This window comes from Malus domestica, chromosome 14 (assembly GCF_042453785.1).
Source record: "Malus domestica chromosome 14, GDT2T_hap1".
NCBI lineage: Eukaryota > Viridiplantae > Streptophyta > Magnoliopsida > Rosales > Rosaceae > Malus > Malus domestica.
The window spans coordinates 17,151,149-17,223,237 of record NC_091674.1 but is presented as its reverse complement, the minus strand read 5'-3'; the positions used below and the strand labels follow the sequence as shown (position 1 = coordinate 17,223,237).

Sequence of the window (72,089 nt, the reverse complement as noted above, 5' to 3'; positions counted from 1 at the left end):
TTAGTACTTCCAATTCTATTAGGACTCGATCAAATTGTTCATTCCTGGACTGAAAAAACCACATGGCCTAAAGACCCACCATTGGGCCGACAAAGCCACATGGCCAAACAATAGATTAACAATTTTTTTTATATTTTGATATTGTTTAGTTTCAATTATGGCTATTTACTCTGGTGAAAAAGAAAGATCATAGCTGCTAGTGTAGTAAGAGAAGGTAGACGAAGTGCCTTTACTTCCTCCCCTTCTCTCTTATTTTTATGTTTTCTTTTTAGTTGAGTGTCTTTGTTTGAGGTGAATAATATTCTCTTGTTTTGACAAAAAAAGAAAAGAAAAAGAATAATATTCTTTTGTGGTGATTTGATCATGCATGCTCATAATTGAGTTTTTGAATACGATTAGTTACTTCTTTTCATGTCAATTCCACTCCTAATCTTTGGTCCAAGATTTCATATTTTCTATAAACTTCAATAAAACACTGATTTGAAGGATTCTATTGCATTATGCTTATTAACACTCAAAACTTGCAGGCTAACAAATTAAAACAATTAACCTTTGGTGGACTTGGAATTGAAACTATAATGAAATGGACTCAGAATTTAAGTGGTTCACCCTCAGGAATTACTCAAAAATTCTTTTGTTTGATCATTTTTCGCCTAAAGTAGATTCTTATGTCGATAGAGTGTTTTGGACGGGGGAATATGAGTTCACTCTCAATGAACGCACCAATTGCTGGAACCAAATTTGTGCACATCCGCGAATAGAGGTGAGATTCAGGCGGACTAGCCTATGATCCCAATAAGCGAAGAATGAGGTTGATTATGGGGTGTGGTTGAATTTGAATATGATTGCCTACATATCTACTTGAAGGATAATCAAATCACAGGTGTAGTTTTAAAGAAAAATTGAGTAAACTATTATTGATTAATAGCCTATGGCAGGGCATTAAGAGATGAGTTCTCCATGGATATGTCTATGCGTAGACGTCGGCGTAAGGGTCTCTAGAAGGCATTGAGAGAATATGTGTGTGGTAGAGTATATTAGATTTAGAGAGAAGTAGATCTCCCCTGGTAAATACCCTGGCTAGAGTATTTATAGGGATCTTAAGTAAGGAAAGTAATCTTCATCAAATCGAAAGACTGTCTAGGAGGAAATCTAGGATAAGATATTCAATCCTTCTAGAATGATGATTACCTTAAGATATCTAGACTACGCTCCATGGGCCTTGAGCATTTCGATGCTTCTCGCCACATGTCACAGGTCCAGAAAATCATAGTCCCACAAGAATCTTGGAAAATTAAAATATATCTTGGGATTATAAGTTGCCTGACAAGCCAAGGGCATTACAATCTCACAACAGAAATATGCCCTAGAAATTTTGGAGGATACATGCTTTCTTGGTGTAAAGCCTATGAAATTACCCATGGAACCAAATCTCACACTCATAAAAATTGATGGTGCACTACTGAATGATATGCCTCTGTGTATATAAGACTTGTTGGAAAATTAATATACTTGACCATTACAAGACATGACTTGGTGTATGCAGTACATGTTCTTAGCCAATTCATGGACAACCTCGTATACCACACCTTGCTACTACACACAAAGTTTTGTGGTACATCAAACAAACAATAGAACAAGGCTATTTCTTTTGAACCTCTAGTTCACTTTATTTGAGAGCCTTATGTGGTGCTGACTGGGCACGCTGTAATGACATCAGGAGATCATTCATTGGATATTGCATCTTGCTTGGTCATTCACCAATGTCTTGGAAGACCAAGAAACAAACTACAGTTTCTCGTTGAATGACGGAATGTAAGTATCGGTCCATAGCATCCACTTGTTGTGAGATCTTCTGGTTGAGACATATACTTGCTTATTTGAATGTCAAACACTTGTAGCATGTTACACTACATTATTATGACAATCAGGCGGCCTTCCACGTAGCAGCAAATCCAATCTTCCACGAATGCACGAAGCACATTGAAATCGATTGTCACTTGGTTTGTGAAATGCTCCAAGATGAAATGTTCAAGACTACTCATGTTCGAATGCATCATCAACTAGCAGACTTGTTTACCAAGGCGATAGGTTCCCCACAGTTTATGGTACTACTTAGCAAGGTAAGAGTGATTAATATACACTCTAACTTGATGCATAGTGTTATAAAAGGAAATGGTCAGTGTGATTCAAGTAACAAATCAATCCTGCATATATCAAGTTAATTGTAATATATTTTTCCCATTATATTATATGCTAGCTTCACTGCATGAGTTAGTTTAGCATCCATTACGTTATAGCTATTGTATGTAACCTTGTATATTGTGTTGAATAACTCACAAGAGTAACAATTTACTCAAACAAGATTTCTTTGAAATTCGATTCATTGGAGGAAGTCATTGTTTAGAGTTATAAGTTAATTTAGGATTTGGGTTACTTTGAGTTATGCTTACATTTGGTAATGTGAGTCCATATTTATTATTACCATTGCTGTCTATTTTGTTTATTCGATTTGTTTCAAGTTAGTTTTTCAGCATCCATTCTAGGATTATTAGTTTAATTGTTAGTTTCTTCTTTGATGTTTTGTAGACTTCTTTGACATATTGTTTAACTGTATCTAATGAATATCGTTTCTTATTAAAAAAAAAATTGTATCTATTTACTATAAAAATAAAAGTTAATGCAAAGGAATTTGTTCTCATGTAGTTTGTTTAGACCATATTTAGGGCCTCCGTATTTAGATCTCGTACAAATACTCAGGGGACTTAAATGTAATTATGTAATAAAGGAAGGGCAAATATGTAATAAGTGAGAAGCCCTTATTCTATAAAAGGACTCTTCACCCTCACAATTAGAAGAGGCCATTTCTTAGGCCATGGGAAGAGTTCTCTCACCCTCAGAAGGTCTCTCCCTCACTCCCCTCACTTCTCAGAGAAATACAATATCAGTGTGGACGTAACCTAAACATTGGGGTGAACCACGATACATCTTGTGTTATTTAATTTCTTGCAGATTCACGGTCGGATTTACGTTGTTCCAAGACCCCTCCGGTTTTGTGCATCAACATTTGGCACCGTCTGTGGGAATCGACACAAAAAACTATGTCGGTACTCTTTCATTTTTTTTCATCAAACCTCACCACTGTGAATCTGCAGAAACCCAAGAACCCAAAAACCTTACTCTTTGGGCTTCTCGAGAAAACTTTCACAGACCTCCAACCACATTTTTCTCCTTTCTCGGTCAGTCAACACGAAAACCAAATTGCTTTCAGCTACTCTTCTGTTATCTCTTCCAAATCCTCCATCGACTAAACAAACTCTCTTTCATTTCGTCGTCCATTGGTCTCTGCTCCGCCTTCCACCATGACGGATAAGGCTGAATCTTCAGACTCTAAGGGAACGAAGAGGGACTTCAGTATTGCGACACTCGAGCGCAAGAAGGCTGCGAATTGGCTCGTTATCGATGATGCTATCAATGACGACAACTCCGTCGTCGCGCTCCACCTCGATACAGTGGAGAAGCTCCAGCTCTTTCGTGGCGACAGAGACTTCGGGGGAATAAAGTCGTTCCCGCCGTTGGCTTTCATCCGGTCGACCAACACCGACGATATGGTGAGGGTGGTGAAGGCGGCGACGAGGTCCTCAAATCTGACGGTGGCGGCGTGGGGGAATGGTCACTCGATCAACGGCAAGGCGATGGCGGATGGATGCCTCATCCTGGACATGTGTTCGTTGGGGGAGCATCTCCGGGTTGTGAGGGCCAGCGACGGTTCCATCTACGCTGATTTGTCGGAAGAGGCATTATGGGAAGACATGCTGAAACAGTGCGTTTTCGATCACAGGATGTCTTGGTCTGCCAATGGCTTTTATCATAACAATGTTGTCTTAGGGTGTAATTGAGTACAGCAAACAAATAAAGGATGATGGAGAGTACAATCATGCCTTAGAAGCTATCAGATGCGAAACTGCTGCCACGTGTTCCACACCGAGTGCATTGCCAGGATTCCATTGCTGATGTCATCGCAGATGCAGAGCTTGAGCTGGGATCACAATAGAAATGGAGTTTGAGTCAAGATATCTTGATGTTTGGTCAAGTTTTGGCAAGTAGTTTTTTATCTTTATGATGCTTTCCTACTGTGGGAGTTTGAGTCAGATATTTTGCTATCTGGTCAAGTTTTGAATGAGCAGGGTAACACCACTGACAACGAAAATGGTGACAACGTGCTCGAGTCGGAGGACCCCATACTCAAGAAATCAGAGAGGCAGTGGAAACATAATAGAAAAAGAAAAAGATGATGTTACTAAAGAATATTTCAGAAAAAGAGAAAAAGAACAGAGCAAAGCAAAAGTGAAAAGAAAAAAGGAAAAGAAAAAATAAGAAAAGCAAAAGATTTTTCTATTATTATGATTCCTTCTGTATGCCAGGTGAAGAAACAGAGAGAGTGCATCAGAAAAACACAAGCAAAAGCAAGGAATAAACACCCCACCAGAATGATGTGGTTTACTTTCCTTATTTTTGAATGATGTAATTTATTTTTCGTATCTTTCGGAGATATCTGTATAAATCCCATCAGAGGGTAATAAAAAAAATAAAAAATAAAATAAAAAGGCAAAACCCAAAATAAATGGGCTGGAATGTTGTGTGGAGGGCAAAGGCCCATAAGCCCAAAATAGCACCAACCAGGTGATCAAAAGTACGTCCAGTACTACAAAAAATTATTCAGCACCCTGCCGCTATTATCACCAACCAGGTGACCAAAAGTACGCCCAGTACTACAAAAAATTATTCGGCACCTCACCGCTATTACCACCAATTAGGTGATCAAAAGTACGTCTAGTATTTCAAATTATACATGAGCATTACTCATGTTAATCATACATAAACATTCATGAGTATCACTCATTCAATCATACATAAACTTTCATGAGCATCACTCATGTCAACATTCTTGAGCATCACTCATGTCAACATCCATGAGCATCACTCATGTCAATCAACATAAACATTCATGAGCATCACTCATGTCAATCAGCTTCAAAAGCTTCATTTACAAAAGCTTTAGCTTCAAAAAGCTTCATTTACAAAAGCTCTAGTTTCAAAAGCATCATTTACAGAGCTCCAACTTCAAAAGCTTCATTTACAAAAGCTCTAGCTTCAAAAGCTTCATTTACAGAGCTCCAGCTTCAAAGCTTCACTTGCAAAGCTTCACCTACAAAACTTCAGTGTAGGGTATACAAATACCGTCTCCGAACAACCGCCACTTCGGCCTATACATGGATTCAATTTGAAGCCTCCAACCAACAGACTCTATTGACTGAAGACTTGGGGTATTACATTATGTACCATATATTGGGCCTCAACTAGGCCTCATAAAAAATACAAAATACTTGGGGACTTAGCCCATCACTTATGTATTGAGGAGCAAGCCCTTATTTTATAAAAGGGACTCCCTCACTTTCATTAAAGAGCACTCATGAAAAATACTTGGGGGACTCTAGCCCATCACTTATGTATTGAGGAGCGAGCCCTTATTCTATAAAAGGGACTCCTTCACCATCATTAGAGAGCATCAACTCTAGCTCATCATTCATGTATTGAGGAGCGAGCCCTTATTCTATAAAAGGGACTCCCTCACTTTGTCAAAGATCTTTGGCAAAGTTATCTGTGGTACCCGAGGAGCTGATGTTGCATGTGGAAAGTGGTGCCTCTTCGGAATCCGGAGAGTGATGCCTCTTCGATTTTTGAACCAACGACCTTGTTGCCCTTTCTTTTATAAGGGCACCAATTGTGTGCAAGAAGTAAATTCAGAGAGTTATTGCTTGTAGGAATTTTCCCCTTACTTAAGAGATTTATTGCACCTCATTTCTCCTTCATCATTTCTAAGAATGTCTGGCCCATCCGACTGTCGTTTTGACTTAAACTTAGTGAAAAGGCAGCCATGCCTTCTCAAGACAACATATGGCGCCCATCCTTCTTATCCCCTATTGGTCCTCTTACCGTTGGGGACTCTGTGATGAAGAATGATATGACCGCTGTGGTAGTGGCGAGGAACCTTCTCACTCCCAAAGATAACAGACTACTTTCCAAACGGTCTAATGAGTTAGCTGTTAAGGATTCTCTGGCTTTCAATGTTCAGTGTGTAGGTTCTGTGTCTAATATGGCCCAACACCTATTTGCTCGAACCCGCCAAGTTGAATCATTGGCAGCTGAAGTGATAAGTTTCAAATAGGATATCAGAGGGCTCAAGCATGAGCACATGACTATGCTACAAACATGAAGAGGAAGCTCGACCAGCTGCAGGAATCTGATGGTCAGATTTTACTTGATCATCAGAGGTTTGTGGGTTTATTCCAAAAGCATTTATTGCCTTCGTCTTCTGGGGCTGTACCGCGTAATGAAGCTCCAAATGATCAACCTTCGGTGCCTCCTCCTTCTGGGTTCTGCCTAGTACTAAGGCTTCGAATAATCACCCTCTGGTGCCTCCTCTTTCTGGGGCTCTACCGACCGCTGAGACTTCTTCTGAGCAACCTTTGTGAAGGCTCCCTCTTGTTTGTTTATTTTGATTCATGTATATGTACATATTTGTATAACTTATCGGAGATATCAATAAACAAGCCTTGCTTCATTTCAACGTATTGTGTTAAATACACCAAGGCCTTCTTCACTAAGTTCTTTGAATTTTTCCTTTTGTTGAAGCTTGTATGTTGAAGCTTTGTGAGTGAAGCATGTAGGTTGAGGTAGTGCTCCCTTAATTTCCCGAGTGACGAAAACTTCTCGTTTTGAGACTTGAAAAATCCAAGTCACTAAGTGGCCGTGAGACTTCCGAGTATCAAGGTGCAGTAGCATAGGTAGGAGTCCCCCAAGTCTCCGGTCGAGGGAGTTGACGAATAAGGCACTTCCTTTCTAAGTGATAGCCCAAAACTCCTTCTTTATATATATTTGTTATGAAATTTGTTAGGCCCAAAGAAGAGGAGGCCTAGGGAATTTTTTTGTTTTTTCGAATTTTCGAATTTTTGAATTTCAGAATTTTTGAATTTTTGAATTTCAGAAAAAAAAAAAAAAATATATATATATATATATATATATATATATATATATATATATTAAAGCTTTGTAGGTGAAGCTTTGGTGTTAAAGCTTTGTAGGTGAAGCTTTTGAGGTTAAAGCTTTGTTGGGCACCATGAATTGATTTTGCTTCACACTATCTTGATCAAGATAGTGTGAAGCTTTTGTAGGTGAAGCTTTTGTGTTGAAGCTTTGTAGGTGAAGTTTTTGTGGGTGAAGCTTTTATGGGTGAAGTTTTTGTGGGTGAAGCTTTTATGGGTCAAGCTTTTGTAGGTGAAGCTTTTGTGGGTCAAGCTTTTATGGGTCAAGCTTTTATGGGTCAAGCTTTTGTGGGTCAAGCTTTTATGGGTCAAGCTTTTGTGGGTCAAGCTTTTGTAGGTGAAGCTTTTGTGGGTGAAGCTTTTGTATTGAAGCTTTTGTGGGTTAAGCTTTTGTGTTGAAGCTTTTGTCGGTGAAGCTTTGGAGTTGACACTTTGTAGGTGAAGCTTTGGAGTTGAAGCTTTGTAAGTGAAGCTTTTGTGAGTGAAGCTTTTGTAGGTCAAGCTTTTGTGGGTCAAGCTTTTGTAGGTGAAGCTTTTGTGGGTCAAGCTTTTATGTTGAAGCTTTTGTTGGGTACAATGAATTGATTTTGCTTCACACTATCTTGATCAAGATAGTGTGAAGCTTTTGAGAATTTGTAGTTGTCCTCCATTGATGAAGCTTTTGTTGGTGAAGCTTTGGAGTTGAAGCTTTTGTTGGTGAAACTTTTATGGGTGAAGCTTTTGTTGGGTACCATGAATTGATTTTGCTTCACACTATCTTGATCAAGATAGTGTGAAGCTTTTGAGAATTTGTAGTTGTCCTCCATTGATGAAGCTTTTGTTGGTGAAGCTTTAGAGTTAAAGCTTTTGTTGAATTTCCTTTCTTTTTTTTTTCTTTTTTCTTTTGGGAAAATAGAAATTTGAAAATGTGGGAGAAACAACATATACAAATTTTGCTTCCACACTGTTGAGCAAGAGATTGTGATGCAAGCCACACCTTGTAGTAGTCAAAGGTTTGGATGAACCATATAAATTGAATTTGCTTCAAACAGTCTTGAATTTGCTTCGAAGGTTTGAGAATTGTAGTTGCCCTCCATTGATGAAGCTTTTGTTGGCACCATAAATTGGTTTTGCTTCACACTGTCTTGATCAAGAGTGTGTGAAGCTTTTGAGAATTGTGGTTGAACTCTTTTGATGAAGCTTTTGTTGGTACCATAAATTGGTTTTGCTTCACACTGTCTTGATCAAGAGTGTGTGAAGCTTTTGAGAATTGTGGTTACCCTCCATTGATGAAGCTCTTGTTAGCACCATAAATTGGTTTTGCTTCACACTGTCTTGATCAAGAGCGTGTGAAGCTTTTGAGAATTGTGGTTGCCTTCCATTGATGAAGCTCTTGTTGGCACCATAAATTGGTTTTGCTTCACACTATCTTGATTAAGAGTGTGTGAAGCTTTTGAGAATTGTGGTTGCCCTCCTTTGATGAAGCTCTTATTGGCACCATAAATTGGTTTTGCTTCAGACTGTCTTGATCAAGAGTGTGTGAAGCTTTTAAGAATTGGGGTTGCCCTCCATTGATGAAGCTCTTGTTGGCACCATAAATTGATTTTGCTTCACACTGTCTTGATCAAGAGTGTGTGAAGCTTTCTACGAGTTGTAGTGTTTGCATTGTTACAGTGGGGAAATGTTTGAAGCAGATGCAAAAGGGCTGAATAGCTTGATCTTCGTATGCCATGCACTGAAGTTGTTGTTGGCTTACAATAAGGCTTTGTTGGTGACTATAACTCTTGTTGGGCATAAGTGCTCCCCTAATTGAGTTGTCAAGCTTGAGGGTTTTTGATTATTTGTGAATGCTAGGAGTTCACATGTACAAGTTGTACCACTCGTCTTCTGGTAGGTGGAATGAATAGTGAGTTTCTTGCATCACTTGGTTGGTGGTATAAATGTGAGTTCCTTCATCACCTTTCATCACATTTCATCACCTAGTTGGTGGCACGAAAATGAGTTCCTTCTTCACCTGGTTGGTGGCATGAATGGCAAGTTGCCAAATGATATTAGAGCATAGGTTGTACATTTCATCACCTAGTTGGTGGCATGAAGGAGAGTACGGGTTGTACATTTCATCACCTGGTTGGTGGCATGAAGATGAGTTTCTTCTTCACCTGGTTGGTGGCATGAGTGGCAAGTTGCCAAATGATATTAGAGTACGGGTTGTACATTTCATCACCTGGTTGGTGGCATGAAGATGAGTTCTTTCTTTACATTTCATCACCTGGTTGGTGAGAATAAGGGCAAGGTGTCTAGGCACATTGTAGCAAGTGTCGAATGACACAAAGTATGTTAAACCCTTTCAAAGCACAGTTGGCTTATGTATGAATGTGTTGGAATGTATTATTGAACGAATATACTGTGAAGCTGTTCGTTTTTTTGTATAGTCTTGTTGACATATACTTAGACTTTGTTTCATGTTGGAAGCATTCATGTTAAAGCTTTGAACCTGAGTGTTTCATTGCTAGGAATGTAAGAGGATTAGGACTGAGTTGTCTAAAACACTTCTTTATTGAATTCATGTCAAATAGTCTTCGTTGCATAGGATGCCGAACGACTGAAGCTTAACAATTGTACAAAGTGAGTTTACTTGTAATAGTACTTCAAGTGATCAGCGTTACATAGATGGCCAATGGTTTTTCCATCGGAGCTTTTAAGCTTGTAGGACCCAAGGAGACTAATGCCAACAACTTCAAACTGTCCATCCCAGTTTGGACTAAGTGTTCCTTCACTCGGGACTTTGTCACAGAGTAATCTTTTCTTCAATACCGAGTCCTTCACTTTGAAAGAACGAGGTTTGACCCTTGAGTCATAGTAGTTGGAGATGCGCTGCTTGTAGGCGACATTCCTCAAATGAGCCTGGTTTCTATGTTCCTCGACTAGATCTAAGTTGAGGGTAAGTTGTTTGTCATTTTCGCTTTGCACGTAGTTCTGGACTCGAAACGTTGCTTGCTCAAACTCAACTAGGACAACTGCCTCTGTACCAAAAGCAAGTGAGAATGGGGTTTCTCCTGTTGATGTCCGATACGAAGTGCGGTATGACCAAATAACTTGGGGTACAAATTTTAGCCAACAACCTTTAGCCTTGTCCAAGCTGGTGTTCAAAGTTCGCTTGATTATTTTGTTGATAGCTTCAACTTGTCCATTAGACTGGGGATGAGCTGGGAAGGCAAAACATAAGTTGATGTTGAACTTAAAGCAGAACATCCTGAACTTATTGTTGTCGAACTATCGCCCGTTGTCAGCGACTATCGCATTGGGAATGCAGAATCTGCAAAGGATGTTCTTCCATACAAAGTCTTCTATTTTTGCCTCAGTAATGGTTGCCAAGGGTTCTACTTCGGCCTACTTTATGAAGTAGTCAACTGCAACGATTGCATAGCGAACATTGCCCTTCCCTGCAGGCATTGGGTTGATCAAATCAAGTCCCCATGGGGTGAAGGGCCAAGGGCTGATCATAGGAGTGAACAGCTCAAGTGGGGAGTGAGGAATAGTTACGTAGCGTTGACACTTATCACATGAGCGGGATCTTTTGATGGCATCTTGGTGGAGTGTTGGCCAGTAATATCCTTGGCAAAAAGCCTTATGTGCTAGGGTTTGAGATCCATCAAGATCTTCGTAGACTCCTTCATGTATTTCCCGAATGATAGTTTCCGCCTCTGCGGACGTAATGCATCTTAGGTATGGTAAGTTAAAACCCCGCATGTAGAGTTGGTCATTAATGATCAAGTAATGGGTAGCCTTGTATCGAATCTGCTTAGCTTGGACTTTGTCATTTGGAAGGGTGCCATGAGCAAAGAATCAATAAATCGGGGTAATCCAACTATCCCCCTATTGTAAGTTGCACACTTCCGCAGCCATAGTGTTTGGTGCTGCCAACAATTCGACCTGAATTTTTCTCCCAATCTTGTCTTCCACCGTTAAGGCAAGGCAAGGCAAAGCATCTGCATGACTGTTTGCCGCTCGAGGAATTTGGGTGATCTGGTAGTGAAAATGCTTGAGCAACAATTGTGTTTGTGCCAGATATGCTGCCATGGAGCTATCCTTAGCGTCAAAGTTGTTGGTGACCTGGTTAACCACCAATTAGGAGTCACTGAAGATATCAATTCGTTTAACCCCAAGGTGTTTGGCCAAACGTAAGCCTGCTAGGAGGGCTTCATATTCGACCTCATTATTCTACGCCTTGAATTTGAAATGAAGAGTATACTCCATCGCCACTTTGTTAGGGGTCGTAAGAACTAGTCCTGCTTCACAACCTTGTTGGTTGGACGAGCCATCAACATATAGACTCCATGTTGGGGCTATTGGTTCTATTTTCTGAGCTTTCGAGGGTAATGAAACCACTTTTTTAGGCATAGAAACAATGTCAACAGGATATGTGAAGTCGGCGATGAAGTCTGCCACTGCTTAACCCTTCTCAGCTGGCTTTGGTTGGTAGGAGATGTCAAACTCACCCAATGCTATCACCCATTTGATCATTCGTCTAGAAGTGTTAGGACTTTGAAGTATCTATCGAAGATGATGATTGGTCAGCACGATGATGGAGTGTGCTTGGAAGTAAGGATGAAGTTTTCGAGCAGACATGACCAATGCTAGAGCCAATTTCTCAATGTTGGAGTATCGTGTCTCCGCATCTTGTAAGGCCTTGCTAGCGTAGTAGACATGCCGTTCGACATTACCATCATTTCGAATGAGAACGGAACTTACTGCTGAAGCCGATACCGACAAATAGATAATGAGAGTGTCACCAACCTCAGGTTTTGAGAGCAGAGAGGCTTTACTCATATAGTCTTTGAGGTTCTTGAATGCCTCAGCACATTCATCAGTCCATGTAATGTACTTCTTACTTCCTTTAAGTGCTTTAAAGAAATGAGCACATCTGTCTGTGGCCTTAGAAATGAACCTAGTTAAGGCTGTCACATTGCCAGTAAGACTCTGGATGTCTTTTAAAGTTACCGGTTCCTTCATGTCGAGAATTGCTTTGATCTTCTCGGGCTTAGCCTCAATGCCTCGTTGGCTTATCATGAATCCTAAGAATTTGCCAGAGCCTACGCCGAAGGCACATTTGTTGGGGTTCAACCTCATTCGATACCTCTTCAGAATGGTGAAAGTTTCAGATAGGTTGGTGATGTGTTGGTCAACATGTTTGCTCTTGACTAGCATATCATCAACGTAAACTTCCATGCTCTTCCCAATCTGTTCAGCGAACATTGAATTGACTAGTCTCTGATAAGTCGCTCCTGTATTCTTTAGGCCGAAGGGCATGACTTTATAGCAATATAGTCCCTTGTTAGTAGTGAAGGTTGTGTGTTCTTGGTCCAGAGGGTTCATGAGGATTTGGCTGTATCCTAAGTAAGCATCCATGAAGCTCAGAAGGTCACACCCTGCCGTAGAGTCTATAAGTCTGTCTATGAGAGGAAGAGGAAAGCTATCCTTCGAGCATCCTTTATTTAGGTGATGCGAATTATATAAGCACACAAATTAAACCCTATTTTTATCAATTGTAGTAAAGAATGTAAGTAGGGATCGTTATAGGCCGACGATTAGGAGAGATTGCTAAATCACTTGAAAACTAACTCAAAAACGTAAAAACGAAGTTTGAAACACTAAACTAGACTCAAAGAATGCAAAACTAAACTCAAAAACACTAAAACAAACCAAAAAACTCAAAACAGCACATAAACACTCAAAACTGCCTTAAAAACACAATCTGGGCAGTTTTGAACACCAAACACAAATTTGGACGAAAATAGGTTATAACTTGACTCAAGAAACTTAAAAACACAAACTAAATTGATTTCTAACTAATCTAACACTTCAAAATAAAGGGGGAATTGGTTTTGACGAAATTGAAAACAAAACAAAAACTTTGTAAACTAAAACAGATTTTAAAACGAATTTGATTAAAGTGAATGGATGGAAAGCTAGCTAAGGGGTTCTTTTCCACACATGTCACACTTGCATACAAAACGATTTCCAATTGCTTTTCAATAAACTATGAATCCTCAATGCCCTAGATTAACCATGAGTTGCACTAATTAACCCTCAGATTTTCCTAAAGTTATTGAATTGGATGATTCCATACAACAACCCAAAGCATTCCCCACAAGTTCCCTACATGAATTGCATAATAGAGATACAAGCAAAGATCATTAAGTTCTATGAAAATCATAAGCATTGACAAGACACTTGTTACTATGAATTGCATGAAACTTATGCCAATAATTTATTTAACACGATTGTGATCAACAACCTTTACTACTTGCGAATATAAGTTCATAACGATTAGGTGAAACTCCCTTATATCCTAGCATTAGATTTATGCATGAACATTAAGTGTGCACTCTCAACCAACACACACAAATCAGTTTTAATTCATATAGATAAGCAAATTGAATTCACAACTTATGAAACGCAATTGAAAATAATCAGATTATATAGCAAGCATAAACATGGTTTCGAATCCCCCCTAGCCAAGGGGGGTTTAGTTCCTCATACGCACAAAGCAAAGATAAATAAATTTAGACATTGAAATCAGAAGAAAGAAAGCACCTAAACACTCCAACTTGGACAGCAGGTGCATCCACGAACTTCTCCTTCCTCCTTGTTGCGACACAAAGCTTGGGGACAGGTTTTGGGGTTATGAATGGTGTAGAATGGATGGGGGATAGTATGGTGGTGTTTAGGATGGATGGGTGGTGCGGCAAGGGTGATTTTGGTTCAGGAATTATGGACGAATGGTGATGGAAGCTGCGGCAGAGAATGGGGAGATGTTTCTGGCGTGAATGATGAATTATGAGGGGTGGGTAGGGTGCGGCAAAGGCTGAAAATACATATTTATAGGCACCTAAACCCTAGGGAAATCAGATTAGGGCTTCTAGAACCCAAATCCACCAGGAAAAAGGCTTAGAAATCAGAATTAAAAGGGGAAAAGGCCTACAAGGTGCGGCTGGATGATAAGGCTTCTAGAAAGCCTTGCAAGGCAAGGAAAAAGGGTTTCTAAAATGCCTTAGGTGCGGCAGGTATAGAGAATTGTTCTAAAACCTCATTTGTGTCCCAAAAATGCTTAGGAAACCTTCAATGTTATTGAAACTTAAGGCCATTTAGGTTTAGGAAAGATCAACCCAAAATAGGAAACTTTAGGCTTAACTTTCCTACTTCAAGTAGGAAACCTTATTTGAGTAGGAATCCTTATTCTTCTAGGAATCCATCTTTGACTAGAACTCCTCCGTTGATTAGGAATCCTTCTTCAATTAGGACTCCTTCGTTGATTAGGAATCCTTCTTCAATTAGGACTCCTTCAATCTCGTCCATTCCTTTCATTCCAAGGATGTGATATCCATTCCAAGCTCAATTTTGCTCCAAAAGGCTCCAAAATGCACTACTTTGCATACTTTGCCCTTAAAACCTGAAAACACATAAAAATATCTTAAAAGACTACTTTAACTAAGAAAACACAACGTAAATGCACAAGAATAAACTCACTAAGTCACATAAATATGCTCCTATCAAATTCCCCCACACTTAGCTTTTGCTAGTCCTCGAGCAAAACAAAGAAACAAAAGAAAACAAAACGAAACAAAACAAGCAACAAAACCTAAACCTTCCAACGTTTGCCTCAGGGATTTCCAATGCACATGACATGTTAAAAATCATCATTCCCACAGATTTTAGTCATTTAAAAATCATCATTCCCACAGATTTTAGTCATTCTTACATTTGAGCACATACTTAATCATAGTCACTACTTACTAGCTCACAATTAACCAATTAAAACGATGTTTTAAATGTAGTAACATGCCTTAGAGGATTTTCTCAATTCCTTACAAGATATGCACTCAATTTTCACTCAGATTTTTTAACTACACACCCTATACTAGTTATATATGAGAAGATTGATGTAGACATGAAAACGAACGCTCACATATATGTATAACAAAGAAAGCAATTTTTGGAGTTAATAAGCATTTAGATATGATCTCATGAATGGAATGCTACTACTTAAATGCGAGAACCAGTGACACCATATGCTCATACCAACTTCAAACTCCACAAATTGAAACACATAACACTCAAGATAGAAGTCAAGGGTTGTAACAAGGCTAAGGGTAATGGCTAACAAAGAAATGATAGGGATAACAAACGTTCTTAAAGCAATAGCAAGCAAAGTAATGAAATTGAAACTTAAAATTCACTTTAGAATGCAGAAATCAACTTTTAAACACAAAGGGAAGATTCATGCAACACTTAGGGCCGAATTGAATGTTTTGGACCCTGTCTTCAACAATCACACTTCAGAGCTTGTTTTCACATCTTTTTCACTCTTTTCCATACTTTTCACAACTTTTCTTTTCTTCTTTCTATTTTTCATGAATTTTTTTTTCTTTTTTTTTCTTTCTACCCGTGCCACCTGAAAGTCTTTGGCACACACACACATCCCTTCCCCCACACTTGTTTTCTGCAATACATTGATCAAAACAAATTTATCTTAAGTCGTGCTTTACTATGCTTCAAGAACAAGGGTATGGATGGTCCTAATCTAGGCTAGGTGAGGATAGTGTGGGTTAACAAAGAATATAGGCTACACAAGGCTCAACGGGGTTAAACTTAAACATATAATGAATTAGGGCACACGGCACTTTGGCTTTGGTGGTGGTCACTACACAACTTCATCTTGAATATGTGTTATGCAAATCAATAGCATGCTTTGAATGAATTGGGCATGAGTTCTAGCATTTGGAACTAAATGTTGTTGCTTGACCTAAGTGTTGTAACATGATCGTGCATTAAGTCGATCTCCTCTGATGTAACCATTGCCATAGAGGGTTGGAAATTTCATCAACAACATATGTATGGATACCATGGCCTTGAGATCATTGATGCCTGTGCGTCCGAAGATGACATTGTATGCCGTTGGGCAATCAGCCACCAGGAAGTTAGTGGTAATGGTAGTTGTGTAAAGGCCTGTACCAATGGTTAAAGGTAAGTGTATGCTCCCCAAAGGTTGCACGATATCACCAGAGAAGCTTATCAGAGGGGAAATCGAGAGATCGAGCAAGTGTTCAGCTACATTAAGTGCCCTAAAAGCTTCAGCAAACATGATATTGATCGAAGCCCTCGTGTCTACCAGGATTCGTCGTACTTCAAAGTTGGCTATGTGAGCTTCCACGATTAGTGAGTCGTTGTGAGGGTAGATGATACCTCTTTCTTCCTCAGGGTAGAAACATATTGGATCCCAGTTAAGCTTTTGATACTTACCTCTCCTGATGTCTTCCACGTGAAACACTTGGTGGCCAGACCTTAGAGCTCGTTCACTATTTTTCATGGCCCTGTTGGAAGATTTAGATATGGGTGTGCCACCACTTATGGAATATATCACATTCACCTGGCGTTGGTTACGGTTACCCCTTGAAGGGTGAAGGAGGAATTGATCCATTTTTCCTTCACGTGCCAAAGCTTCAATATGATCACGAATGGTGATACACTTCTCACCGTTATGGCCGTTATGCTCGTGGTAGCAGCAAAACATGCCCGTGTTCTTTGTGGGCTTGTAATCCAGATGCCTCGATTTTGGCTTCGGTATCAAGTGTGCTATGATAGGGTAAATGGCCACGCATGTGGCGTTCAAAGATGTGTATACCTCATACCTCGGGGTATGGGCTGTCCTGACATGTGCTTGACCCACTGTGTTGACTACCTGGGGTCAGGGATTATCATGGCAATACCCTTGGTTATCGCGGTAGTGCCTTTTACTCCTTTTACTAAAATGAGACTGGTGAAGATGGAAATCTTTCCTTTTGCCTTGAGATTGATATGTCTGTTGACTTGGCAAAGTATTAAGTAAGGCAGGGGGAGGCACCACTACCGTTTGGAAGGTCGAGGTCTTCTCATTTGGTTGGATCTAGCTTCCACTCCCTACTTGCTGATAAGGGATAGCTGTGAGGGGTTTCCCTTGATATGTCCTTACCTCGGCGGAGGCATGGTTGTAAGCCTGTACCATCACCTCAAAGTAAGTCTTCCAAGTGTTGGCATTGATCATGTACTTGAAAAAACAGTCACGTAGGCCTGCCGTGAAGGCTTTGAGGGAAGTCTTGTTGTCTGCCTCGGCACAACAGGAATACTCATGGCTGAAGCGGCCAGTATACATATGTAATGACTCATCTGGCTTCTGGTGAATAGTGTACAAGTCATCCGTAGAGTGTAAGCGATCGGTCTGGAAAATGTGTTGAGAAACAAACAGTTTCCTCAATTCCTCAAATGAGTCTATCGTCTCAGGTGGAAGATGGCAATACCAGTTTAGAGCTCCATCAGAGAGGGTAGAGGGGCAAAGAAGACATTGCTCTTCGTCGGTGTGCATCTGGTATGCCATAGTGAACTAAAAAAGGTTAAGGTGTTCAATCGGGTCCTCTTTTCCAGTATAGAGTTACAAGCCAATCTTCTGCTTTATCTTTGCTTGGAGGGGGTGTCGAGGATACTCCTTGTAAGAGGACCAGGCCTAGGTTGGTTCCAATCAGGTATCTCAGCTTGTCGTTCGGCCTTCAACTTGTTTACTTCCTTAAGAAGTTGTAGGACAAAAGGGTCCTGAGTGGAGTCATGTACCACTGGAGCTTTCTTTCGTAAATCTCCATCTCCTTTTAGAAGTATAAAGGTTTGATAAAAAACATGTGATTTTTCCCTAAACTCACTGTACTGACTTTTAAGGTATGTCTGTCCGAACATCTCTGAGTCCCCTATACCTTCGTGTTTCTCTAGAACTTGTTGCCCCTTCCCCAAATTGGTAGCCGGCCTGGGACATGGAAGGGGACCGAGTCTTTTAGAGACCCTTGGGTCATTGATCTTCGAGCTTACATGGATGAGATTGTCTCGACGTTGCTTTAGGAAATCTCGACAGTCGCGAAATACGGCTTTCGATCATTCCACTCCTTCTGTAAGGAGGTGTCTTCCTCCACTTCTCCTACTTCGGGTCGAAGCAGCTGGGGTGAGAGAAGTCTCATGTTGATTAATGTTTTGATGATTAGCTCACTCCTCATCAGGGATACCCATGTCGAAAGAAGGTGACATTCCGTGTTGGGGGGCACCCAGATGATGATTGATATCAACAGGGGTAACGAGCTCGCGTGTTTGGGTACGCCTAGTTTCGTGGTGCGTCTCAAAGAGCTTCTCATATTGCTCATGGAGGACCTCATTCTTAATTGCTATCTTGTTGTTCTAAGCTGTCACATCCCGGCCAGGGGCGGATCACTTCCCGGGCCCCCTCCACCACCGTAGCACGATATTGTCTGCTTTGAGCCCAGACTATTCCCTTACGGTTTTGTTTCTGAGAACTCACGAGTAACTTCCCAGTGGGTCACCCATCATGGAAGTGCTCTGGCCACCTTCTCGTTTAACTTCAGAGTTCTTTCAGAACCCGAAACCAGTGAGCTCCCGAAAGGCATCGTGCTAGGTAGGAATGAGAATATACATAAAAGGCTTATAGGATCCACTCCCCTAGGCAATGTGGGATGTTACAATCCACCCCCCTTAAGGGCTTGACGTCCTCGTCGGCAAACTTCCGGCCAGGGATTGGCTCTAATACCAATTGTCATATCTCGGCCCGGGGCAGATCACTTCCCAGGCCCGCTCCACCACCGTAGCACGATATTGTCCGCTTTGGGCGCCGACCACTCCCTCACGGAGTTATTTCTGGGAACTCACGAGCAACTTTCCAGTGGGTCACCCATCATAAGAGTGTTCTGGCCACCTTCTCGCTTAACTTCGGAGTTCCTACGGAACCCGAAGCCTGTGAGCTCCCAAAATGCCTCGTGCTAAGTAGGAATGAGAATATACATATAAGGCTTATAGGATCCACTCCCCTAGGCAATGTAGGATGTTACATGAGCTTCTAGCTCATCGACTTTAGCTTGAAGAGCAACCCTTTTTCCTTCCTTCTTTCTTTGCCTCGCACCAAGTGCAAGAGGGGTGTCATTCTGCGTGCTGTGGCTTCCTTCGCTCCCTATGTTAGAGAGGGATGCCTGGTCAAAAGAAAGTGTACGAATGGTGGAAACCAGCTAAACAAAGCTGAAGAGTGTGGGAATAACTGTCGTTCCCATAGACAGCGCCAAATGTTGATGCACAAAATCAGTGAGGACTTTGGTACAATAGAAAGTGTTAAGTTTGTGACCTTCGCTAGATTGCTCCGGTCACTAATATGGATAAGTATGTAAATTGATAGAGATAAGAAAGCAAACACAAGATGTACGTGCTTCACCCAAATTGGCTACGTCCACGGAGTAGAGGATTTCTCATTAATTGTGAAGGGTTTACACAAGTACATAGGTTCAAGCTCTCTTTTAGTGAGTACTAGTGAATGATTTAGTACAAATGACATTAGGAAATATTGTGAGAGAATGATCTCTATTTATAGAAGAGAGTTTCTAGTTTCATTCTGACATTAACACGTGTTGTGTTGTGATTGGCTTCTGATGTTGACACGTGTCGTGCTATGATTGGCTTCTGATGTCGACACATGTCGCGCTGTGATTGGCATCCTGGTTGGAGGGAAACTCTTCTGGGTCCTTGACGGTATAACGTTAATCGGTGCTCAATAGTTTCGGGATTGGTCAAGTATGATACAAACAAGTGTGAACGTAGCCCAAACATTGGGGTGAACCACGATACATCTTGTGTTATTTAATTTCTTGCAGATTCACGGTCGGATTTACGTTGTTCCAAGACCCCTCCAGTTTTGTGCATCAACATAGTTAAAAGTATTCACTCATACATCTGTTTTATTTTGCTTGGATTCACCTCTTTTGATGTTGTTGATAAGACTACTTTAGATAATTCAACAAACTCTAAACATCAGTCCACGTCAGCACCAATTCAAATTGAATATTCCTGCTGCAACCTGCAACATAAGAGTTTGATTTCATCTCAAACATTTTTTGTGAAATCGTAATAGCACAGTCCATCATATACATAACTCTCCTATCTGATCACATCAATACTTTCAAATACTTATGTATACATTTCAAGTGTTTGTATTTAGCTTTCAAGTGTAATGACCTAATCAATTGTAACTCTACATAAATGAATGAATGGACACTCACTCATTATCGAGTTTAGCTTACATAATTCGACTTACCATAATTCAGTTTCAAATCTCCTTTATGGTATCTCAGAGCTGAAAGTCTAACGACCGAAAGCTTTAATTTTTTTTTTCAAATGGCGTCAAGTTCCAATCCCTTCAACCCTATTGATGAGAAGAGAATGAGTCCCACATTGATGGGAGGAGAATGAGTCCCACATTGATGGGAAGAGGGACCTTGCATGGGCTTATAAGAGGTTTGACTACTCTCCATTTTGCCAATTGGTTTGTGGTGGAACCTTAACTTTCTTCATGGTATCAGAGCATGTTGTCCCACGTGTCAACCCAAATGGCCACATGTGTTCCACATCACCCAGTTGTGTTGTCCATGTGTTAGGCTCGAAAATTTGTCACACGTGAGGGGGCGTGTTGAGAATGAGTACCACATTGATGGGATGATGGACCTTCCATGAGCTTATAAATGGTTGGGCTACTCCCCATATTATCAATTAGTTTTATGGTCGAATCTCAACTTTTTTCAGTCACTTGTAAAAAAATAAAAAATTAAAAAAATTAAAAAAAAAGAAAGAAAAAGAGAGAACTAAAGATTTTTATAATTAAAAAAAAATATCTGAAGATACATGATGATCGATTAGTAGTATTAGAAGTCAAGCATTGTGAAAATCACGATTTCCCCACTTAATCACTTGGATGAAAGCACGTAATATCCATTCTTCTATCGGTAACCATATTATCCTCATAATTTTTCCACCTGTTCCTACTTTTGTGGAAAGGAGGAGAAGAAAAATAAGAATTTGGCACTAGTTTGTAGTGCATAATACACCATAAAGTCGACCCACATGGAAAATTTTGTTCTGATGGGACAAGGTACCATATCGATTATAAAATTTGAAGGCTTACTTGTGGTATATGAATTTTAGCTCTAATTTAATTTTAGTTCTTGACTCTTATATTAGCTTCTTTAGTCATTGAATTTAATAATGTGTTGTCTTTGACCAAAAAAAAAAATATATAACAATGTGTTGCACCATTGGTCATTTCCACAAATGCCTCTTTTTTTTCTGTTAAATATAGGAGTATATTAGCAACTTCAACTTAAAACTTAAAAAAACAATTAAAAAAGCTAAAAAACAACTGAAAATTTATAAATTATTATCTTGAAAGTGAGAAGTCTTAGGTTCGAATCTCGTGGATGACGAATTCGATACCAAATTAGGTTGCCCATTATATGGCTTAGCCGAACTCCCTCTCCCCCTAGTGTAAAAATATCGATGTACTAAAAAAAAATTAAAGCAAAATAAAATTTGAACTATAAAGATACAAAATGAAAACAGTTGGACCTTTAGCAACTTGTAAATATTAGGCAATGCAATTTCAAAGTCGGTAGGGGATCGAACTATGGCTGGACTTGAAAACCTAAGAAAACACATGTTGAACTACGAAAAAAATAAACGGCATTAGTGAAAATGACCAATGGTATAACACATTGGTAAGTTGCGGGGACTAAAGAAACTAATACTAGAGTTAAGAGACTAAAATTAAACTAGGGGTAAAATTCAAGGAATATTGCTACAATTAAGCCAAAATCCAAAATATAAGTTAAAAATGAACCTTTTTGTTTTCACAGCCGTTAAAATTAGACACTAAAATCTTCACCCATTTTTGTTCTTGAATGGACTGTCAAGTTCAGGTTGCATGATTTCTGGGGCAAATATGCAGAAAATCCAATCAAATAAGTCGTCCATTCAAACAGTTAAGGGTCCTGATGGACCGATCGGTCAATCTGTAGAGAGTGTCAAGTCCACATAACTTGATCAGAGAAGTAGTTAACAGACAGAAAGAAGCTAATCCTATAATCCCTTGTTTAAGGCAATTTAAAACATATATAATAAATCATGGGAAAAATAGTGGGGCGCTTAAACCCTATACCCTCTTGAAAAAAAGGTATGTATTGAAGTTGAACTTTTCGTTTTTGCATTTAAGTGCCACTACCTATTGTGATTCAGTATAGATTATTATCTCTAAACTAACGAAATGACCCAAAAAGGAGTCCAAAAAGAAAAGGAGGGCTTTTAGGATTTTCCCATGATTTAATATGTTTTAATTGCCTAAAATAAATTTGCACAATCGCACTTTGCTTTAAGATCTAACAATATGAAGTAGACAAATAAAAGAATCGGGGGAAAGGTGGTGTTGGAGATATATCAACAATCTTTGATAAATTTATTTATACTAATATATAATAAATGCAAATAAATAAATTAACAAAGTATGAACAAAACGAAATAATATTAAACAGACAAATTGAAGATCAAGGCTTGCGTATCGCAATGTCCTTGAAACAGGAATTTCGTCCCTACTCAGTGCTTATAGTTCTATGGACGTCTGCTTCATCAGGATTCAACAATCTAAGTCATAATTCTAGCATCGGAAAACTTAACTTCTGGCAAATTTCTTTGTGGTTATGTTTGGGATTGTAGAAGAAGAACTTGTTTTTTCTGTATTCTAAATGTCATGCAGATGGATGTATATGTAATAGGTTTATGCATGTTCGCAACAGGTATGAGAATGGGATGCGTCTGTTGGGAGACATCTTCTCAAAGGGTGCTTTGCTGTCTGTCGTTCTTTCATCACTTCAGACTTCATCTGAAAAATGAGTTTGTTGATAAAAAATAATTAATTAAATCCAAAATTAATTAAAAATAATTAATTATAGAATTTAATTATTAGAGCCCGAGCCCAAAGGTCCGTCTTTTGATAATTAATTATATATTAATTATCAATTAATTAGTACACTCCAAAGCCCAACCCCAAGGCTTAGTCCAATTTTATTTTTCATGATTCATTACTCAAATCACTTTCTATATGGAACAAAGCCTTATAAAGTGAGGGAACCTTTTGGTAATGACCAATGTGGGACAATGAAATTTCTACTCAAAAATTTCTAACAAGTGGAACTAGCTAGAACCAGTTCAACAATTATAAAGACAAAGACAGCCAAAGAAGAATAGCATAAGGGCAAAAGGCAGATTGAACTGAGACAGCTATGCAATAATATTGGGCACAGAAGATGAAGGAGATATATGTGAATGTGCATGTACACAAGATAGCAATTCTACTAAGGACCCTAGCTGATAATTTAATTTTAGAATTTCTTGTCATATGAAGAGGACATTGATCTTTTTTTTTTTTTTTTTGATTTTTTTTTTTTTTGTTGAGGACATTGATCTTTTGCATGACATCTAACATGTTAGCGTACTATAAATTTGAGCGTGCATATTTGGACATGATATATAATACCTACATGACTAATGAATTTAATTTTCTAAATAACCTAGTAGACTACCTGATATGAGAAACCAATCGTTTTTTAAGTCATCCTTCCTTCAACTAGAAGATCAACTGTGTATAAATTTAATGAAAAAAACCGTTTAGTTATATAACTGTAACATGATAAATAGACGTATACACATTTCTGTTGATAAAACAACAAAAATGTTCTACATATGATATGATTTAAAATGTTTGACATTTACAATAATAATATAGGCTTATTATATTAACACCCCACAAATTGTTGAATAAACCCCACATACTTAATACACCCCACATTTTCTTTTTTAATTAAAAATTATCTTAATACACCCCCACATACTTCCCCATAATACCCTCACACCCCACATTCTTAATATACACCTTACATTTTCTATATGCACCCCATATTTTATAGACCCCACACATTTCTCAAATCTTACAAAACTTTTAATTTGGACAAATAATGCCGACTAAAAGTTTGACAAAAGAAGCCGCCTGGGATTTAAAGCATATGTGGGTTGTTTTTAATTCCACCATTATAACTCATGTCATCTGTTTTTAATATTTGGTGGTAATTTTAGGTGTTTAATTCTTCATGTAATCCATGTGATCCCTAAAAGATGAATACGAACATAAAGCTTGAATAACGCATCAAAAGCAAGATTAAATCATTATTAATATTGTCAAAATCACTAAAACAATAAATAATATGAAGTCTACCGCATGTAAAGCTTCTGAAACATCGATTTCGTGTTTCATTCGTTAAAAATAATTTTTCTCAATCAACATGTTTGTAGTTTCATTGGTTAGGGTTTTGTTCAACAATGGAGGGTCGGATGGGTTTTGATAGTTGAAGAAGATAAATAATACGTTAAAAGTGATTTGGGGTGTATATAGAATTTTTTACTTTTTTTTTAACCTAACAAGGTCAAAACTGTCATTGCATAGTAGGATAAATAAGTTATTTAATATTAAATTTTAATATGGGGTGCATTCAACATTTTATGGGGTGCTAATATAAAAAGCCATAATATATTAATATATGACAATATACAATGATTCATTTCATTGCATATAGAACTTGGGAATGTCAACCCAAATCCAAGTTTTTCTTCATTAATTTATGTTTTCTTTGACAGATAGTTTTGAAGGGTTTCTCTCTATATATAGACGGTATGTTTATTTCAAGCTTTCAAGTGAGAAAGCCACTTGTAATTCTCAAGGATTGAGATTTGTAGTCCATTTCAATTTTGCACTACAGTTGGCATCAAAACATTTCTAGGATAAGGCGCATTTCTCGTAGTAGTTATAGAGACACGACTCCAAAAAAATGCCATGCAACCCTTATTTTGTAACTTCAATTTGTTAGGTTTCCTTTGTGCTTTTTTGTTTGCAGAATAATTGCAGATTCCATTTCCATTTCCTTTGGGGCTTTGTGCCTTCCTCCTTCCAAAAGAATCAATGCTCTGATTTTTCTTAAACGATTTTCTTTTCCGATGTGCCGACTCCAATTTACATTGCGTACTATCACCACCACCTTAATAATCATCTGTAATTTTATTTTTCTTTGGCTTCAAAATTGTTGTGTTTATGACATTGGAGCCAGCCCGACAGATTCGTGTATTTTATATAAACTCCTCGCACCACATTATCATATCATGTGGTATTATGTCGATATACATTGAAGCAAGTGAGATAAATTTATGTATGTAGAATTATGACTCTTGTATGGAAAATATTACAATATATATAAGGTTATGTTAATCCCCATTTAGGTTAGAATTACATTCATATATTACATGCTACAATCACGAAAAAGATTTCAAATTAAAGTCTAATCTAACAATGTAAAAATATATAAACTCATCACACCATTTCGGCATGTCATGTAGTATTGCAGTAGTAAAAAAAAAAATCATTATATATCATCCTGTATTTTGAAACCTATTTGACACTTGGCACGAAGAAAATATGGTTTGAAGCCAAAAAAATAAAAAAGCATACAGCCGCAAAAAAAATGCTAGCCTTTTCAAGCTAGAATTTGTTCAAATTCCCAAAGCATAAGAAAAACAGATTATGTTCACATGCACAATATTCGTAATTAACTCATAACAACGGTGTGTACTGTACGTGTGTACGTGTGAAAAACCCTAAATAAAACAAAATATCATGTTTGCATACGCTTTGAAGATCAGCCCTTCAACCTGCAAGGTTTGACTGCAGATCAAAGATCAAAGTTTCAAGTCCAAGTCTTACGAACCGTACCAAACGCTGTGAACTTGCCAAGTTTTCGTTGACTTTTGAAATCCGTTAAAGAATAAGCAATCATGCTCCTTCAAATGCTAGCTCTGCAGTTAGTAGGCATATTTCAACTTAAGATAAATCACTTATTCGTCCTACCCTATTGTCATATGAACTGTAGTTGCTCTCAAGTATTATATCTCTCTTTTATTTGCTTTGTGTTGTCCCGCGTAGTGGTTTTGTGTTAATTAATTGCTTAGGCAAGATGTTTATGACTTTACTGTTCTTGCAATGGTTTTATGTGCTCACCGTTACTAAGTCTGTTGTGTTTGCCGTCTTACTGGTGTCTCAATGTTCATGTGTGGTAGACATCACTGGAGAATTGTACCCATGTATTGTTTGTATTTGTTTTTATCAATGAACTTCTCTATTGCTCCATTAGAAAAACACGTAGTTACTTCCAAGAAAATGTTGTGAACTGTAGCATATGAACAAATTCAAGACATGCCATTAACTAGACAACAAAAATGGAGAATTATATCTCAATTCCAGACACCTCTAAGATCCCATAACCTTGATAAAAATTAAAGAGGGAGAAGCGGATATATTAATTAATTAATCCCATTACATACAATATATATATATATAGAATTTGTTTTTTCTTATTTAATTGTTTGCAAGAAAGATGAGTCAACAACAAGACTAAAGTCGATATAAATGACAAAACCCTAAAGAAGTAAATAGCATATAGCTTGTTGTCTATTGTGCATTTGTCTCGTAACATGTAGAGACTTGTTTGGTTTTTTCCTTTCCACCCTTTACCTGATCGTCGAGCTGAATCTCACTAATAAGTTAATTTTGCTCGCATGCATGTATGTATGCATCTCGAATATACAAATCTATTTTATTAGGTTGGCAATCACAAGAAGTCTCTCCAAATACCTTGCTACCATTGCCATTGGATGCATGATTTAATTAGCTTTTTCTTTGTACATACCTAATCAGAGGTACTCTTTTTTGGGTGTTTAATAAATCCATTTTATTGTTAACATAACCAAATATTATATTTTAGTGTATATATAACTCAAGTGGGGCTGCTTGACTTTAAGGTCATGGCACTTTTATTTTGGCTGGAAGGTCTTTGCAGTCTAATTAATCAGGATGACCTAGCTATCTGCAGCAGCAATATGTACCGAGTTAGACCACAAATTGGTTACGAAGTTACTATATTTTGGTAATAAAATTTTAATTTATTTCAATTTTAATAACAAGTATAGCGATTTAAAGCACTTTACTTTCTATTTGATCCACATTATATATTTTTATCAATTAGCTAGCTCTCATTCTAATGACGTTTTTCTCCTTCTGTTGATTCATATATAATAAATATCCTAGATTAACACCGCTTACTACCCTGTTTTGCAAGTAAATCTAAATATGATTCCGTCTACATTAAGCATTTTGTCAAAATTCCCAAGGGTCAATCTTATATATATTATCTATTTATTGCTTACTAAGATCAAGGTGGGATTCAAATGGAAAGTTCTTGTATGTTGCTACTTGCTAAGCTCCTCTAAATAATCGAAAACATCTTTCTCAACGAGCATCGCTCTTAAGCTCTTCGCAAATAAGAAAAGCCATAGTTTTTTTCCAGAAGTATACACATGTCATGCATGATCCTATGAGATTAATAAAAACTGGAAATGTTAAATGCTTGTGTTTTACTCAGTGTTTAAAATATCAGTATTGGTGAAAATATCGATAGGCATATTTGTGGAAATATCAATGGATATATCGTATATTGATATTGATATCGATTGTCATCGATGGAAATGATGGAAATTTGCTCAAAAACATGGAAATTTAAAATTATTTTTTAGGAAATGTCAAATGAACCCACAAGACACGTATGAATAAAAAAAGAATTAATGATTAGATAATGTGTAAACAATAAGTATGTTGTTAGGAGTATTAAGATCCAATGGGTAGGAAATGGACAAGTGTCAAAAGATCATGAAGATAGTTAAGTTGGTTATATTGTTACTTAGAGTGTAAGCTACAAAGTGTTAGAATATATAGCTTGTAACAATTCATTGTAACTAATAAGAAAAGAAACAACAGTTCTCAACAGCTTTCTCTCTGTAATACCTTCGATATTCTTCTTCTCTCTCTATCTCTTTCTTCCTTCTTGCTTCTGTATAATTCTTTCATTCAATAACCTCAGATGGTTTACATGGTATCATCGCCGGAACAAGCATAAAAGCTTGACGGATTTGTCGATCTTGGTTTGGATTGCTTCCGCTATTGTGATTGGTTTCTGGTATATTAGCAATGCGTAGGAAATGGACAAGTGTCAAAAGATCATGAAGATAGTTAAGTTGGCTATATTGTTACTTAGAGTGTAAGCTACAAAGTGTTAGAATATATAGCTTGTAACAATTCATTGTAACTAATAAGAAAAGAAACAACAGTTCTCAACAACTTTCTCTCTCTAATACCTTCGATATTCTTCTTCTCTCTCTATCTCTTTCTTCCTTCTTGCTTCTGTATAATTCTTTCATTCAATAACCTCAGATGGTTTACATGGTATCATCACCAGAACAAGCATAAAAGCTTGACGGATTTGTCGATCTTGGTTTTGATTGCTTCCGCTATTGTGATTGGTTTCTGGTATATTAGCAATGGGTAGGAAATGGACAAGTGTCAAAAGATCATGAAGATAGTTAAGTTGGTTATATTGTTACTTAGAGTGTAAGCTACAAAGTGTTAGAATATATAGCTTGTAACAATTCATTGTAACTAATAAGAAAAGAAACAACAGTTCTCAACAACTTTCTCTCTCTAATACCTTCGATATTCTTCTTCTCTCTCTATCTCTTTCTTCCTTCTTGCTTCTGTATAATTCTTTCATTCAATAACCTCATATGGTTTACATATGTGATATGTGAGAAGAAAAACTTACTTATAATGACAAGTAATAAAATAAAGAATAAATTACACATAACTTAAATGAAATTTTTGTCATGAAAGCAACACAAGTTTTATTAAAGTAAACTAATACCATAAAGAAAGAAATTTAAAAAATAAAGAATGCATAGGCTCATGGATATTTCCTACAAACTTTTTGCAAATTGTCTGCAAACACTGGATATTTCCTGAAAATATCGAAAATATTGAGGAAATTGATTGATTTCAAGAAATATCGTGGATATGGGGTGAAATTTAAACTTCACCCCCTCTTTCCACGTTCCCCTGATTTTTTGAATATTTTCATGGAAATATCGAGCATACCCAGGATATTTCAAACACTGATTTTACCATAATATGTAGAGGTTTCCAATGCAACTTTTACGCATGGAAGACCTACAAAACACAGCTTGCGCATTAGAATTTAGAAGACAAAATTGAAAGGAAAAAAATTTATGAAGTGCAAGAAATTATATGGAAAACAATAAGAAGATAGGTTGTTAAATTATTTTTTACCAATATGTAGTTTCCTCTAATTAACCTCCCAAGTCCCAACCCTTTGATTTATTTTTTTTTTTTATCAAGAAAAAATAGATAGAGATAGGGAACTATTCTTTTGTCCTGACAAGGACAAGAAACCAATTGTGGATTATGTTGTAATAGTACGTTATCCCATAGGGTTCCGAAATAGGTCAAAGGATATAGTGTGGAGAAAATAGATAGAGATAGGGAACTATTCTTTTGTCCTGACAAGGACAAGAAACCAATTGTGGATTATGTTGTAATAGTACGTTATCCCATAGGGTTCCGAAATAGGTCAAAGGATATAGTGTGGAGGACGGAAGAGGATCCTCTCCGGATCCATTTTAGGATCCTCACATTCTAGCCGTTCATCGTACATCGTGAAGTTAGTTTTCGTCATATAATATTTGTGTTTAATTTTAAATTAAAAAAGGTCCAATGATTTATGACCGCACGATACACGATGAATGATTAAGATGTGGGGATCCTAAGTGGATCCGAATGAGATCCAATTCCGTGGAGGGCAACAACCTAAGCCAAACTTTAAAGGGTTCTATAGGATTAGGTCTAGAAATGCTAAGAAGACTCTTTCAAAACGAAACTCTCTATAGACTCTCCGTCATTTCATGTTTGTGACACAATGTTTTATAATGTTGGCAAAGAGATTTGTGCTAAAAGGATGACGAATAGTCCATAAAGAGTCCCACTTCTGAGATAATCTATGGAGAGTCTCATTTAAGAGAGTCCCACTTTTAAAAGAGTCCAATATCAATGAATTATTGTAGTCGATCTCTATACTTTATTTATTTCCACGGATTGACCAAATTTAGAATAGTTTATAATTATATAGCTAGCGCTAGTCAAGAGCTTGGAATAAGAAGTTCGTAATTTCGTAGTCTACCATATCGTGAATTTGACAAAATAGTAATTAACATATTACTAGGAGATTATGCTTCCTTAACGACTAATCTATGCATTAGGACCTCATACCGAATCTCATAAAGGTGTAATATGTCATTGTGTTGACTGAAGTGTTGGATTCAGGGTTTTAAAATCCCCAGTAAACATCGACTTTGGATTTCCAGAATCACTAGACAAATGTAAATGATTGGTGCTAATCAAATTTCTTGCCCAACAACTTGCATATAACGAATGATTTGTACATGTGACTGACAATAACATATATATATTACATGTATCACCAACTTTGTCTTACGACAAGATGAATTTACATTAATAAAGATCAAGATAGAGTAAATAATACGAATAACCCACATCCTACACGAAAACACAACTTAAGAAAAATACCAAGATACTGTTGTCATACTCAAAACTGCGTACTGCATCCCTCCGACCACTAGTGATCTTTTAATTATGAAATTTCTAACATCAGGAAATAGAAAGATCGTTGAAATAGATCAGACTAATAGATGTATACAAACTTTTTTGATTAATTATTAATGTTGAGTCTTGTTTTTTAATTGTGAATCTTATTTTTATCTTTAACAAATAAGATACTGTATCTACCACTGAGTTGCTATCCACAGCTTAAGATTTATCCCTAATACATGTAATATTATTGAGATGATAATATGGCTTACAAAATGAAGTAAGAAATTGGGCTAGTCTACTTTTGCTTACATTTCTTCACATCAAACATGGGCTTGACATGCAAAAAAAATGGGCTTGACATGCAAAAAGTAGAGTCAAAACCTGAGTCCAAATCCTTGTATAAACATGTTCTTGCAAGCAAGTCATCGACCCAATCTCCCCTTACTAGCAAAAGAGTACATTAGACTGATTTTATTTTTTTCCATATAATTTCTTTTTAATCATTTTGGATAGAACAATGGAAAATAAACACATTTTTTTCCATATTCCAATTTTTACAATCCAACAACTGTCAGTCTATGAAATTCGAACTCGGAATCTTCTTGAGCAATTTTAGTATAGGTGCTTTAACAAATTTCTTTACCATGATGTTTTCAAGAATCATTTGAGATTATACAATTTTTTATTCTCAACTCTTCCACACAAATTGCAATGTAACCTAGGTCATGACTAACACTACTCATAAAAAATCATCCCACAAGACAAACTGGGACCCAAAAGCACTAGGCACATTGGTCCCCTCCAAAACAAAGACAAAAAACCTTGCTAGGAGGGAAGCACCTAACTCTATTTCCACATTTCAGTAGGTTCATCACGCCCTTTTGTATCTACCAATCAACCTCTCACAACACAACAAAAACATGCAAAGGGTCCCCTCCCCATATGCACCACATGAATAAAACACAAGTACATTAAGGGCTGGTTTGGTATTGCTGTGCTTTGAAAAAAAACTGCTGTGAGAATAAGTGGATGTGCTGTGAGAATAAGCGGCTGTGAAATAAAGCCAGTAGAGTGTTTGGTAAACTTTTTTATGAAAGTGCTTTTGGAAAAAAAAGCAGGATGATAGTGTGTCTTTTCATTAAAGGAGCACTGTAGCTCCGTGTGCTTTGAAAAAACTGGCTTTTTTTCAAAGCATCAAATAGCAACTTCAGCTTTTCCTTTGATTTTCAGCTTATTCTCACAGCAGCTTCCAAAATAAGCCATTTTTTTTCAATTTACCAAACACAAAAATGACCCTCAGCTTTTTTTCACAGTGACTTTTTTTAAAATCACCTCAATCCCAAACGGGGCCTAAGACTTTGAAAATTGGCATTCGATTGACATAGCTAGATGGGAAAGCATGAAAGCTCCTCCCTACAAATGGAAAATAATAACCGTTAAAAAAAATGGTGAGCTTAGAACAAAAAAAAGAAAGAAAAGTAATGTGCGGTTATCATTTCCCAAAATAAAAATCTGAAACGGCTCACAGGACCATTTGCCTTGAATTTGCAAGCAAGAAATCAGTGTTCATGGCCATGACTCAATTGTGCTTGTCCGCTTCCTTGTGTTACAATTCTTGCTTTCCAAAAAATTCAAATCTTTCTCTCACACTTCCCTCAGCTTCACCTAAATGTAAGCCACTAGAAAATGGGGTGTTTAGCTTCAACACAATCCAATGCTCTGTGAGCCAGAATGGGACAATTGAGTATTCTGATAATGGGTTGGCTAGTTTTCCCGAAAAGCATTTGCATCGAAAGTCCGCTACTAGTTTGAAATCTCCGCCTCCTAGGCCTCGCCGGATAATCTTGGTTCGACATGGGCAGAGTGAAGGAAATGTAGATGAGAGTGCTTATACAAGAATTTCTGATCCAAAGATTGGACTAACAGAGAAAGGGTTGGCTGATGCTGAGCAATGTGGGAGGAGGATAAGGGAGATGATTGAGAGGGACAAAGTGCATAATTGGAAGGTGTACTTTTATGTGTCTCCTTATAGAAGGACAGTTCAAACACTGAAGGGTTTGGGTAGAGCGTTTGAGCGCTCAAGAATCGCCGGCATGAGACAAGAGCCTCGGCTTAGAGAGCAGGATTTCGGTATGTGCCCTTACTATATATCTATGCTCATCTCTTTTTCCATGAAATTTGAAGCGATTTGCATTTTGTTACATTCTCCCATGAAAAGGGAATTTTCAGGATAGGGAGAAGATGAGAGTAGAGAAAGCGATTCGCATGCGTTATGGTCGTTTCTTTTATCGGTTTCCTAATGGAGAATCTGCAGCTGATGTTTATGATAGGATTACAGGTGCAGCTTCCACATATATTGTTTATCGATTATTGATCACTATGAATTCAGCCAAGAAGTGTTGAGACAATGAAGTGTACTTGACTTGAGCAGGATTTAGGGAAACACTGAGAGCAGATATCGATATAGGACGATTTCAACCACCGGGCGAGAGAAATCCAAACATCAACTTGGTGCTAGTTTCACACGGTCTAACGCTTAGAGTGTTCCTCATGAGATGGTACAAATGGACTGTGGAGCAATTTGAGAGGCTGAATAACTTTGGCAATGGAAGCATGGTTGTTATGGAAAGAGGCTATGGTGGAAGGTATTACTCCTCCTCTACATTGTAGAAAGTTGAAATCAATTTTTGCGACAAAGAGATATTCTGAACTACTCTAACCTACCTAAACAAGGATTTCTACGTAAGTGCAAAGAGGCAGGCACACTTCCTTGACCAACTGTCCTAACCTACATATGCACAAATCTATTTTCAGAAGACATAGCAAAGTAATCTGAACTCGTTGCGTTTCCCATTTCCCATTTCCCAATCTCTAATTTCTGCAGGTACAGCTTGTTAGTGCATCACACTGAAGAGGAGCTAAGACAGTTTGGATTGACAGATGAAATGCTAGTTGATCAAGAATGGTAGAACTAAAAAAAAGACTAAATCTTTTAACAAGTTTATTGCAATGAGTTCTCATTTGTATTTAGTACTCTTAACCCTTTACTTTGTTGGGTTCTGATTCAAGGCAAAAATATGCAAAACCCGGGGAGCTGAACTACGATTGCCCGATGCTAAATTCCTTCTTCACCCACTTCGGTGACGATGACGATGATGGTGATCGTGCAGCCGTTAGCACACTCTAGTTGATATAACCATGGAATGGAAGCCTTGGAGTTGATACATCAAAAATCAACAAAACCATAGATAATATACTAACAGCTGTACGGTGTAGAAATGCAAGTAAACCAACATTTTTTTTCTTCTCTCTTTTCACTTTGATATGGTAGTAAAGAACAAAGTCTGTAGAGCTTTTATCTCTGCAAAGAAGTTCGACCCAAAATAAACTCAATTAATTATAATATTCTGATCCGAGTCCGTCCCTTCGGCGACATCCGAAAAAATAAAACATTTACAAATATGAAAGATGATTAAGCACTGGTTTATGAAATTAAGGGAATCAAACATGAAAAGGGAAGCAAATCTTTTTACACAAATAGAGTTGATTGGAATTTTATTTTTGATAATATTTCTCGGTGGCCCGGAGTTTTACTGATTTGCTTGGGAATCATGAAAAAAAATGATGATAAAAAATGGAGAAGTGGGGTATCGATCCCCATACCTCTCGCATGCTAAGCGAGCGCTCTACCATCTGAGCTACATCCCCTTCTTGAAGGCAATGGTCATCCTATATATTTAATTTTTTTTTTATTTCTATTCTCGCTTATCTTAAAACTATTTTTCCAATACTAAGAAAATTTATGGACGAATCGTGGTTTTTCCAGTAACAATTACATCAAAAACACGCATATGGAAGCAGTTGTGTCCTGTGTGTACATAGCAGACTTGAAAAGTTGAAGCAGCTGCTGCTTTTGTTCTAAGGAATAAGGAGGATAATTGGGTGATACATGTGCTATTAATATAAATGGTGCCACTATCTCAGTTATGAATGTCATTGCCTTAAAGGAAGACCTTTTGTATGCCAGATGCAAAGCTTTTTGGAGCATAATGGCGGAAGGGGACTCCAGGCTGGTGATTCAGGCGATGCAAGGTTCTTAGAATACTCCTTGGGCCTTGGCACTTTAAGTCAATTTTGGATTATATAAGAGCAAGTCCACCGGGACCAAATAGGCCGGCTCACAGTAGCCAAAATGGCTTGGCACCTAGCCAATTTGCTCCAGCCCAGCCTAATAGGCTGACACCCAACCCAGGCCATCCTATAGGCCGGCCCAAAATATGCTGAGCCAAGGCCTAGCCTATGTAACGTCATGCTTATGCCAGCATGACGTCACAGGCTGTTTTAATTTTTTTTGCACCAGGCACATGGGAAATACGTGCGCGTGGTCGCGAGTGGCCAACAACCTCGTAGAGGCGAGGCCCACTGTGCAGGCGCAATATGGGGGTTCCAATGTGGGGACACGTGGCTCCTCTTTGTCCGTTGGATTTCCAACTGTAAAAAAAATTTGAAATTTAAAATTAATGGCTACTTACGTGTCACAATGAGGACCATTCGATTTTCAGATCAACAGTCCAGATTTTTTTGCCAAAAAACTTTAAAAAAATAAAATAAAATGTCAAAAATTAATAATATTTTTTTATAAAGTCAGAAATTAAAAATAAAATTTTTATTTTTATTATTTTATCATCAAAATAATAATATTTTAATAAAATTGACTAGACTATTTTTTTAGGTGTGGAGATACATTTGGCCTATTACTGTTCATTGGGGTCTATCACTGTTCACTGAGTGGATTAAATGGGCTAGATGCTGTGCATTTGTTTAGGGGTGGACTTGCTCTAAGATGGTTGGCCTCTAATTTTCTTTGCATAAGGTGGAACCATATCTTTAGGGAAGTAAACATTGTGGCCAACGCTTTAGCTCACCATAGCCTTACCGTAGCAAACCTAGATTTATGGGAGTATTGTTTGAATGAGGATCCTCTCTAGATCCTCTTTGTGAGGAACTTGGAGATCCTCCAATCACATTCGTTCATCGTACATCGTGCGGTTAGTTTTCGTCAAATATTGTTTATATTTAATTTTAAATAAAAAAATTTACAATGATTTCTAGTCGCATGATATACGATGAACGAATGTAATTGGAGGATCCGGAGAGGATCCTCATTCAATATTGTTTATCAATTTCGGGTAGTTTCAAGTTTTAATATATTTCTTTATTTATTAAAAAATGTGCATAATTTGTTTTTTAAAATTTTTATTTTTTTTAACAAACGATATTGACACACTAAAGAATAGAGAAGTAAACTAAGCCTCACAATGATGAGGATAGGGTGCTTAACTAGGCCTCGATAAAAATTTTGCCGGGGCTTTCAACCCGGTCAATGGGAAAAAGAATGTCCAGCACTGACAAACTAGAGTTTCTTATATTCTGCATCACGTTAAAACTCGAGATCCAAACCCTAGCTCAAGAGTTTGACAAACAAAACACCTTTAAGGTTCATACTAAGAGAATTTTTTATTCTTTGTTTATTATAAATACTCCATGTAGGCTACATGATGTAGCTAAAGCTAAGATGTTAAGGAAAGAACAATAATTCCTATTTCAATACATTGGATTGGAGGGAGAGACTACAGGTCCAAAATAAGCAAGAAAACGAACAAAACAAGCAATTTCCGAATTTTATCCCAAAACACTATGAACACTGCACCAATATGTCTGATCATCTTCCCAAACTAAACCTAGGTACATCCAGTCAAACTATTCCATCATGCACCAATCTGAAAGCCAACTACTCCACAAGGGGCTTCCGGCCTTGGTCCCGAAATTAAGAAGATCAAAAGACAACCAATTAAGAACAAATGAGAGTATAGCCATCCGAACAAGGTAAAGAGAGAACAAGAGACAGACTCGAGAGCACCATTATCCCGGCATTGTGTAATTATTGATTCTATGAGTTTTCAATGGTTGCGGTTGTAATTCGTAACGGCCGTGGTCTTTCCTGGTCACCATTCCGCTTCCAAAAGGCCCTCCTCCACCAAACTTCAAATCCTCTTTGTATATTGGGGCAATCTTCACCTGAGTTCAAGAACCGATTAAACCAAGCCAGCAAAATTTCTTGCTGCCATGCTAATGGCAGGGTCAGGATTGTGTTGCTTAGACCATCCTCAATTGAGTGCCTATCCAGGCCTTTCGAAGCCCTTTTCATCCAGGCAAAATCATCGTAAAATGGGACCAACCATGTACGCAAAAGCAAGAACCTCACATCCTTGGAAACCAATAGCTGCCCCTTTCCCAGCCCGACAAAGAGACGAGCAGTAACTCTGCTAATCTCGTATCTATGAACTGCAGCCACTTTAGAATGCACCTCAGACAATTCAGTTTGGGATGCCCATGTTGTCAAGAAATCTTCAGCCATTTGTCTGTCAATCAAAATATCCAAAATCCAATGCAAATTATCTGCTTGCCTCGCAATCTGACCCACATCTTGCAAGTCTGACTCTGCTGCCCGAGAAAAATGGCGGCGAAGCAATTGCAAACACCCATCACAAGCCGAGTACAAGGACTCTTTCCGGAGATCATTATGAGATGAATTCTCACGAAGCATCTTCAACACCAATCCTTTCATCTCGCGCCTTGCCTTTTCGTCTTTGCCTTCAAGAACCACATGCAGAAGCTTTATAAGAACTTCTTCGTTGTCATTACCCACTTCAGTCCCATTGGCAACTTCGACAGAGACCCTCTTGAGTACTTCCCCAGCTCCAACGCCTTCAAGGTGAAGCTCAAACATCAGTGATGCCACCTTCTCCTCTTCATCCTCAGCCCATGGGGCAGCTTCTAAGTATTCTAAACAAGATAAAACACCGGCATCGAATCCAATTGCTGCCGAAACCTAAAGCACACAGAACACCCACAAATGCCATCATTCCCATAAACTGCATTTCCTTTTTTAGCTTGCTATAAGTAACAACAACAACAACGCATTTTCCCACTAAGTGGGATTGGCTATATGAATCCTAAAACACCATTGCTATAAGTAACACAAAGTCAAAATTAAGAAGGAACACTCAAAAATTGAATTCGAACAACTGGGTTTTTTCGAATCGAAAAAACCCAGTTTTAATCTGTTTCCATTGTAATTATCTAACCTTTCTAAACAATCAATCATAAGCTGTAATTACACACCAAAAAAATAGAAACTTAAAAAACGAAAAGTATAATTAATCAAACTTTACCTTCAAAATTCCAAGCACTTTGGGGACACACTCCTTCATCAGCCTTCTCCTCAGATCCTTACAGTACATCAACATCAAGGCCTCGATATAAACCTCCACGTCATCACAATCCGCAATCTCCACATTGTACGGCGGAGACGACGACGGCGCCGTTCTCTGCTGCTTGACCCACCTCTCCGACAGCTTCACCGCGAAGAACCGACTGTGCGCGACCAGAATCTGACGGTGTACACTCATCGACACACTGAACCCATCTTTGGAGCTCAGAGTGAGCTTAATGTCACTGCTCGACGGGTCATTGAACTGGTTCCTGGGGCTCCGATTCCCCATCAGAAGATGTGAGACCCGCTGCATCATCAACGCCTGCTTGTCCTGAACCAAACCCACATGGGTTTTGCGCCCGCTTGCCGACCCGACGCCGTTCTGGTGGATCTGGGCTCTGGGTTGGGCCATTTCGGGCTCGCTAGCCATCATTTCGAAAAGGGTCGGGCTGGACCGGGTCGTCTTGTCGGATTGCGGCGGCGGAGACATGGGGTTCAATAACCCAGCCGTGAGCATTGAATTGAACCTGCTGAAGCTGGAATTAAACGAATCGTTTTGACCAGAATGGCCATTTGTCAACGCCGGACTAAAATCCATGACCGGAGAGCGACTACCCGGCGCGAATCGGATCCGGAACGAGGACGGCGAAGAAGAAGGCGATTTCCCAAATGGGTAATACTGAACCGGATCGGGTTTACGATCCGGGTTAATGGGTTGCTCCGGGTGTGGCTGGGCGGAGATGGGTTTCGAGTCTTTCGAGGCGAAACAGCACCAGGAGTTATCGGGGGAGACAATGGTGGGCGGGCCGAGTTTTCGAGACGGGTTGGGTGCTGCGGCGGCGGTTTGGGAAGATAGGGTGGTGGATTCGCGGTGCCTACGGCGTTTGGTTTTGGTTTTGGAGGGGGTTGTGTGGGAATTGAACTGCGTAATGTTAGTACTACGAGTAGTTGTCGTTGTGGTTGCCGCAGCTGCCATGAAATATTAAATTGAAAAATTGGAAAAAAGACATAAATTGTTAAGCTATGCTTTTATTCTTGTCCTTTAGTTTTTAAAGATATTGGTATGAAATTAATCAGAATTATGAATTTTTTGGGATCTTTTTTCCTTTCGTTTGGGTAATGACAAAGAAAGTGCATTAAAAATAGTGGTGTGAACGAGATGGATCAGAGCTTAAAAAAAAAGAAAAAAAAAGAATAAAAAAAGGAAGAGCAATGAGAGGAGACTGAGAAAAGAGCAGTTAGTGGCGGATCGATGAGAAATGAAAGTGAGCCCTATTTATATCTGGCTTTGTTTGGGTGATGAAACCAAAAGCTGAGGGTTTTTTTGGGTTTTGCGATGGATGGGTTTTTGGGCTCTTCACGAAATGAGGAAGATCTAAGATTTTAGGGATCAATTTATTTTAATTTTCATTTTATATCGTGTGATTAATTTTTTTTAAGTACTGTTTATGTTTAATTTTAAATAAAATAATTGAAAATAATTTATGATTGCAAAATAACTAATGAACGAATATGATAAACTGATTTTTATATCCTAAAAAAAGAATTCAGATAGAAACATATTCCCCGAGAAAACTTTGGAATTGTCAGAACGAAAAAAAAGGGGAGAGCGAGAGAGGCAGAAAGCCAAGTCTTGTGATGGATGTGTTGTATGATTCATTGCTTCAATTGGTGTGATTGTGCTGTTGTGACGGTTATGTGTTTTTAGTCTCTCACTTCTTTTCTTTTCATTTGCTTGGTTTTGGAATCTGCTTCAAGTCGTGCGTCAAATTGGGTGCTTCCATTTGTAAAATTGGATTGGTTTTTGTCATGATTTTACAATTGGGTTCATGTTCATACAATTTTTTAACAACTGGTACAAAATGATTTTATTGTTACGTAGCATTTTGATTCACTAGACAATAACATGTTTTGGAAAAACAAGAAGTCACGATGACCGCGAATAGGATGCATGCAGGCCATTGGATTCTTTTTTGTTTTACAAAGGGCTTATTCCCTTGTTACTTATCATGAACTATGATGCATCATGTCACAGTCACCACCTCATTTTAATTAATATTGGTCATTAAAATAGGTACTATTTTTTAAGGGGTATTTTGATATGGGTTTAAAGTAACTAAAAATTGGATCTATTTCAAAAATCAAAAGTCATTAAAAATTAGATCTATTTCAAAAGTAGGCTTATAAAATTGGACCTATTTCAAATTTTCCTTTTTTTTAATTACAGGATTAAATTTCATCCATTTGCAGTTTAGATTCTTTTTTTATTGGTATTTTAAATTATGTCTCTTTCCACAAAATTCATGCTACATTTGAGACTGAAAATGATTGAGAGTGACCAAGCATGCAAACTAAAATTCCCACCACAAATGCCAAAGGAGTCTAAATCACAACTATATATCTACTCAACCCTATCTCATTCCCACCGACCATCCTTGCATTGCACATAGATTTATTAAGCATAAAAAACTCTCTAATCACACTTTCATTTCATAATGGAAAATTACTTTTGCACTCTTTTCTTTTCCCGTCCAAATTCTCTATTTTTTATATAGTCGTTAGAATGAATAAATCAAAAAAAGAAAAAAAATATAAAAAATAACTGAAGAAAATAATATAAAAAAACACTTACAATTATTGTACTATGTTAATTTTTCATCTTAATGAAAATAAGTCACCTACTATTTGTAACAAACTTGACAACTAAAGCCCAACACATGAAAGATAATGGAAAGGAATCCTCATCGGATCCCTTCCACTAAATTCTCATAATCAATCAATCTGAACCATTGAAATTTGATCCAACAGCTACAAACAGGAGGCCTCTTTAAAAATTATAATTAAATTAGCTGTTGGATCAAATTTCAAGAGCCTGAATTGATTGATTGAGAGGGGTGGAAGGGATCCAAAGATGATGCCTTTCCAAAGATAATTAACATAATGGTAAAGGTGCGGATTGCAATTACCTAATAAACAAAAATGTGAGAGGTCTCGAGTTCGATGCTTCGAACTGGTGAGTTTGATTGATTGTGGTCACAGACAAGGTTAAGTTCCCAATAACCTCTCTGGACCCAAAAAACTTAGATAGCCATAATTTACTACCAGTTATCCCTCTTTAAAAAAAGATAAAAAATTAGCACGGGATGAAGATCCCTCTGATCTGTTTCCAAGCTACGTGACATGAAAGTTTTATTATTTTAAGTTGATACTTATATAATGGAAGGCAAAAAGGTCATTCTATTATTATAACAGATAATACCATACTTTGTTTCATCCCAACTTATTTTGTTACTTTTTCCTTTCACTTTACTTGACGTCACCCTCTCCCACTCTCTCATAATGCATACAATTTCGGCATTTTTTTATAGTATTTTGGAGTATAAGTAATGCTAGATAAATTGAATAATGTATCATTAATAAGAAATAAGAATGTTAATTAATACTTAAGTAATAATACAATCATTAATTTTCATGTCATTTAGTTTACAAAATTTAGTTAAATTTAATCTTCTTAGTATTTACCTTATGATAATTGTGAAGATTTTAGTTGTTAAATTTTTAAGATTTTTAGTTCATTGTGTGACTATCCAATCTCCCACCTCTAATATTGTTGTATATAAATAAAACCAATTAAAAACTTCAAATTATAGAATACTCCGAATCAACGTAGAATTCCCACAAAAAATCCTCAGTTATATTTCATGTCATGGGTGCCACAACCAAATGCTATTTCATGCTCTTTGCTAGCTGTATTATAGGATCACCATTCTATGCACATTTCCTATACTTTCTCACCAAAAATACAGGCAAGCAAGGAAGAATTAAAAAAGAAAGTGAGGGATATAGAAAACCCTCCTCACTTTATTGGCATTGGAGGGGGACCGACATTGTCTACACAGATACAAATATTGGTCCACATCTAATAATTTTTGTTGTTACCCATTGATTTAAAGAAAAACTAATGAAAATGATTTGAAAATTTTGAGTTTTAATGATAAGGATAAAATAAAGGGTAAAGTGAATAGTATCAGGTTTGATTTTTTAGTGAAAAAATGTAGTTTTTCGTTAAAGTGAACAGTACCGTATATTTTTCGTTAAAACTCCATTGATTTAACCCTGATTAAGTTTCATTCTTCCTTGACTACAAAGGAAAAGAAAATTAACTTGATAAAAAAATGTGCCCCTTATTTTGCTAAATTAACCAATATTTTTTTTATTAATATATAATTTCCGGTGAGAATTTTTTGGATAAACTTGCGTGTTTTAACTTAAGTAAATTGAAAGAAGTTGAACAACATTGAGGAATAAGGACGGCAACTAAGGAAAACCATTATTTTTTACATTTGGTTGGATATGTTGGATTTCCTTTGGGGCTCAAAGGCCCCATACAAGAGAAGAAGAGACTTCGCTTTCGGCTTTTGTTATGCAAGTATGGTGAACAGATTGAGGGCTAGTTTGATATTGCTGTGCTTTGAAAAAAAACTGCTGTGAGAATAAACGGTTATGTTGTGAGAATAAGCGGCTGTGAAATAAATCAGTAAAATGTTTGGTAAACTTTTTTGTAAAAGTGCTTTTGGAAAAAAAAAAAAAAAGCAGTCAGATAGTGGATCTTTTCATTAAAGGAGCACCGTAGCTCAGTGTGCTTTGAAAAAAAAACCAGTTTTCCAAAGCTGCAAATAGCAGCTTCAGCTTTTTCCTTTGATTTCAGTTTATTCTCACAGCAGTTTTCAAAATAAATCATTTTTTTTCAGTTTACCAAACACCTAAAACCCTCACAGCTTTTTTTCATGAGTGCTTTATTTTTAAGCACCTCACTCCCAAACCATCCCTGAGACTTGGAGAGCATAGATATTGTCTTTTGCATATGCCAGCGTAACCAATACAAATCTTTTAGACATTATACCAAATATGTCTTTTATTCAATTTTGATGTAATATATAGGGTAGGAACACAATTTTTACAGCCAATTATGTAACCACATGTACGTCGAAGACAATATAAGGAAAATAATATTTCTCAGTGCTAAGCGGAAACATTGCATGCTTGGAAGCAAACGTTAGTTATAAGCATTCATTGTTCCTCAAGACATCTTCCAAAGAAGTATCATCTGACGGCCAATAGGTGTGTTCATGTTTCGCCCAGACTAGGGTTGGGAGGATAAGTGTAGCAAAATGTAACCAAGCTCAAACCTCTAATGAGGAGGAGTGATGATGAGGCTTAAGCCACTCTAATGGAGAATTCGATTCTACACAAGCTAAGCAAGGTTAATATGATGCAGTTCGTAATCAGCAGTTGTTAGCAGTCCAACCCGTCACAACAACTTATGTTCTTACTTAACCATTTCTGTTATATGTTACTTTAACCATTTTATATGTTACCTTTTCTTACCGGTATTACTATTAGGCCTTGATAATGTTATGTTATATACACACACTCAACAATTTAATATTATATAATAACTAGCCATTCTGCAAGCGTATACGCGCGTGAAATGGACCTTTTATTTATTATGGGCGTTGCTTGCCCCTAAAGATCCGTTAAAATTGATTAATGTATAAACAAAAATGACGTTAATGTTTATTGTAGGACGTAGGTCACATTTTTCAAACCATCATGACCAAATGATGGTATATAATACATTGATTAAAAAAAAAGAACAATATGTGCATAGAAAAACATAAAGTCTACTTATAATGTGATATTTCCATTACCAAATCATGGCTTGTTTTAATGTATCAAGCGAAGCAAAATATAACAATATGTACATATGTAAACATAACATCTACTTGTGACATCAAAGCCAAGCTTGCCACTCATTTCTTTGCATTTGATGCTTTAGATTTTCATGGTCAATTTGCAAACAATAATAGTAAAATAAGAAGTCAAACTAATTAAGGTGGGAATAATGCACTAAGGGCTGGTTTGGTATTGTTGTGCTTTGAAGAAAAAAAAAACTGCTTCTGCTGTGCTGTGAGAATAAGCAGCTATGAAATAAAGCAGTAGAGTGTTTGGTAAACTTTTTTGTAAAAATGTTTATAGAAAAAAAAAAGCAGTATTATAGTGTTTGGTAAACTTTTATGTAAAATAGCCGTGACTGTGTAAAATGACAAAAAATGGTATAATACTAGATGTGCCATTCATTTAATTTTCTCCATCTACATCAAGTAGTCTCTCCCACTACCCCACTACTGAACCAGACTTTCCAAAAACCAAAAACATCTCTCTAGAAGTTTCCCCAACAACCCCAATTTTCTCAATTTTTATTTTTTTTGCTCCGTCTTCTTCTTTTTTATTTTCTACTCCGTTCCTCAATCTCTCTCACCTGCCATTTGATTTGCAGTACATACATGGTCTAGCAGCTCGAGGAGTTCATTATGTACATCGAGCAAGGCCAACGCTCTAGGATGCTAGTTTCTTTCTTTTTTTCGGGACTAATCATTTTTTTCTTTTTGAAACTATGTAGTGTGAATTTGATCATACGAAGTAGTTTTCTGTATTTAATTTTGGGTATTTGGATTAACTAAGTTTTGGTGTCCGTCTGGGCAATCTGGGTTCTCTTAATTTGCAGAAACACGAAGATCAGTTGCTTGTAAGTGGTGAAATCTGGGAAATCTAGGCAAATCTGCGATGCCAAAACCGATTCTAGTCCTCACCGAAAAAGATGATGGTATTTCTCGGCGCGATTTTGTCAGCATGGGAGTGATAGAGGACGGACAAGAGATGGGAGGAAGGACAAAGGCAAAAACAACATCCTAGGGTATGAAATTCAAGGTCAATAACGGTGATTGTTGAAGCTGGGAGCGAACATCGTTGTGGCAAGATCGATGAGGAGGACCTCCCAATCAAAGTCGGCGACGTTCTCCAGTTGGTATTATGTGTAATTATTTAATTGTTTAAGGTCATTTTGGGTGTTTGAAAGTTTCATTAAATGGCTCAGTGCCTCTTGCCAATTAGGTTTGCGCATAAGTTGTGGAAGAAAAAAAAGCCGGTTTTTCAAAGCTAGCTTTTGTTGCTTTGAATTTTTAGCTTTTTTTTTTCACCCAAAACTATGAAAAAAAAGCTGAAGTTAAATGTTTACCAAACACAAAAAACCTACAGCTTTTTTTTATACCCATTTTTTTTAAAGCACCTCAGTACCAAACCACTACTAAATGTACAATCACAAATATAAGGGTTGCAAGAACTTTGAACAAATGCAAAAAAACTTAGCCTAAGTTCTTTTTTTATTATTTTTTTATTTTTTATATATAGATGATAGTCATTTGACATCATATCACTTGATCTTAATGTCGTCTTTTTACCTATGATTAGGAGCATTTTTTTCCTGGAGTTTTGCTACATGACCAGGTTTTAACGAGGCATCCACCCTAAGTTGGTGATACCCTTGTGAGCACTCTACTTGTGTCCAGAAGACACTTAGTTTTGACTTAATATAACTTCTCACATTTCTCCTTAGCCTATAAGGTTTATCCCACCTTGGGTTTTACCATAGTGAGGTTTTGTAAGTTTTACTGCCAATGCTTTCTTCCATTTGTTTTGAGACTCACATTAGCTACTTGTGCCAAATTGACAAGACAACTTAATGAACTGCTTCTACATTTACTTGAAAATCTAATGTGCCATTTACTTGAGTATTTACACACTCAAAGAGGAGTTTTGTTATATAATAGAGGTGGGTGAGCTCAGAAGAAAATCGAAAGGATCCACCAATGATATGAACAAAAATTCTCATGTTTGGAAGGGGATTTGGAAATTACAAATTCCGAATAAACTAAGAGTGTTCTTGTGGTGATGTTGTAATGGGGCAATGACCGTGCAAAGGAATTTGCAATGACGGAATATGGGGGTGCTTGATTGTTGTGGTATTTGTGAGAATGCAATGGAAACGGAGAATTTTTTTTTTTTGAGTGTAGTAAAGCATTCTGGTTTGGAACTTTGGTCCACGTAAATATACGAGATTTGAAGGGTATTGATTTCTTGGATGGTTGGAAGAATATTTATGATCAAGTTCCGGGACTAGAAAATGGCAAAGAGTTGCTACAATGCATTGTCCTTGTGCTCTGGAAATTTGGAAATGTAGGAATGTATTCGTGTTCACCAAAGAACTGTACCATTCCATAGAGGATTTGGAAATTTGGAGGAGGCATTTGGATGAATTTAGGGATGTAGTGAGGGAGAAAAACAGTGGAACAATGAGGACGAGGACTGGCAGTGTGTGGGGGAGGAAGGGGGAACGAGTGACTTGGAAGAAACCGGGTTTTGGGTGTTTGAAGGTAAAATGCGAAGGTGCTTGGGGTGGGAAGAAGAAGATAAGGGGGGAGGTTAGGTCGTTCATGACTTTGCATGAACTTGGTTGCAGAGAGGAGAAAAGGGATATACATGCAATTAATGCGACGATGGTAAAGCTTTTATCATTCAAGACACGATGGACCCATGCAGAGATGAGGGGCTACATAATTTAATTATTAAGTCTAATTCTTTCAAGGTGATTAGGATGCTACAAAAGGAAATTAGTGTGGATGCAGAGTTGGAAAGCATAATTTATGATATTTGGGCTATTGCTAAGGATGTGGGAATTGTTTCGTTCGAATTTGTTCGGTGTGATGGCAATTGAGCGGCGCATTCCCTTGTGGCGTTTATTCAGAAGAATGGAGGTTCTTACAACTAGGATTGTATTGGCCCATAATTTTTATTTACTATTTTGGCTGAGGATGTAAATATTTTCTTTTTTTTTTAGTGTAACGATATGTTTTACACTAAGGGAAGAGGTGTTGGAGTTTTGAATTAAAAAAAAAATTGTGGAGCAAAAAATAATCAAGAGGCGACATATGGATTTTTGAGTGAAAATGACAAAATTATCCTCGAGGCACACTGGAATTCCTACGCGTGAGCAATTAACAATCATCCCTCAATCAAGCCAAAAGTGCCCAAATAGGTGTTTATTTATAACCTATTTCATCCGTCCCTCATCATATATTCTCCACAAGGTATCCCCTAAATCATTCCTTCTTTATTATATTAATTAGCTAATTAATTGATTAATTATTCAATTAATTTGCTAATTAAACACAAATCATGAACTTGGCCTACAAATCCATCCAAGTGGCCAGTCCATCTCCTCCCAAGGTGGCCGGCCACACCCCTATATAAACACCCTCATTCTCTCAAAAACTCTAGTACAATTCTTTTGCTAAACTCTCTAAATTCTCCAAACACTTTTCCTTCAAAATTCTAACTTTGGCATTGGAGGTTCTTCGGCTAAAGCCCCCCCATTCATCATGGGCGCGTGAGGCTCTTGGCCTTGACCTAAGGTGTTATTTGTTTTGTAGGTGCAATTTTATCCAAGAGCAAGGAGGAAGAAATTTGCATCCGCAACCATGAGTTGAATTAAGTATAGATGAAAAGAGTTTGGAATGGATTAAGATGCAACCCATAATTAGAGCAAGTAAGATAAGGGTTTGGGCCTTGGGGTCTCATAATTAATCCAATCCTTATAGATATATATATATGTTTGGGCCTTGGGGTTTCATAATTAATCCAATATATATATATATATATATATATATATATAGGTGTGTGTGTATTCAAATAACTATGAGTTTGAATTCAAATCAAACGTTGCAACTGAAATGATTAGTTATCAGTCAAATGACATAGCTGCAAGAAGTAGTTGTTCATTCTCGTCCAAAAGGCGTGAACAAGTCTATAAATTTACCAACCCGTTCCATTCAAAATATCAACATTTTCACAACTCAATTTTCATATAACATTAATATATTGGAGAGAAACACTCAATACATTCGATAGAATCAAAGCCCTAGTGCAAGGACTTTGATTGTGATAGTTGAATCCTGGTGACAGAAGCCTATAAGAACTATCGTACAAGTGTAGAGGCCACATTTATGTCTATAAGGACATTGCAACCTTACAAGCCTCTATCATCCATTTGTTAGTAAATTCTTGCTTATTTAATATTTTTCATTTTTATTTACATTATACTTATTATTACTAGTAATTTGTAATTTCTAACACTGTTATCAATAAATCATACTTTCTGTTTTGTTTCCAATAATCTTATTGACATAAAACTTTGTTATGGAGCAATCAGTCAATATAAGTGGCACCAAGAACCCTCATGCTGAGAAACCAGAAAAATTTAAAGGAGGAGACTTCAAACATTGCCAGCAAAAGATGTTTTATTTAACAACATTGAATCTTGCACACGTTGTGAAGGAAGAGGCTCCTCAACCAAAAGAATTCCCAGTCGACAAAAGACACTATGAATGTCATTGATGCTTGGAAAAGAGAAAGGTGGCTTGGCATGTAAAAACTTTATTTTCCTTTTTTTTTATGTAAAGAAAAAGCGCCAACGCCAATAACGAGGGTTAAGCTATTACATTCTCAAAAGACTGGACGACACACTTTATGATGTGTATGTATCTTGCAAGACAACCAAAGACTTATGGGTGTCGTTGGAAAAGAAATACAAAATGGAGGATGCAGGCTCCAAGAAGTTCGTTGTTGGAAAATTTTTGGATTTTAAAATGACTGATTCCAAACCAGTGGTGAAACAAGTTGAAGAATCAAATCATAATTCATGACATTCACTCTGAAGGCATGAATATAAGTGATAATTTTCAAGTGGCTGCTGTTATAGAAAAATTGCCACATGGATGGAAGGACTTCAAAAGATATCTGAAACATAAGCGTAAAGAGATGATCATGGAGGAATTGGCTGTCAGGCTTTGTATTGAAGAAGATAACAGAAAAAGTGAGAAGATTGGTAAGGCTTTTTCTGTGGAAACAAAGGCTCATGTTATTGAAGCACAAACATCAACGAAAAAAAATTCCCTCATTATGAGAAAAGGAACATGAGACGAATTACAAAGGATGACATCTTTCTTAGACCAAAAGGAAAAAGTTTCAAGAATCAACGTATCAAAGGATTTTGTTGGGTCTGTGGTAAACCTGGGCATAAAGCAGAAGTGTGCCGCCATAAGAAGGATCAAAATGCTGCTGCAAACTCGAATGACAACAATAATCAAGCAAACATGGCAGAGGAAAATCTTGATGCTGTTATGTCTGAGGTTAATTTGGTGGTTGATGCATAAGGGTGGTGGATTGATACTGGAGCCACCAAACATGTTTGTGGTGACATAAATCTTTTCACTACATACCAACAACTCAACAATGAAGGAAATCTATTCATGGGCAATGCCTTAGCCTTTGTGACCACATGCAAAGAAAACGTGATTCTGAAATTTACCTCGAGCAAAGAACTAACCCTCCTAGATATACTGCACGATTTGGATATTCACACTAGTATCAAGACCTTTGTTAAGAAACAAAGCATTTAAGCTTGTATGAGTTTGACAAATTTGTCCTTACTAAGGGATGAATGTTTGTCAGAAATGGATATCTTGCTAATAGGATGTTCAAACTCAATGTAATTGCTGCTACTAATAACATTAATAAGAATAATGCTTCTGTTTATATTGTTGACTTTTCCAATATTTGGCATGCTAGATTAGGACATATCAATTATTGTTCACTGCATAGAATGGCTACCTTAGGTCTTGTTTGTACCATACTTAACCAATCCCGAAACTATTGAGCATCGATCAACATTATACCGTCAAGGACCCAGAAGAGTTTCCCTCTAACCAAGAGGCCAATTACAGCGCGACACGTGTCGACATCAGAAGCCAATCATAGCGTGACACGTGTCAACATCAGAAGCCAATCACAACACGACACGTGTCAATGTCAGAATGAAACTAGAAACTCTCTTTTATAAATAGAGATCATTCTTTCACAATATTTCCTAATGTCATTTGTACTAAATCATTCACTAGTACTCACTAAAGGAGAGCTTGAACCTATGTACTTGTGTAAACCCTTCACAATTAATGAGAACTCCTCTACTCCATGGACGTAGCCAATCTGGGTGAACCACGTACATCTTGTGTTTGCTTCCTTGTCCCTATCCATTTACTTACTTATCCACACTAATGACCGGAACAATCTAGCGAAGGTCACAAACTTAACACTTTCTGTTGTGCCAAAGTCCTTGCTGATTTTGTGCATCAACATTTGGCGCCGTCTGTGGGAACGACACTTATTCCCACTCTCTTCAGCTTTGTCAAACTAGTTTCCACCATTCGTACACTCTTTTTTGACCAGGCATCCCTCTCCAACATGGGGAGCGAAGGAAGCCACAACACACAGAATGACACCCCTCTTGCACCTAGTGCAAAGCAACGAAAGAAGGAAGGAAAAAGGGTTGCTCTTCAAGCTAAAGTTGATGAGCTAGAAGCTCAGAACAACAAGATAGAAATGAAGAATGAGGTCCTCCAGGAGCAGTATGAGAAGCTATTTGAGACGCTTCATGAAACTAGGCATACTCAAACACGCGAGCTTGTTACCCCTGTGGACATCAACCATCATCTGGGTGCCCTCCAACACGGAGGGTCACATTCCTTCGACATGGGTATCCCTGATGAAGAGCAAGCTAATCATCAAAACATTGATCAACATGAGACATCTTTTAACCCAGCTGCTTCAACCCGAAACAGAAGAAGTGGAGGAAGACACCTCCTTGCATAAAGGTTGGAAGGATCGAAAGCCGTTTATCGTGACTGCCGAGACTTCCTAAAGCAACGTCGAGAGAATCCCCTCCATATATGCTCGAAGATTAATGACCCAAGGGTTTCTAAAAGACTTGGTCCCCTCCTACGACCCAGGCCAGCTGCCAATTTAGGGAAGGAACGACAGGTCCCAGAGGAACATGAAGGTACAGGGGACTCTGAGGTATTCCGATAGACTCGCCCTAGAAGTCAGTAGGGCGAGTCCAAGGAAAAATCACACGCCTTTGCTCAAACTTTCCTACTTCCAAGAGGCGATGGAGACTTACAAAAGAAAATCCCAATGGTACATGACTCCACTCAGGACCCTCTTATCCTATAGCTCATTGAGGAAGTAAACAAGTTGAAGGCCGAACCTCAGGTCGAGATACCTGACTGGAACCAACCCAGGCCTGGCCCTTTAACAAGGAGGATCCTTGACACCCCCTTCAAGCAAAGACAAAACAAAAGCTTGGTTTACAACTCTATACTGGAAGGGAAGACCCAATTGAACACCTTAACCTCTTTGAGTCCACTATGGCATATCGGATGCACACTAACGAAGAGCGATGTCTTCTCTTCCCCTCCACCCTTTCTGGCGGAGCTCTAAACTAGTATTGTCGTCTTCCACCTGAGACAATAGACTCATTTGAGGAACTGAGGAAATTGTTTGTCTCTCAACACATCTTCTAGACCGATCGCTTGCATTCTGCAGATGACTTGTACACTATTCGCCAGAAGCCAGACGAGTCATTACGAGAGTATGCTGGTTGTTTCAGCCATGAGTATTCTAGCTGCGCTGAGGCAGATGACAAGATCGCCCTCAAGGCCTTCACGACAGGTCTACGTGATTGTTTCTTCAAGTACATGATCAATGCCAACATTTGGAAGACTTACTCTGAGGTGATGGCACAGGCTAACAACCATGCCTCCGCCGAGGCAATGACATATTAAGGGAAACCCCCACAACCACCCCTTATCAGCAAGTAAGGAGTGAAAGCCAGATCCAACCAAATGAGAAGACCTCGACCTTCCAAACGGCAACAGTGTCTCCTCCTGCCTTACTTAATACTTTGCCAAGTCAACAGACATATCAATCTCAGGGCAAAAGGAAAGATTTCCATCTTCACCAGTCTCATTTTAGTAAAAGGAGTAAGGGAAACTATCGCGATAACCAAGGGTATCACCATGATAATCCCTGACCCCAGGCAGTCAACACAGTGGGTCAAGCACGTGTCAGGATAGCCCCTACCCTGAGGTATGAGGCATACACACCTTTGAACGCCACATGCGTGGCCATTTACCTCAACATAGTACACCTGATACCAAAGCTAAAGCCGAGGCACCCGGATTACAAGCCCACGAAGAACACGGGCACGTTTTACTGCTACCACGAGCATAACGACCATGACGGCGAGAAATGTATCACCATTCGTGATCATATTGAAGCTTTGGCATGTGAAGGAAAAATTGATCAATTCCTCATTCACCCTCCAAGGGGTAATCATAACCAACGCTAGGTGAATGTGATATATTCCATAAGTGGTGGCACACCCATATCTAAATCTTCCAACAGGGCCATGAAAAATAGTGAACGAGCTTTAAGGTCTGTCCACCCAGTGTTTCACGTGGAAGACTTTAGGGGAGGTAAGTATCAAAAGCCTAACTGGGATCCAATATGTTTCTACCCTGAGGAAGAAAGAGGTATCATCTACCTTCACAACGACCCACTGATTGTGGAAGCTCACATAACCAACTTTGAAGTACGACGAATCCTAGTAAACACGGGGGCTTCGGTCAATATCATGTTTGCTAAAGTTTTCAGGGCACTTAATGTAGCTGAACACTTGCTCGATCGCTCGATTTCCCCTCTGATAAGATTCTCCGGTGATATCGTGCAGCCTTTGGGGAGCATACACTTACCTTTCACCATGGGTACAGGCCCTTACACAGCTACCATTACCACTAACTTCTTGGTGGTTGATTGCCCAACAGCATACAATGTCATATTCGGACGCACATGTTGAAAGTATGCCCACAAAGCCACTCATTTGATGTAATAGCTTTTGGAATACATATTGTATTAAACTATTATATGTTTAATAAAGGGCAAAGCTTATTGTTAATCACTATTTATTGTATCATGTGTTTAAGCAATAAGGGAATCCAAGGAATGTATTTGATTTAAGAGATAAGTGATTTAAGTAAGTTAGATTAACGAGTCCTTTCTTTTATATTCATTCCTAAAACGTTCCTAGCCATAGGATTGCCAATTGGGCATTGACAATCCGCTAAGGTTAGTATGTGTTATGTCGACTCAAACGTGAGTATGACTAGTCTCAAGTCATTTAGTGTTGGACACTAAGACAAACACATAGATGCTCGAAAGAGTAATCGAGTACACTAAACAACGATGAAAAAAGAGTTCGAACATACATGTCATGTAAGAACTCGTTAGTTGCAATATGCAAAGTAGTCCTTTGACCTGAGGCATCATAGATGTCTAATGGTTAGGTCATTGATCTTTGATCATGTTAAAGGCATTCCATCGAGAGTGTCCACGACATTGTTGGGGTCAAGCTATCTAGTCATGTAGGCATATGAATGCAAAACAAGGGATCTCTAACCTTCCATGGTGGAAGGAGAATACTCTAAGATATGATTCGGAAATCTTTGGCCAAAACATATGAATATGACATAGGAAGTATGTTCCAAATCATATTCAATTGAATCATATAGAAAAGTATTACATTGGATAGTAGACATGAAACAAGCTATCAAACAATCTGATTAAGAGTATTGTATTAGAGAAGGACCGTATTGCATTGTTATTGTAACTGGATAGGTTTTCCAACCAATTCTATTTAGCTTGGGTAGCCATGACATGCTGCTAGGTGTCACTCATGGTTTGTGGAAGTCCTGAAGATTAGCAAACACTAATCTTAATCAAAGTGAGAATTGAATTGAAGTTTCAATTCACAATCGATTGTTAAGAGTAACAATCGCCCACTGCCTCGCTAATTGGAACCTAATGGATTGTACACTGAGTAAGGATGAAAGTGAGGAAATATAAATGAAATGGATAAGCAATTAAATGGTTTAATTGAAAATGGTCAAGGTTAATTAATTAGTTGATTAATTATACGAAAGGTTCGTATTGGGCTTTTAAGTTAGTTTTGGGCTTCCGGGTCCAAAAGGGTTTGGTCCACTAGGTCCATTATGTTTAAGTTGTATGACAACTAAAACAAATATGGGCAAATAGCCCAATCACACAAGATGGCCGGCCATAGCAAGGGTAGTGGGAAGTTTTGCTTAATTGCAAGTTTGCCACTCGCCTAAGAAAAGAGATATAAAAGCATCTTTATAGCTTTTACCTCATTAGGGTTTTCTTGAGACAAAGATGAGAAACACTTTCTCTTTTTTTTTTCTCTAAAAGAGGCCGGCCACTTAGGGAAGAGATAGCTAGCAATCTTTTCTTCTCTAAGTCATCCATTTCATCTTCACACCTCATCCTTGGTGTGGAGACTTAGAGACACCAAATCTTTGGTGTTTTTGGAGATCCTTTCCTCACATCCTCAAGGAGCAAAGGAGCATCAAAAGGAAGAAAATCACAAGGAAGATCCAAGGAGCTAGGAGGTGACTTGAAGGCCCTCCACTTGGGTGAATCCCTTGTGTAAACAAGGATGAGCTTCAAGGGTAATGAATCTCTAAATCCTTCCTTCTCTTTAATGTTGTTGAAGAGTCTCATGGTTCACCATTCACTAGGCTTTGAAAGTCATGGGTTTTAGAATTGTTTTTGAATGCATGCCTACTTTAATATGTTAATAGTTTGCCTATGTGTTCAAATATTCTCACATGTTCTTAACTAGGACAAAATGTTTCTTTCAAGTGGTATCAAGAGCCTAGGTCTAGTTTATGGTGAATCCTTTTGGGTTTTGTGTTTTTCATGGTTTGTGATTTAAATGTTGTAAATGTTACAAGCTTTGTTCTTGCTTTTGAATTTAAATTTTGCTTGAAAATTTAGCATCTCAAATGTTGTAGATGTAGTTCATTTAAGCATGAATATTGGAACTAAAATTTGGTGCCATGTATGTGGGGAGATTCGGCCAAATCCAAAGGGTGGATTTTTGGGTTCATGTTTGTCTTGTTAAAAGAGTTTTAAAGTGACTTTTGGAACCCCTAAGTACCCTAGGATTTTAACCCTCTTTTTTGTAGTGAAAATTTAATTTTTATTGAGTGAAAACACTCATGGAGCTCTTATGAGTTTTCATGTGTGTTCTTCAATGTTTTTGATGTTCTTACCAAGAACAAAAAGTTTTGGTGTTTTGATTCAATATGTTTGTTGCTTTGAATAAAGTTTTGGTTTATTATTGATTGGTGATGGATGGATGATTATGCTTTTATTATTTGACAAAACATTTTTCTTACAACCCATCCCAATCAACTTTTCCTCACCTACCTATCCACTTGCACCAAACACTTTCAAATTTTGAATTTTTCACCAAAAACCTTTTCCCCCCTCCTTTTTCACTACCAAAACCGGTCACCCCTTAGTGGGGGTACTTTTGGGGCTTTCATGCAATTACATAAAGTTTTGATACTTTTGTGTATTTGCACTTTGACCCAAAAGTTTGCGTTTTTACGTTAAGGCCCAAAAACGCTAAAAGACAAATTGTTTTGCTCCTTTAATGAAGTTTTTATTATTGTTGAAATTTTTGGGTTCTAGTTGCAATTACATGAAGTTGTGGACTCTTGTGTTTTTACAAAGTGACCCCAAAAGTTTATGTTTTAAATTTATGGCCCAATAGTTGTGGTCATTGTTTTTCGGCCCAAAAGATGATGAGAACAAAATGATTTTGTCTCTTGAATGAGAATTGGATTTTCATTTCATTTAGTTCCATTTAAATCAATTCTATGAATCCGAAAACCAATTGTTTAAGTTGCTTTCTTAGTTAATTTGATTGATTAAGAAAAGGGTGATTATGAACCAAAGGCCTCGATAATTGAGCTATGTGATTGGCCGCTTTCATTATGAATGCTTGGGTTAAGTAGTTTAGATTTGAATGTAATTTGATTAGTTCAAATGTGTTGTAAAAGGGCATAAGCCCTTCTCTTTATTTCAAGTATTCCTATTTGTTTATTTGTATGCAAATTGGAATAGTTGGGTCCAACGCCCAATAGGAAATAACGGTTTAATTAGATTAAACGCGTAACTAAAATCAACAATTACCTATCTTAGACCCAAGGTCCAACACAAGGCTCATGTTGGATTAAATCAAATGGTTCATAATCATCCTAAGACCTAATATGACTATATAGTCCATATGAGGATGCAATGCATTTGTTAGTAGCTCCATATAGTCTCGCTTGTTTCATAGAAATAGTGGGAGTATTATATACTACTAATTTATATTAACTTGGACCAATGGTTGTGATAGGCCCAAGTTCTTTTAATAAGATTAAAATAAAATTGATGTAGCCCAACACTACTCCCTCAACAAAATGAATATTAAGTTGATAAGCGAGAGATGCTTTGAACATCTCTTCGTAGGCCTTCCACCATGATGGGCTCCAATCGTTTGTGACTCCTACACCGGCTTCACCCAATCATGGGGAAGTTCAAAGTATGTGCTTACATTCAGGAGGAGTCCATATGTTCATACATGATGTGGTGAGGTAGGCAACGAGGATGGCCGACATCATATCATTGTGAGGCTATTCTTGTACCCCTACACGAACTAGCATGGTGGGAATAACTTAACTAAGTGCAATGGTGCCAACATCATATCATTGTGAGGCATCATTCTCTAGAGGCCAAACAAGATGGGTAATTACAAGAGTTGTAAATGATTAAAGCGTTATTCTCTCATCATTATTTTTGCTAACCAACATCGTATCATCGTGAGGTGGGCTTGGTAATGGTGAGCCTCCCATACTCCGCTAAGAGTTCAACATAACTCTGGAATTCCATTGAGGGATGTGGAATTTGCCAAAAATAGTGGGTGATACTATTTGATTTAAGACCCAATCAAGTAGTTTTAAAATTAACAATCTAATACGATTTCTGTTATGTTATATAGTTAACGACATGCCTAAAATTACACCCACCATTATACTTGACAAAAAGGGCCTTAGGGGCCAACGTTTCCTTACTTGGTATCGCCACATTGAGAATGTCTCAAAGGTGAAAGACATATTGTATGTGCTTAAGCAATCCTCTCCTCATGTACCTCCTACGAAACTAGCTTCAAAGGAGGAGTGTCAAAATTATGATAGACACTATGAGGATGACTTACAAGCCAAATGCTTAATCCTCACTTCACTTAGTGATGAGCTTATGAAGCTACATAAGCACATGGACACTTCTTGTGCCATGGTTGAAAGTTTTCATAAGATGCATGACATTGAGACTAGTAATGTACGATTCTCAAAAGTTTGTAGTCTATTGAATGCCAAAATGGCAAAGGGGACATCGGTTCATAAATATGGACAAAAGATGGAAAGAATCTTTCAAGATCTTGAGAGTTTAGGAGCTTCCATCGATGGGAAAATGGCCCAAGACTTTTTCCTTGCATCTCTCTCGGATGATTTCACTAAGTTTATTGTAAACTATAAAGTGAATAGATTCGATCATACTTTTACCGAGATGATTGACATGTGATGTAAGTTTGAACAAGGTTTCAAAAATGACAGTGGGAGTGAGAATGCAATCACAAGGAAAAGGTTACATAAGAAGAAGGCAATAAAATCCAAAGGAACATGCTTTCATTGTGGAAAGGATGAACGTTGGAAGAAGAAATACAGGGTGCGTATTGCGAGCCTTATGACACGAACTTTAGAAGGGACTATTTCTATCATAGAGAGTGCTTTTACAGTGAGCTCCAATTCCTGGATATTTAATTTAGGCGCTAGTCAACATATCTGCAATTCGTTGTAGGGACTAAAAGGGAGCAGGATACTGCGCAATGGGGAGATGATTATGCGAGTTGGGAACGACACTAAGATCTCTGCAAAAGCAATAGGCACCTACATGCTTAAACTACCCTCTAGGGAAGTCCTAGAACTTAAAAATTGTTTATATTTTCCTTCATGTATAAAGAATTTGATTTCTATCTCTAAGCTTTTACAAGATGGGCACTCAATATTGTTTGACAAAATGAGTTGCACTTTATACTTGAACGGTCATATTATCTCTCATGGTAATATGATAGAGAACTTTTTCACCTAGAGACAAGTAGTGGGATGCACTGTATTGAAAGCGGGAATACCTCAAAACCCAAAAGGGCTAGAGAAGAAGTTAACCAAGAAAAGATATGGCATCTTAAACTTGGACATGTGAACCTTGATAAGATTCGTAAGATGTCGAAAGACGGATATTTCTGCCCATTAGGTAATGACCAAATGGGTACTTGTGAATGTTGCTTAAAAGGGAAGATGACCAAATCTCCATTCACTAGGAAAAGAGAGCGTGCCATTGAAATTCTAGGGTTAATCCACACTGACGTATGTGGACCTATGTCTACTACGTTGAGAGGAGGCTTCTCCTACTATATCACATTCACCGACAATCATTCTCGGTTTGGCTATGTGTATCTTATGAAGTACAAGTTATAATCTTTTGAAAGGTTCAAAGAATTCAAGAATGAAGTTGAGAAGCAAACTGGGAAACAGATAAAATCCTAAGATCAGATTGAGGGGGAGAGTATCTAAGTAGCGAGTTCCTAGACTATCTCAAAGAGTGTGGAATAATATCACAGTGGACTCCACCGGGAACTCCACAACTTAATGGAGTTTCTGAAAGGAGAAATCGAACCTTGATGAACATGGTTTGTTTTATGATGAGTTCCGCCGATCTACCAGTAACATTCTGGGGATACGCTCTATATACAATAGCTTACTTGCTTAATAGAGTACCTTCCAAGTCAGTTTCACAGACGCCTTATGAGATATGGCATGGAAGAAAGCCAAGTCTTAATCACATTAAGATTTGGGGTTGTGAAGCATATGTCAAGAAGCTTGAAGCTACTAAGCTTGAAGCGAGATCAGTTAGGTGTTATTTTGTGGGATATCCTAGAGAAACTATGGGATATGAGTTCTACCATCCTGACGACCAAAAAGTCTTTGTCGCCAGAACTGCTAAGTTTCTAGAGGACGAATTTGTTCTCAAAGGAACTATAAGTAAAACGATGGAAATTAATGAGATTAATGATGAACCACAAACAAGCACTCGACAAGTTGACAACCCTTTTCCTGAACCCCTAGCTCCACGTAGATCTGAAAGGGTTAGCAAGCCACCTAAGAGGTATGGCTTAGATAATGACTTTGGGGAATTACACCTTCTAGGTGATAATGACACAAAGGAAGACCCTAAGGACTACACTGAAGCAATATCCGGCATTGACTTAAAGAGATAGCAAGAGGCCATGAAATCTGAGATGGATTCCATGTATCAAAATCAGGTCTGGACTCTTGTAGACCCTCTAGAAAGTATAGTACCTGTTGGAAACAAATGGGTCTTCAAAAGGAAGCTAGGCGTTGATGGGAACGTGGAGACTTATAAGGCTAGACTAGTAGCCAAGGGTTATAGGCAACGAGAAGGGATTGACTATGAAGAAACCTTCTCTCCTGTAGCCATGATTATGAGATATGGCAAATGGACGTGAAGACGGCCTTTCTGAATGGCTACCTAGAGGAAGAGCTCTATATGACTCAACCCGAAGGTTTCGTGTCCAAGTCTAAAAAGACTAAGGTATGCAAGCTTCAAAGGTCCATTTATGGACTTAAACAAGCTTTCAGGAGCTGGAATATTCGTTTTGATACTGAAATCAAATCGTTTAGTTTTACTCAAAACGAAGATGACAATTGTGTTTATCAAAAGGTCGTTAGGGATGCAATTGTATTCCTAGTGTTATATGTAGATAACATATTACTATTCGGGAATGATACTGCAGTACTTTCTTCTGTAAAGTGTGGTTGTCCAAAACCTTCCACATGAAAGATTTGGGAGATGCATCTTATGTACTTGGGATAAAACTCTATCGTGATAGATCCAGAAACTTAATTGGATTATCCCAATCTATGTACATAGATAAGGTGCTAAGTAGGTTCCAGATGGAACAATCTAAGAAAGGTTTTCTTCCTGTAAGACATGGAATTCATCTTTCTAAGTCCATGGGACTTAAGACTCCTGAAGAGATACGGCAGATGAGTGTTATTCCTTATGCTTCCGCCATAGGAAGTCTCATGTATGCCATGATATGCACAAGGCCTGATATCGCATATGCTGTGAGCATTACTAGTCGATATCAATCTAACCCAGGATCTAAACACTGGGCAGCTATCAAGACGGTCCTTAAGTACTTGAGAAGAACTAAGGACATGTTCCTTATTTATGGAGGAGCGGTAGAGTTGAGAGTGGAAGCCTGTACAGACGCAGATTTCCAATCTGACGTCGATGATAGAAGTTCTAACTCCGGATATGTATTGACTCTAAATGGTGGAGCTGTTAGCTGGAAAAGCAAAAAACAATATGTAATTGCTAATTCCACGATGGAGGCAGAATATGTCGCTACAGCTGAAGCCGGCAAAGAAGCATTCTAGATAAAGAAGTTCATTACTGAACTTGGAGTGGTTCCAACCATTACATCACCAGTAAAATTGTACTGTGATAATAGTGAGGCGATAGCTCAAGCCAAAGAACCCAGGGGTCATCAAAAGAACAAGCATTTTTGACAGGCGTTTTAATATCGTTAAAAGATATGCTGCTGAGGGGAAATTCAACATTCTCAAAGTTGCCTCAGCCGATAACGTAGCAGATCCATTGACAAAGCCAATGTCTCAAATCCAACTTGACCGCCATATGGAAAAGATGGGTATTAGATACATGGGAAGGTGGCTTTGAGTGCAAGTGGGAGATTGTTGGAAGTATGCCCACAAAGCCACTCATTTGATGTAATAGCTTTTGGAATACTTATTGTATTAAACTATTATATGTTTAATAAAGGGCAAAGCTTATTGTTAATCACTATTTATTGTATCATGTGTTTAAGCAATAAGAGAATCCAAGGAATGTATTTGATCTAAGAGATAAGTGATTTAAGTAAGTTCGATTAACGAGACCTTTTTCTTATATTCATTCCTAAAACGTTCCTAGCCATAGGATTGCCAATTGGGCATTGACAATCCGCTAAGGTTAGTATGTGTTATGTCGACTCAAACGTGAGTATGACTAGTCTCAAGTCATTTAGTGTTGGACACTAAGACAAACACATAGGTGCTCGAAAGAGTAATCGAGTACACTGAACAACGATTAAAAGAGAGTTCGAACATACATGTCATGTAAGAACTCGTTAGTTGCAATATGCAAAGTAGTCATTTGACCTGAGGCATCATAGATGTCTAATGGTTAGGTCATTGATCTTTGATCATGTCAAAGGCATTCCATCGAGAGTGTCCACGGCATTGTTGGGGTCAAGCTATCTAGTCATGTAGGCATATGAATGCAAAACAATGGATCTCTAACCTTCCATGGTGGAAGGAGAATACTTTAAGATATGATTCGGGAGTCTTTGGCCAAAGCATACGAATATGACATAGGAAGTATGTTCCAAATCATATTCAATTGAATCATATAGAAAAGTATTACATTGGATAGTAGACATGAAACAAACTATCACTCAAACAATGTGATTAAGAGTATTGTATTAAAGAATGACCGTATTGCATTGTAATTGTAACTGGATAGGTTCTCCAACCAATTCTATTTAGCTTGGGTAGCCATGACATGCTGCTAGGTGTCACTCATGGTTTATGGAAGCCCTGAAGATTAGCAAACACTAATCTTAATCAAAAGGAGAATTGAAATGAAGTTTCAATTCACAATCGATTGTTAAGAGTAACAATTGCCCACTGCCTTGCTAATTGGAACCTAATGGATCGTACACCGAGTAAGGATGAAAGTGAAGAAATATAAATGAAATGGATAAGCAATTAAATTGTTTAATTGAAAATGGTCAAGGTTAATTAATTAGTTGATTAATTATACGAAAGGTTCGTATTGGGCTTTTAAGTTAGTTTTGGGCTTCCGGTTCCACTAGGTCAATTATGTTTAAGTTGTATGAGAACTAAAACAAATATGGGCAAATAGCCCAATCACACAAGATGGCCGACCATAGCAAGGGTAGTGGGAAGTTTTGCTTAATTGCAAGTTTGCCACTCACCTAAGAAAAGAGATTTAAAAGCATCTTTATAGCTTTTACCTCATTAGGGTTTTCTTGAGACAAAGATGAGAAACACTTTCTTTTTTTTTCTCTAAAAAAGGCCGGCCAATTAGGGAAGAGATAGCTAGCAATCTTTTCTTCTCTAAGTCATCCATTTCATCTTCACACCTCATCTTTGGTGTGGAGACTTAGAGACACCAAATCTTTGGTGTTTTTGGAGATCCTTTCCTCACATCCTCAAGGAGCAAATGAGCATCAAAAGGAAGAAAATCACAAGGAAGATCCAAGGAGCTAGGAGGTGACTTGAAGGCCCTCCACTTGGGTGAATCCCTTGTGTAAACAAGGATGAGCTTCAAGGATAATGAATCTCTAAATCTTTCCTTCTCTTTAATGTTGTTGAAGAGTCTCATGGTTCACCATTCACTAGGCTTTGAAAGTCATGGGTTTTAGAATTGTTTTTGAATGCATGCCTACTTTAATATGTTAATAGTTTGCCTATGTGTTCAAATATTCTCACATGTTCTTAGCTAGGACAAAATTTTTCCTTCAGCACAGGCATCAATGATCTCAAGGCCATGGTATCCACACATATGTTGTTGATGAAATTTCCAACCCCCTATGGCAATGGTTACATCAGAGGAGATCAACTTAGTGCACGATCATGTTACAACACTTCGGTCAAGCAACAACACCTGCCTGTGCCCAAGGAAACCCTTTCTATACATGACTAAGTCATAAAAACCAGCCCAGGCGAAACCAACTTGGATCTTCACGGTGACAACAGTCAAGTCGACGATCCTCGTGATGACTCTTTCACCCAGCAAGCACAACCCGCTGAAGAGTTGGAGAAGGTCTCTATCTCAAAAGATTATCCAGATCGCATGGTGAAGATAAGTACCACCTTGTCACCACCCATTCGGTTGGCATTGATCTCTTTTTTGCAAGAGAACACTGAGGTCTTCGCCTGGTCATATGAGGATATGCCAGGCATCTCTCCTGATATAATCTGTCATCGTTTTAGTATTGACCCCAACACCGAGCCAGTGAGACAGAAACGAAGATCTCATGACGCTGAACGGTACGAGGTAATGAAGGCAGAAGTTGAAAAACTCAAAGGCATAGGTTTCGTCCGCGAAGTCAATTATCCAACGTGGGTAGCAAATGTTGTCATTGTTAAAAAGAATCCGACCAAGGAAAGTCTCCTGCTCCAAAAGGTCTTGTGGAGAATGTGTGTCGATTACACCGACCTAAACAAAAGATGCCCGAATGATAGCTTTCCTCTTCCTCTCACATACAAACTTATAGACTCTACGACAGGGTGTGAACTCTTGAGCTCCATGGATGCTTACTCAGGATACAACCAAATCCTCATGAACCCTTCGGACCAAGAACACACAGCCTTCACTACTGACAGAGGATTATATTGCTATAAAGTCATGCTCTTCGGCTTAAAGAATGCAGGAGTGACTTATCAGAGACTGGTCAATTCAATGTTCGCCGAACAGATTGGGAAGAGCATGGAAGTTTACGTTGATGATATGCTAGTCAAGAGCAAACATGCTGACCAACACATCACTAACCTATCTGAAACTTTCACCATTCTAAAGAGGTAACGAATAAGGTTGAACCCCAACAAATGTACCTTCGGCGTAGGTTTTGGCAAATTCTTAAGCTTCATGATAAGCCAACGAGGCATTGAGGCTAATCTCAAGAAAATCAAAGCAATCCTCCACATGAAGGAACCGGTAACTTCAAAAGACATCCAGAGCCTTACTGGCAAGATGGCAGCCTTAACTAGGTTCATCTCTAAGGCCACCGATAGATGTGCTCCTTTCTTCAAAGCACTTAAGGGAACTAAGAAGTACATTACATAGACTGATGAATATGCTGAGGCATTCAAGAACCTCAAAGACTACATGAGTAAAGCCCATTTGCTCTCCAAACCTGAGGTTGGTGACACTCTCATTATCTATCTGTCGGTATCGGCTTCAGCAGTAAGTTCTGTTCTCATTCGAAATGATGGTAATGTCGAACGGCCTGTCTACTACGCTAGCAAGGCCTTACAAGATGCGGAAACACGATACTCCAACATTGAGAAATTGGCTCTAGCATTGGTCATGTCTGCTCGAAAACTTCGCCCTTACTTCCAAGCACACTCCATCATCGTGCTTACCAATCATCCTCTTCGACAAATACTCCAAAGTCACTTCCGTGCGAATGATCAAATGGGCGATAGCATTGGGTGAGTTTGATATCTTCTACCAACCAAAGCCAGCTGAGAAGGGCCAAGTAGTGGCAGACTTCATCGCCGACTTCACTTATCCTGTTGACATTGTTTCTACGCCTAAAGAAATGTTTCATTACCCTCGGAAGCTCAGAAAATAGAAACAATAGGCCTAGCATGGAGTTTATATGTTGATGGCTCATCCAACCAACAGGGTTGTGGAGCAGGACTAGTCCTTACGACCCCTGACAAAGTGGCGATGGAGTATGCTCTTCGTTTCAAATTCAAGGCGTCGAACAATGGGGCTGAATATGAAGCCCTCATAGCAGGCTTACGTTTGGCCAAACACCTTGGGGTTAAACAAATTGATATCTTCAATGACTCCCAATTAGTGGTTAACCAGGTCACTAACAACTTTGACGCTAATGATAGCTTTATGGTAGCATATCTGGCACAAACATAATTGTTGCTCAAGCACTTCCACTACCAGATCACCCAAATTCCTCGAGCGGCAAACAGTCATGCAGATGCTTTGGCTCGCCTCACCTCAGCGGTGGAAGACAAGATTGGGAGAAAAATTCAAGTCGAATTGTTGGCAGCACCAAGCATCATGGTTGCGGAAGTGTGCAACTTACAATAAGAAGATAGTTAGATTACCCCGATTTATAGATTCCTTGCTCATGGCACCCTTCCAAATGACAAAGTCCAAGCTAAGCAGATTCGATACAAGGCTACCCGTTACTTGATCATTAATGACCAACTCTACAAGCGGGGTTTTAACCTATCATACCTAAGATGCCTTACGCCCGCAAAGGCGGAAGCTGTCCTTCAGGAAATACATGAAGGAGTCTGCGAAGATCATGCTGGATCTCGATCTCTAGCACACAAGGCTTTTCGCTAAGGAAATTACTGGCCAACACTCCACCAAGATGCCATCAGAATATCCCGCTCATGTGATAAGTGTCAACGCTACGCAACTATTCCTCACTCCTCTCTCGAGCTGCGCACTCCTATTATTAGCCCTTGGCCCTTCGCCTAATGAGGACTTGATTTGATCGGCCCAATGCCTGCAGGGAAGGGCAAGATTTGCTATGCAATCATTGCGCAGTTGACTACTTCATAAAGTGGGCCGAAGTAGAACCCTTGGCAACCATTATTGAGGCAAAAATAGAAGACTTCGTATGGAAGAACATCATTTGCAGATTCGACATTCCCAATGAGATAGTCACTGACAACGGGCGATAGTTTGACAACAATAAGTTCAGGATGTTCTGCTCTAAGTTCAACATCAACTTATGTTTTGCCTCCCCCAGCTCATCCACAGTCTAATGGACAAGTTGAAGCCATCAACAAAATAATCAAGTGAACTTTGAAAACCAGCTTGGACAAGGCTAAAGGTTGTTGGCCAGAATTTGTACCCCAAGTTATTTGGTCATACCGCACTTCGTATCAGACATTAACAGGAGAAACCCCATTCTCACTTGCCTTTGGTACAGAGGCAGTTGTCCCAGTTGAGCTTGAGCAAGCAATGTTCCGAGTCCAGAACTACGTGCAAAGCGAAAATGACAAACAACTTACCCTCAACTTAGATCTAATCGAGGAACACAGAAACCAGGCTCACTTGAGGAATGTCGCCTACAAGCAGCGCATCTCCAACTACTATGACTCAAGGGTCAAACCTCGTTATTTCAAAGTGGGGGACTGGGTATTGAAGAAAAGATAACTCTACGACAGAGTCCCGAGTGAAGGAACACTTAGTCCAAACTGGGATGGACCGTTTGAAGTTGTTGGCATCAATCGCCCTGGCTCCTACAAGCTTAGAAGCTCCGATGGCAAGACCTTTGGCCATCCATGGAACGCTAATCACTTGAAGTCCTATTACAAGTAAACTCACATTGTACAAGTGTTAAGCTTCAGCTGTTTGGCATCCTATGTAACGAAGACTATTTGGCATGAATTCAATAAAAAGGTGATTTAGACAACTTGATCCTAATCCTCTTACATTCCTAGCAATGAAACCCTCGGGTTCAAAGCTTCAACATGAATGCTTCCAACATGAAACAAAGTCTAAGTATATGTCAACAAGACTATACAAATAAACGAACAGCTTCACAGTATATTCGTTCAATCATACATTCCAACAAATTCATACATAAGCCAACTGTGCTTTGAAAGGGTTCAACATATTTTGTGTCATTTGACACTTGCTACAATGTGCCTAGACACCTTGCCCTTATTCTCACCAACCAGGTGATGAAATGTGAAGAAGGAACTCATCTTCATGCCACCAACCAAGTGATGAAATGTACAACACGTACTCTCCTTCATGCCACCAACCAAGTGATGAAATGTACAACCCGTACTTTAATATCATTTGGCAACTTGCCACTTATGCCACCAACTAGGTGAGGAAGGAACTCATCGTCATGCCACCAACCAGGTGATGAAATGTACAACTCGTACTCTCTTTCATGCCACCGACCAGGTGATGAAATGTACAACCCGTACTCTAATATCATTTGGCAACTTGCCATTCATGCCACCAACCAGGTGATGAAATGTACAACCCGTACTCTAATATCATTTAGCAACTTGCCATTCATGCCACCAACTAGGTGAAGAAGGAACTCATCTTCATGCCACTAACCGGGTGATGAAATGTATAACCCATACTCTCCTTCATGCCACCGACCAGGTGATGAAATGTACAATCCGTACTCTAATATCATTTGGCAACTTGCCATTCATGCCACCAACTAGGTGATGAAATGTACAACCCGTACTCTAATATCATTTGGCAACTTGCCACTCATGCCACCAACTAGGTGAAGAAGGAACTCATCTTCACGCCACCAACCAGGTGATGAAATGTACAACTCGTACTCTCCTTCATGCCACCGACCAGGTGACAAAATGTACAACCCGTACTCTCCTTCATGCCACTGACCAGGTGATGAAATGTACAGCCCGTACTCTAATATCATTTGGCAACTTGCCACTCATGCCACCAACCAGGTGAAGAAGGAACTCATCTTCATGCCACCAACCAGGTGATGAAATGTACAACCCGTACTCTAATATCATTTGGCAACTTGCTATTCATGCCACCAACCAGGGGAAGAAAGAACTCACCTTCGTACCACCAACCAAGTGATGAAAGCAACTCACCATTCATTCCACCTACCAGAAGAAAAGTGGTACAACTTGTACATGTGAACTCCTAGCATTCACAAATAATAAAAAACCCTCAAGCTTGACAACTCAACTAGGGGAGCACTTATGCCCAACAAGAGTTATAGTCACCAACAAAGTTTTATTACAAGCCAACAACAACTTCAGTGCATGGCATACGAAGATCAAGCTATTCAGTTTTCTTGCATCTGCTTCAAACATTTCCCCTCTGTAACAATGCAAACACTAACACTCGTAGAAAGCTTCACACACTCTTGATCAAGACAGTGTGAAGCAAAACCAATTTATGGTGCAAACAAGAGCTTCATCAATAGAGAGCAACCACAATTCTCAAAAGCTTCACACACTCTTGATCAAGACAGTGTGAAGCAAAACCAATTTATGGTGCCAACAAGAGCTTCATCAAAGGAGTTCAACCACAATTCTCAAAAGCTTCACACACTCTTGATTAAGACAGTGTGAAGCAAAACCAATTTATGGTGCCAACAAGTGCTTCATCAATGGAGGGCAACCACAATTCCCAAAAGCTTCACACATTCTTGATCAAGACAGTGTGAAGCAAAACCAATTTATGGTGCCAACAAGAACTTCATCAAAGGAGTTCAACCATAATTCTCAAAAGCTTCACACATTCTTGATCAAGACAGTGTGAAGCAAAACCAATTTATGGTGCCAACAAGAACTTCATCAATAGAGGACAACCACAATTCTCAAAAGCTTCACACATTATTGATCAAGACAGTGTGAAGCAAAACCAATTTATGGTGCCAACAAGAGTTTCATCAAAGGAGTTCAACCACAATTCTCAAAAGCTTCACACACTCTTGATCAAGACAGCGTGAAGCAAAACCAATTTATAGTGCCAACAATAGCTTCATCAATGAAGGGCAACCACAATTCTCAGAAGCTTCACACATTCTTGATCAAGACAGTGTGAAGCAAAACCAATTTATGGTGCCAACAAAAGCTTCATCAAAGGAGTTCAACCACAATTCTCAAAAGCTTCACACACTCTTGATCAAGACAGTGTGAAGCAAAACCAATTTATGGTGCCAACAAAAGCTTCATCAATGGAGGGCAACTACAATTCTCAGACCTTTGAAGCAAATTCAATTTATATGGTTCATCCAAACCTTCGACTACTACAAGGTGTGGCTTGCATCACAATCTCTTGCTCAACAGTGTGGAAGCAAAATTTGTATATGTTGTCTCTCCCACATTTTCAAATTTCTAGTTTCAAAAAAAAAAAAAAAAGGAAATTCAACGAAGCTTCATCAATGGAGGACAACTACAAATTCTCAAAAGCTTCACACTATCTTGATCAAGATAGTGTGAAGCAAAATCAATTCATGGTACCCAACAAAAGCTTCAACTCCAAAGCTTCACCAACAAAAGCTTCACACTATCTTGATCAAGATAGTGTGAAGCAAAATCAATTCATGGTACCCAACGAAAGCTTCACCAACAAAAGCTTCAACTCCAAAGCTTCACCTACAAAGCTTCACCAACAAAAGCTTCATCAATGGAGGACAACAACAAATTCTCAAAAGCTTCACACTATCTTGATCAAGATTGTGTGAAGCAAAATCAATTCATGGTACCCAACAAAAGCTTCACCAACAAAAACTTCAACTCCAAAGCTTTACCTACAAAGCTTCACCAACAAAAGCTTCATCAATGGAGGACAACAACAAATTCTCAAAAGCTTCACACTATCTTGATCAAGATTGTGTGAAGCAAAATCAATTCATGGTACCCAACAAAAGCTTCACCAACAAAAGCTTCAACTCCAAAGCTTTACCTACAAAGCTTCAACTCCAAAGCTTCACCAACAAAAGCTTCATCAATGGAGGACAACTACAAATTCTCAAAAGCTTCACACTATCTTGATCAAGATAGTGTGAAGCAAAATCAATTCATGGTACCCAACAAAAGCTTCACCAACAAAAGCTTGACCCACAAAAGCTTGACCTACAAAAGCTTGACCCACAAAAGCTTGACCCACAAAAGCTTGACCGACAAGAGATTCATCGACAAAAGCTTGACCCACAAAAGCTTGACCCACAAAAGCTTCAACTACAAAGCTTCAACACAAAAGCTTCACCTACAAAAGCTTGACCCACAAAAGCTTCAACACAAAAGGTTCACCTACAAAAGGTTCACACTATCTTGATCAAGATAGTGTGAAGCAAAATCAATTTATGATGCCCATCAAAGTTTCAACCTCAAAGCTTCACCTACAAAGCTTCAACACCAAAGCTTCACCTACAAAGCTTCAACACCAAAGCTTCATCTACAAAGCTTTAATATATATATATATATATATATATATATATATATATATATATATATATATTTTCAGAATTTCGAAAAATCAAAAATTTCAGAAATTCGAAAATTAAAAAATTCGGAAATTAAAAAATTTGAAAATTAAAAAAAAATAAAAAAATAAAAAAATTGCCTAGGCCTCCTCTTCTTTGGGCCTAACAACTTTCATAACAAATATATATGAAGAAGGAGTTTTGGGTTACCACTTAGAAAGGAAATGCCTCATTCGTCAACTTCCTCGACCGGAGACTTAAGGGACTCCTACCATATGCTACTGCACCTTGATACTTAGAAGTCTCACGACCACTCAGTAACTTGGATTTTTCAAGTCTCAAAACGAGAAGTTTTCCTCACTTGGGAAATTAAGGGAGCACTACCTCAACCTACATGCTTCACTCACAAAGCTTCAACAAAAGGAAAAATTCAAAGAACTTAGTGAAGAAGGCCTTGGTGTATTTAACACAATACGTTGAAATGAAGCAAAGCTTGTTTATTGATATATCCGATAAGTTACAAATATGTACATGTACATGAATCAAAATAAATAAACAAGAGGGAGCCTTCACAAAGGTTGCTCATGAGAAGTCTCAGCAGTCGGCAGAGCCCCAGAAAGAGTAGGCACCGGAAGGTGATCATTCGGAGCCTCAGTACTGGGCAGAACCCCAAAAGGATGAGGCACCGAAGGTTGATCATTCGGAGATTCATTACGCGGTACAACCCCAAAAGACGAAGGTAATAAATGCCTTTGGAACAAACCCATAAACCTCTGATGATTAAGCAAAATCTGACCATCAGATTCCTGCAGCTGGTCAAACTTCCTCTTCATGTTTGTAGCATAGTCATGTGCGAGACTATGCAACTGTTTATTCTCATGCTTGAGCCCTCTGATCTCTTGTTTGAGACTTATCACTTCAGCCGCCAATGATTCAACTGGCGGGTTCGAGCAAATAGGCGTTGGGCCATATTAGACACAGAACCTACACACTGAACACTGAGAGCCAGAGAATCCTTAACAGCCAACTCATCAGACCGTTTGGAAAGTAGTCTGTTATTTTTGGGAGTGAGAAGGTTCCTGGCCACCACCGCAACGGTCATATCATTCTTCATCACAGAGTCCCTAACGGTAAGAGGACCAGTAGGGGATAAGAAGGATGGGCGCCATATGTTGTCTTGAGAAGGCATGGTTGTCTCTTCACCAAAGTTCAAGTCAAAACGACGGTCGGATGGGCTAGACATTCTCATAAATGATTTAGGAGAAATGAGGTGCAATAAATCTCTAAAGTAAGGGGAAAATTCCTACAAGCAATAACTCTCTGAATGTACTCATTGCGCACAATTGGTGCCCTTATAAAAGAAAGGGCAATAGGGCCGTTAATTCAAAAATCGAAGAGGCACCACTTTCCGGATTCCGAAGAGGCACCACTATCCAGATTTCGAAGAGGCACCACTTTCCACACGCAACATCAGATCTTCGGGTACCATAGATAACTTTGCCAAAGATCTCTGACAAAGTTTAGACACATAAATTTTGAAGGTCCAGCTACCCTACTATTACCCACAAGGGTAAAGAAACAGCACCACTGCTTGATAACTAGAAAGTTCCAATGTGTGTTAACTTCCGTGCTCCGTGGCAAGGCAGACTGGCAAAAATGCCTAACCTTTACTCACATTCGAGAAAACACTCCCAACAAGATTGCTTGCTCAAAAATCGAAGAGGAACCACTCTCCGAATCTCGATAGTCAGACTCCCAATAGGATTACTTTCTCAAAAATCGAAGAGACACTGCTCTCCGAATTTCAAGAGTCAGACTCCCAACAGGTTCTCAAAAATCGAAGAGGCATCGTTCTCTGAATCTCGAGAGCCAGATCCCCGATAGGATTGCTTGTTCGAAAACCAAAGAGGCATCGATCTCTGAACTTCGAGAGCTAGATTTCCTTGGATAAAGCTTGTCTGCAATCTTTACACGCAACATCAGCTTTCCAGATACCATAGACTACTTTTTCAAAGCGCTCTGACAAAGTTAAAACATGTGAAACTTGCAGCTCCCACTACATTGCTATGACCAAGAAGGGTAAAGGAATAACATTATTACTTGCTCAAAAATCGAAGAGGCACCGCCTTTCGAATCTCGAGAGCCAGACTCCTAACAGGATTACTTTCTCAAAAATTGAAGAGGCACCGCTCTCCAAATCTTAAGAGCCAGACGCCCAACAGGATTGATTTCTCAAAAATTGAAGAGGCACCATTCTCCGAATGTCGAGAGCCAGATCCCCGACAGGATTGCTTGTTCGAAAATCGAAGAGGCATCGCTCTCCGAACTTCGAGAGCCAGATTTCCTTGGATAAAGCTTGTCTGCAATCTTTACACATAACATCAGCTTTCCAGATACCACATACCACTTTTTCAAAGTGCTCTGACAAAGTTAAAACACGTGAAGCTTGCAGCTCCCACTACATTGCTACGACCAAGAAGGGTAAAGGAATAGCATTACTACTTGTTGTTAGGGAGACTCCTATATATGTAGACCTCCATCCTCCACGGACAGGCAGACCTGCAAAAATGCTCAACCCTTTCACATATCTGAGAGGGCACTCCCAACGAAGCCTCTCAAAATACTCAGCTTTCTTCCTCC

The 72,089-nt window shown here is 38.4% G+C and overlaps 3 protein-coding genes and 1 non-coding gene across 4 annotated transcripts; 2 read left to right on the top strand and 2 right to left on the bottom strand.

Moving 5' to 3' along the window:
• Positions 1 to 31,957: 31,957 nt before the first annotated feature.
• Positions 31,958 to 33,999, top strand: LOC114821095 (phosphoglycerate mutase-like protein AT74H). The gene is made up of 5 exons (XM_029092954.2): positions 31,958 to 32,724; positions 32,813 to 32,932; positions 33,026 to 33,239; positions 33,479 to 33,559; positions 33,664 to 33,999. The coding sequence occupies exons 1-5, from the start codon at positions 32,163 to 32,165 to the stop codon at positions 33,779 to 33,781; spliced, it is 1,095 nt and encodes a 364-aa protein (XP_028948787.2). The 5' UTR covers positions 31,958 to 32,162; the 3' UTR covers positions 33,782 to 33,999.
• A 230-nt stretch (positions 34,000 to 34,229) lies between these two features.
• TRNAA-AGC (transfer RNA alanine (anticodon AGC)) lies at positions 34,230 to 34,302 on the bottom strand. Its single transcript has one exon. It is a non-coding gene; the product is annotated as a tRNA-Ala (tRNA).
• Positions 34,303 to 36,172: 1,870 nt separating this feature from the next.
• On the bottom strand, positions 36,173 to 39,121 carry LOC114821023 (BTB/POZ domain-containing protein At1g63850-like). Its single transcript, XM_029092679.2, has 2 exons — positions 37,830 to 39,121; positions 36,173 to 37,486 (listed from the first exon to the last, which is right to left on the bottom strand). The coding sequence occupies exons 1-2, from the start codon at positions 38,844 to 38,846 to the stop codon at positions 36,545 to 36,547; spliced, it is 1,959 nt and encodes a 652-aa protein (XP_028948512.2). The 5' UTR covers positions 38,847 to 39,121; the 3' UTR covers positions 36,173 to 36,544.
• Positions 39,122 to 59,664: 20,543 nt separating this feature from the next.
• On the top strand, positions 59,665 to 60,093 carry LOC139191193 (secreted RxLR effector protein 161-like). Its single transcript, XM_070811765.1, has one exon. It carries the CDS (start codon positions 59,665 to 59,667, stop codon positions 60,091 to 60,093), a length of 429 nt encoding a protein of 142 aa, XP_070667866.1.
• Positions 60,094 to 72,089: the final 11,996 nt, after the last annotated feature.

What these genes read in the sequence shown, in the direction of transcription:
- LOC114821095 (XM_029092954.2), top strand. Translation starts at nt 32,163, where the DNA reads ATGGCCATGACTCAATTGTGCTTGTCCGCTTCCTTGTGTTACAATTCT. An exon ending in GCTTAGAGAGCAGGATTTCG is followed by an intron (nt 32,725 to 32,812) that starts GTATGTGCCCTT and finishes TCCCATGAAAAG; the next exon opens with GGAATTTTCAGGATAGGGAG. An exon ending in TGTTTATGATAGGATTACAG is followed by an intron (nt 32,933 to 33,025) that starts GTGCAGCTTCCA and finishes TGACTTGAGCAG; the next exon opens with GATTTAGGGAAACACTGAGA.
- LOC114821023 (XM_029092679.2), bottom strand. Translation starts at nt 38,846, where the DNA reads ATGGCAGCTGCGGCAACCACAACGACAACTACTCGTAGTACTAACATT. An exon ending in AAGTGCTTGGAATTTTGAAG is followed by an intron (nt 37,487 to 37,829) that starts GTAAAGTTTGAT and finishes TGTGTGCTTTAG; the next exon opens with GTTTCGGCAGCAATTGGATT.
- LOC139191193 (XM_070811765.1), top strand. Translation starts at nt 59,665, where the DNA reads ATGGGACTTAAGACTCCTGAAGAGATACGGCAGATGAGTGTTATTCCT.